The sequence below is a fragment of the Citrus sinensis genome, chromosome 3 (assembly GCF_022201045.2).
Source record: "Citrus sinensis cultivar Valencia sweet orange chromosome 3, DVS_A1.0, whole genome shotgun sequence".
NCBI classification, from domain to species: Eukaryota; Viridiplantae; Streptophyta; class Magnoliopsida; order Sapindales; family Rutaceae; genus Citrus; species Citrus sinensis.
This window is the reverse complement of record NC_068558.1, coordinates 42,017,399-42,084,672: the sequence shown is the minus strand read 5'-3', so window position 1 is coordinate 42,084,672 and position 67,274 is coordinate 42,017,399. Positions and strand designations below refer to the sequence as shown.

Below are 67,274 nucleotides of genomic sequence, written 5' to 3'. Positions count from 1 at the left end.
TGTTGTAGCATCAATTCAAGTTAATTAATTTGACTTTCTTGTTTGGGAAGTGAAATTAATTTGGCTTGCGACCCACTTAATGGCCACAAACAATCACATGGCTTTTACAGGTTTAATTCAATTATAAGCAACAATTAAATTAAATTACTCATTAATTTTAATTAAATTTGGAAGGCTAAGATCATTCTTATGCGACGATCATGCTTCATCTTCATTCTCCTCGATGCCGAGGCGCCCTTGGATAATGCCTCCCACATGCAACAAACACAACGTAATTAAACGCGTTGCACTACTTTAACCTATAAATTTAATATCAATTTTCATGGAAACTAATAAAATTTATTAATTTAATATGAGCCTCAAAAACATTTCTTCTATTTGTTTCCCAAGAAAAAATGAGTAGAGAGGAGGACGGGAAAAAAATTAAACACATTATTTGTTTATTCATCTATATATTATTCAATAGTTGGAGGCTTATTCATGGAGATCTCTTATATCAAAGTGGAGTATGCATGAATCTTCTTAATTTGAAGCCAAAACACACCCACGTAAGTCATGTTGAGTTTCGAAAATAAATTTTGCTGCCTCTTAAGTCTCAACAAGAACCTTGAGATTCTTCTAATTCAGAATTTAGAAATTGATCAAGCATCAAGCCTATTCTCTGTCATTGCCTCGTAAGAATTGATGCCCTAAATTTTACATTATTGTATAATAATTGTATTATTATAAATAACTTGAAGCGTGGCATGCATTGTGGTTGAGGTTAGTGACCTGGCTACTGTGTATGGTCTATGTGGTTCTGATATATACATGCACATGATAGCATATGACATGATGAAGACTACAATTGACCTAAGTTTGTATATATATAGAGAATAAAATTTGAAGTTAGTTAATTTACAATGTATATTTGAATGAAGTCAAACAAACGATGTTCATGTAATTACATCAAGTACTAATTAATTAACATTAGTTGTGTATTAGTCAAATCATAAGTTAATTTATTTAAGATTAATATTAAGACTGACTGATTGACAACTTGCCATAATGTGGGAAGGTTACCTACTACGCTTGACCAAACTTTGCCATTATTATTTACTTTAAATAAAAATTTCATGTGACTTGTAATATAATAGATTATAAATAACTATCAAATTCTCAGCACCTCTCATTAAGAACCCACCACATGATGATGAGCTCCTAATTCTCTATTTTAATCAAAATCACAAACTTGGAAAGCTAAAATCTTCGTGTCGAAGTGTGAAGTTTTTCTAGCAAAACTATGCATAATGAGGGCGGCACCTAGAATAGAGAGAAACCCATATTTTTAAAATAATCAAAGTTCTTGGGGGTACTAATTAATAATAATAGTAAAATACTAAAATTGTTGCCGCATGCAGAGTTTTTGTTGCGCCAGGTGCAATGCCCCTAACATGGTATCTGGATAATTACTTCAAAACAATTAATTAAAAGATAACTTGAAGACTCATTTCCCATTAAATTCATATTCATAAAACTGTTTTACCGACCTTATCAACCGAATATAGCCGTTGGGAGTTGTTCTAAATTCCAACGAATTAATGAAGGAATGAAACTCATAAGGGGAATAAGGTCACCCACATTATAGCTTGCCTAAATGATTTAAATCAACTACACTCATTAATAATGGAAAAGGGTTCAATTATTAACATAATTTAATTAATATGTTTGTTTATAAACGGTTCCCATGTTCTCTACCATGTGATCAACAAATAAATATTATATGCGATTCTAATTATCCAAGTATTTCTAGAAATAATTAACTTACAGTCAAGAGAGTTTTCTAATGTGTTTATAGAATTTTTACATTTCATTTTGGAGTCTTATTTAGAATTTTGCATCAAGTAAAAGCTCACTTAATCTCTATATTATGAGGTTAGTGTTTGTTTAGTCCATGTATTTTCAAAAATACATTTGTTAAACTATTGACACCCTCTCTTATTTTCTGTTTCTTTTGGCTTGCTTTTATAATATTACGCTCCTATAATAATGTTTCCTTTCTTTTTAGATATTAATAAAAAGAAACAAAATTAAATTATCAATTAACCCCAAAAAATAAAATAAAAATAACATATATTAATTTTTATGGAAGCTCATGCACGTCTAAAAAATTAATATTGTAAACAAATTAAATTTCTAATTTTTTGGATATTAATAAAAAATTAATGTATTAACTCCTCAGCAGAGTGTTCAATACACACACACACACACACACACACACACACACACATACATATATTTGTTTTTTTATTTAATTTTTGGGGTTAAATTGGTAATTTATTTTTATTAATGTAAAAAAAATTATCGTAAGAAGGTAATATTATAAAAACAAGCAAAATAATAATAATAATAATAATGGCAGAGATGTCAATAATTTAACGACAGGAATGTTTGAGGTATTTTAAAAAATATAAGAACTAAGTGGGCATTAACCTTAAAATATAAGGAATAAATGGGATTTTACCCCTCTGCACCATACATTAACGTGTGTTATGATGTTTTGGATGTATTTTAGCATATACATTTAGATGAGTAATTTTATTTGGACAACAATATATAAGATAGCAACAAGACAAAAATATGGGTACTGTTCATATTATACTGTAATACTATAGCATACAAATTAAACGGCAACACTATTCATACTATAGTGCTATTGTTTTTGCCTTTTTACTGTTCAAATAACATTTTTCTGTTTAGATAATTTATCAGTAATGACATCCTCACACATAATATATTATTATTATTATTATTATTATTATTATTAAGTTTCGGATTCACATAGTTTTAAATTTTGGATCCAGACAGAAGTCTTATATCATTTGAGCATTATATTCACATAAATTATGTGTGCTACGTACTCATACCCTAAGATAAGTTTAGTTCCCATACTCTTTGTAAAAGATTACTCTTACACAATATACTATTGTTCATTAAAGGACTAACCTCGAGAGATTGTGCCTTCTAATTCCACCAAAAAAGTGCCTCTTAATATTTAGGTGTCACAGACTCAAACTTATTTTTTATTTTATAATGTTCATTATTTGAATTTTGATAACAATGTTTTTAAGTCAAAAAAAAGTTTAAAAGAGAATGAGACAAAAAATACTTAAAATGCACTCTCAAATACATCCTTGCAATGCATTGTTTTTACCAAACACCCTCACATACTCTTTATGGTTTTCAATTGATTGCTCAGCTATCAGCCTATCACAAATTTTATTAGAGCTTTCTTTCAAGTTTTTAATTCTTCACTAACCTATTCTTCTATTATTGATAGTTGATCATGAAATTTCAAGGCAAATGAGTTATTTAAAAACTATAAAAAAAATGCATATAGATTGTCAAAATTAGATAGCGATAAAGTCAAATAAACGAAAATCTCAAATTTAAATCATATTTTTTAAAAAATAATCTAAAATTAATTATGTCAAGGGAGTAACAAACACCTCTAGAAATTTAGTTATGGACTCAGAATTAATACATTGAATTGAATTGAAAAATAATTTATGAGAAGGTTTACTTCTTTAGATAGCTAGCGATTCTTTCCATGCATTTACTTCTTTAGATAGCTAGCGATTCTTTCCATGCAACTTTGGAATTTATGTATTGTCTAAACTGTAATTTTAATTATTGGACAACCATCTAAATGATAGCTAGCATGTATTTTATAATATTAAAATTCACCAGTCATATTATTCTTAGAATAAGTTGGATCTAATTTTTATTAATGGTGTGATTCGAATGATATGATGCATTCATTGTACAATTTGAAATTTGAAATTTCATTATAAATTATTTACCTCTAATGGCATGCCGGTTTTATGTATATGCATGCCAGCCTGCTTTCCTCTAAAAAGATAAACTAAAACCAATTTTGATTGTATTCTAGTCTTTTCTTATAGATATGTCCTTTTAATTAGTATCCCAAAACCACACATAAAACAAAACTCTTTTTTGTCAATTGTTTTCTTAATTTTCCAAGCTATGGAATCTAAAGAAGAGCAGCAAACGAAAAAGTTTCTAGCAAACCAACAGCTCAAAAGTTCCTCAAATCTCCTTCCTAAAATCACAACAACTAATAAAAATAAACCCACCAGTTCATTGTTCGTAGCAAATACATTCAGCTTTATGTTGGACGGCTTCTAAATGCCCTCCATCTTATTTACACAATCTTACAAAAATCAAATAAATAAGATAATATGCTTCAAATAGATCATGTAAATACAAGCTGCCATCTCAGAATGAGTAACAAATGTTCCCTTAAAGTTGTGAAGCCAAAGACAAAGAATCAGCTTGTGACGGTTTTAGGTAAGTGACAAAGCTAGGTAGCTACTAAAATATATGGAATCAAAATTTAATTAGCAATTAATGCAAAAACATGATTTATATTGACCATATGTTTTTGTGGTTACCATAATAATATTCTCAGATTGACCAAAAATAACAAACAAGAAATAATGATATAGATTTTGGTGCCAATCATTTTAACTAAGATTTTATGTTTTCAGAATGATGTCAACAAAATCCAACCACATGGAAGGAAATATTCCTACTAAATTAACTAGAATTGCTGTTTTGTTGCTTATTATATATGTTAGTGAATAGTGAGAGAGTAAGCGAGTCACATGAGATAAAACAAGATGATGGTTTTTGAATTTTGAACATCTTCTATATCTTTCTAAGGTTCTTTTGCTGACCCTAAAATAAAATAAAAATAAATTAAATTTTTAGTGTATATACCCATATATAGATTTGTTAAGATTTTCTTCGTTCTTTTCTAGCTTTGTCTTTTATTCCTCTAGAGTTCTCATCGTGCCATGTGACCGTCTTTGTTCTTTAGGCCTTTGTAATTTATATGTTTCTATATGAGGGGACTAATAAATCTCATATTTATAGTTAAAAAAAAGCAATGGATTCATAGTTATCACTTAGCATTTGCTTATGAATATATTATTAATTAATCATATTCTACGGGCCGATCAAATTGTGAGATGGAGAAATCCTACTATTGGGTGCTTTGGAGCCGTTGATTTAAGAGAGATGAGAAACGGTTTACTTTTCTGTTGTTTTAATGATCGAGTGTGGCTGCTGAGTGGACTTTTTTAAAGCTAACCAAAAGTGAGGGTAGCAAGGGTGCACTGAGAGTAATCAGTAATGCCATATAATTCAATTAAATAAGTATAAGAAAATTGAGAGAGAGAAAGAGGTAAAAAGGTTTAATGAAGACTATAGTTGTTGAAATCTTTTGGGGCCCTTTTTCATTTAACACTATAGTAATTGAATTCAGACCAAACCCCCAAATATCTATTGCAACTAGTAAAGGATTTATATTCCTTTTTCTCTCGCTGACCAAAAACATATAAGGAGACTCTACCAAACTCTGCAGTTGAATTTTTCTTTTTTTTTAATCAAATTTCTTGTGATACTAACTTGGATTAACTGTCCCACTATGTCATACTTACCTCCAATAACATTCAAGAGAATGTATTTATTCAGCCTACATTATATGATGGAAATGTCTATCTATATCCAATCACAGTAGAAGATAATAAAGCCCGATCACCAACTATGTTGATGTTGAAATTCAAACATGCGCCCTTGTTGAAGGCACAGGTGGTGCAATCTGGTCTACATTCTCAGTAGCAACTCTATAGTAAAAACTAATAACGATAGGAAAGAAAAGGGGATATAATAATAAGAGATAGAAGATGCATCCTAAATAAACTAGGTGAAGAGTAAGCATGTACTTGGGGTGGGGGGAAAAAAATTAAGTGCTAGCTATTGGTGTATTTATCTTTATTTATTAGGTTCTTGTCAAGCATATATTTATTTACATAATTGGTTGAACTATATATATGGTAACAAATCAATAAATGAAAATTTGTAAATTTAGAGTGTTAAGCCCAACTGATTATCTTTTACACATATAAGAAACTATATTGTAAACTAAATGAAAATATTATCATACAAATTAAACATGTGCGTGTGTGTGTGTAGGTTTTAGGTTATTTCATTAACAAAATCTTCAATATTTTATGTATGTGGAACTCAATGAATCCTCAAAAAATTCAAAAATAAATGACAAGAATCTAGTAGAAATAGTGCAATACAACGACTATGTCATGGTTAACATTTAGTTTATTACACATCAATGTTGAGTATCATGCATTAATGAAACTTATGGAAAAAATTGAAAAAAAAATTGCTACCATATATATATATAAGGTAAATGCTAGTTTAGTCCATGTATTTTAATTTAAGTATTGTTTAATCTCTATATTTAAAAAAATATCTCAAGACACACCTACCATTAAATATGTTATCCTCCTGCTCTTACTTTCTTTTTTCTTTTATAATAATACCCTTACAATAATATTCTTGGGGATTTTAAGTAATGAAAAAGAAAAAAAATGATAACTTATTAAAATAGCCTTAAAAATAACATAAAATTTTACCCGAACTTTTATGTTATTATTTTATTTTTAGGATTAATTTAGTTAATTAATTTTTTTATAAAATAATAATTAGTAAGATTGTTGTAAGGACATTAAACATTGCTTTAATTTAACTAATATTAATTAATTTATAAATATTTTTTAGCAAGATTATTGAACGAGTATAAAAGATATTAGTTCTTCCACATTAACATTATTTGTTAATTTACTAAATTTAACCTTTTTAAAGATAAATTAGTTAATGTTAAGAATATTTTTGCAAGGATATTATTAGAAAAACTGAGAAAAAGTAAGGGTAAGAATGTAACATATTTAATTGTAAGGATGTTTTAAAGTATTTTTTAAAATATAAAGACTAAACATATACTTAAATCAAAATATAAGCATCAAACGAGTGTTTGTCATGTATGTGTGTGTATATACACTTTCTTATTTTCAAAACTCAAGATTAATGTTTTTTGCTCCACAAAATTTAAAGAAAAAACCATGATAACAGTAATACCCACAACTGAAGTCGGCAAAATAATGGATAATGTCAACATTGTTGTTAGAAGCTTTGACAAAATGACGAGAAATGTCTTCATTTAACTACTAAATTTTACGTAGACTAAAATGACTAATATCCAACTCATAATACAAGTTTGACAAATTGAGATATGGGTGTTAGTTGATGAAATAATTAAAAGTTCACGTGTATAACCATTGCCAAATAAATCATTTTCAACAAAGCTCTCTCGAAAATGATCGATTAATTGATAGAAGCTTTGACAAATTCAAGAAATGTATTCTTTTAACTACTAAATTTCACGTAAACTAAAATGACACATAACCAAACCACAATAGACAAACTTTGTACCATAAAAAAACTGGCTAGCCATTAAAGTCCACAAGCATCGACCTAGCTATGGCATTGATCATGCGTGCTCTCCACTTGATCCCTCTCGAAACCTAGCACATTTTTGTCACTAACAAGGTGATGAATTAGCAAGCACAAAGTAGAGCCCATATTATAAATAACATTCCTCTTTATATCTCTTATCTTGCAGCACCGCTAACGCTAGTTGCATATATATAAACTATAAAACCCTAAAATATATATACTCGTGAATACGCTAGTTGCAAGTATATGAACGATGAAAGAATTAATAAGCCAGTGATATCCTAATGATTTCGCCTTTCTCGAACTTTTCATTACGCGTGACCAGACTAATTATAGATTTTACAAGCTTTTGCATAGTTTAGTAATTAAGCTTATAATATTATATGCCAAAAACGCGCTAGCTTCTTAGCAAATACCGCCGACCGTGTAAAAAGCTTTAACGAAAGAGCAAGGATCTTGCTATAAATAAAAGAAGATTAAAATTAAAAAATATTAAAAATTAAAAAAAAAAAAAAACTCCAAAAGTAGAAAGCTTTCACAATAGCTAAATCTATCATAAGCTAGCTGGATGTGGAGCAATGCAAGGCTGGTGCATGGTAATGGTGGTGGCTAAGAATAACAAAATCACATATCCCTATCATATCGTATCATATCATGCATGGGATATGGGTATGACTAAGCGTCTCTTCTTTGTTATGTTGCATTTGGAAGCTTTTATTGTTTATTAAAATGGAGCTGGAGGAATGAGCATTTCAGCAGAGAGAGAGAGTAAGAGGTGAAGTTGGAATGATGATACTACTCATTCCAAAGCAGAATTTAAATTTAAAAAAAAAAAAAAAGAAAAGAAAACATATAACTAAGAAACCCCAAACGCATAACTCTCAAAATCTTTTCATGAAAAGGAGAGACGCTATGGAATTCAAGGTTTCATGCACATGCTGCGCTCTTCTTCCCATGAATTTTTACTCGAAAGCACCGAGTGGGTGGGTGGGACACGCCATATATATAACTTTTCCAACTCAAAAATCTTCATGGACAAAGTTTTGTACTTGATATGCTAGCTAGGTATATATATATAGTAGAGAGCAATGAAAGTACAAACCCAAACCCTAAATTTTAAATTAATTAATCACCACAATAATCAAATTAACTTAATAAAAAGCTGAAAACCCACTTTACATTCTTAATCATGAGGACACGTGTCACATTGTTGTCTATTTAATTGCATAACCGAAAGCAACACCACCACCTATATTAGCCTTCCACGTATTCTGAATAATCGAACTGCAAGGTTTTTGCATAATTACTTGATGAAGATTCAATGTAAAGAGCACCACAGTCACATGCACATCAGCACATCCCTTAGCCAACTCCCTCTATATAAGCATCCCACTCTCCCTCCAAACCAAACACAACAACGACAACCAAAGCAATTAACAAACTCAATTCTCTCATTAGCTCTCTATTCAACTTTATTTCATACTTTCTCCTGAACAATCCCAAAATAGAATCCTTTTTCAAAATGGAGAATTTGTTTCGTCTTGTTAATCATGAAGATTTCTTGTCTCGTAGATGCATTTGGGTAAACGGTCCAGTCATCGTCGGGGCCGGACCATCTGGTCTAGCCACAGCTGCTTGCCTGAGAGACCAAGGAGTGCCCTTTGTTATGCTCGAAAGAGCTGAATGCATAGCATCTTTATGGCAAAAACGCACCTACGACAGGCTTAACCTTCACCTACCTAAGCAATTCTGCCAACTGCCTAAACTACAATTCCCCGAAGACTTCCCCGAGTACCCAACAAAGAGACAATTCATTCAATATCTTGAATCATACGCTGAGAAATTCGAAATCAACCCACGATTCAACGAGTGCGTTCAGTCAGCTAGGTACGATGAGACCAGTGGCTTGTGGAGGGTCAAGACCGCTTCCTCAGCTGGCTCGACCAAGACCGAGTTCGAATACATTTGCCGGTGGCTCGTAGTAGCTACTGGCGAAAATGCTGAGCGTGTTATGCCAGACATTGAAGGATTGGCGGACTTTGGGGGTGAAGTTATTCACGCTTGTGATTACAAGTCCGGCGAAAAATACAAGGGAAAGAAAGTACTAGTTGTCGGCTGTGGCAATTCTGGCATGGAACTGTCTCTTGATCTTAGTAACCACAATGCCTCTCCATCAATGGTTGTTCGTAGCTCGGTAAGTATTGTTATCGATATAATACTTCTTCTTTTTTTTTTAAAAAAAAAAAAGTTATATTTTAAGAAATGTAGTAAAAAATTGGATTCTTCTAATCAAGCTCTGGTTTTGGTCTACAGGTTCATGTGTTGCCAAGAGAAATCCTTGGTAAATCGACATTCGAATTGGCGACATTGATGATGAAATGGCTACCACTATGGCTAGTTGACAAGATTTTGTTGATTTTAGCATGGTTCATACTCGGAAACACCGAAAGTTATGGGCTAAAGAGGCCATCGATGGGACCGTTGGCACTCAAAAACACTATGGGAAAGACCCCAGTACTGGATATCGGGGCTTTGAAGAAAATCAGATCCGGGCATATCAACGTGGTCCCTGGAATCAAGAGGATTTCATGTGGCCAAGCTGAACTTATTAACGGGGAGAAACTTGATATTGACGCAATTGTTCTCGCTACAGGGTACCGCAGCAATGTTCCTTCTTGGCTTCAGGTAAGAGAAAGTTCCAATTCTTTAGGAAGGTTCTGCTGTGATCAATTAGCCAAGTGTGGACAAATAAGCTGATCTTGTTTTGGTTTTATGATGCGCAGGAAAGTGAATTTTTCTCCGAGAACGGATTCCCAAAGGCACCATTTCCACATGGCTGGAAAGGAAACGCCGGACTCTATGCAGTTGGGTTCACAAGGAGAGGGCTCTCCGGTGCATCATCAGATGCCATGAGAATTGCACAAGATATTGGCAAGGTCTGGAAAGAAGAAACTAAGCAACAGAAAAAGAGAACCACTGCTTGCCATAGAAGATGCATTTCTCAGTTCTAAATCATCGATTCAGAAGCCTTTGTACTGAACAGCTAGGATCGATTTTTGTTATGTTAGTTGTAAAAAAATAAAAAAAAAATATATAGACTGTCATACACAGGAAAATAAAGAAACAGACAGCACACAGACGGAGCCCTCTCCAAAGGCCCAAGTTTTGAAATGTTTGGGCATTTTGTAAACTGAGGATGATGAGGCTTTTTCTTGTTCTTTCTTTTTGTTTGAATTTAATTCTTACCAAGTTTCATGTAGTCTTTGTATTTACAGCGTAGAATTGTAACTTATATGTGATATAAAGAAATTTAATCTTTTTTCAATCAAATACTCCCTCTCCCTCTCTCTCTAGTTTTTATGATGATTTCTACTGCATTAATTTAACCCAAATAAAATAAATAAATGAACTTGAAAAGAGCTCAAGTAATTAATCTTGTAATCTAAAGAAACTAGTTAGGATTCTCTTGTTTCTCCTATCACAAGAGTTTCATATATTAATTTGACAATTATTCAAAGAATCAAATCTCTTTCTAAGCTGTCAGCTTTGTGGCAACTATTGATCAATGGAGTTGTAGTTGAGGAAGAATGCTATATTCTTCTTTCTCATTTCAGAAAACTAGTACTTTGATTTTAAATATGATGATCATTATTCCCAGTTGACATATAAAAGATTGAAACTTCGCATACTCTTAATAACTCACGATTAGTCTCTCTAAATAATGCACCTCAGCTCCGCCACGCGCACTGCCTTTGGTTTGGTGTTTTTTAGAGGATAGCTGATTCCAAGAATGGGGCTGCACATCACAATATCCATTTAATATTATTGTCTTTTTGTTTGACCAAACTTACGTTTATAAATCTCTCTGTGATGCCTTGCACATGCCACAAACAAAGCCCTCATGCAAAATTACAGCTAAATCTTTACTGTAAGCATAATTGAATACTTGAATCCAGTTGAAATGAGCTTTAAAAACTAACAAACATTTGGCCAATGAGCTGAAGAATATGCTGTTGAGCTATTCTAAATGGTTTAATTAGTGCTGTGGAGGGAACTGGGAGCCAGAAGCCAAAGAGTCCAAAAAAATGATTTCACTGGCGTCGCCCGGACTCGAACCGGAGACCTTCAGTGTGTTAGACTGACGTGATAACCAACTACACCACGACACCTCCATGCTTCTTTTTGCCATCTCTGAATTTAACTTTAGTAAGCCCAAAATTGTTACCTGCAAGTGGATTTTTAACCAGCCAAATTTTCATAAAATAGTTCAACCCATAAGCCTTCGGAGGTTTTTCTGCCTAAATCTTTTAACAAATGGGCATGTGAGTAATCCAGACAGAGATAGCTACCTAAGTAATTAGGTATTTGTCGTTGCATGCCCTTTACTAAAGTTGCAAAGAGATAAGAGTGTGCAGATAAGTTAGTTCCTAATCAAAGCTTTAAGCTACCACTTTCAAACTCCGTAAGAGTCCTTTCATCCACAAATAAAATGTAAAAGCTAAAAAATAAACAAATCATTTAAAGAAGCCAAACATATATATATGTTCTTTTCAGTGAGACGAGAAGTTCAAATCCAACTTCACAATCTCATTCACTCTCACTGGGGTTAAACGTTGAGCAAGTCACAGCGGCAACGAAACACCGGATCAAAAATCAATACGTGGTAACATTTAATACTAAACTCGGTCATATTAGCTAGGTTAATTGAGAAACATGCAACAACAAAGTCGTATCCTTGACAGAAACAATAAGAAAAGACAAAGGAATACAGAAACTGGTAAAATGAAATTTCCAGATTAAGAACAACCCGTGGGTTCTATATATGTAGCATCGTTCAGCTCTGAAAATAGATAATCATAAGATATGTGGCAATTATAAGCTCCTGAGAATCGTTTTAAATTATTGTAGGATTAAGATTTAAGAATCAAGCCACGTTTCGGCCTTTGCTTTTCACAGTCCCAAACAGCCTAGAAAGTAGCTCACAATCACATTAGAACTAATTCCGATGTGCTATAAACTCAGGGACCTGTGTATCCTGTTGAGATATAATTAGTAATCTAGTAAATTAAGCAAGAAGTTTGAAGGGTTATTTGGTTTGTTTTTCAACGTGAAGTAAAGGGTAGAATTGATGTTTGCAATGTGGCTTTGGAAATGTAAAGCATGATTAATGTAATCTCTAGAGTTGTCTATAATGCATATAAATATAGAACTCTGGTTGTATGAAAAGCAAGAGAAAAACGAAAAAATGAATTAAACAATAAAGTTTCAGAAATTTCCAGCAAAATACTCTGTTCTTAAATAAAAATTTTTCTGCACTTCCGCTTGTACCCAACAAATTTGGTATCAGAGCTTTTCTAAAACACCCTCAAAATGACATCAAATACCCTACCCACATTATTTTCATATGCTCCCAGTCAAGTTCCAATATTTGAAGGGGTACATTATGAATATTGGAGTAATCAAATGGAAACCTTTTTCCTCTCTCAAAATTTATGGGATGTTGTTGAAGATGGATATGCTGAACCACCAGAATCTGCAAGTTCTTCAGATTGGACTCCAGCACATCAACAACAGTACAAAGAAAACATACAGAGAAATGCCACGGCATTTCGATATATCCAACAAGGTGTTAGTAAGTCAATTTTCCCCAGAATATTTGGTGTCAAAAAGGCCAAAAATGCTTGGGAAATCTTAAAACAAGAATTTCAAGGTTCCGAAAAGGCAGTCACCATCAAGTTACAGACTTTGTGGAAAGAGTTCGATAATTTATCAATGAAAGACAGTGATGGAGTTCAGGATTTTTGCAGTAGAGTTACTGAGATTGTGAACCAGATTAAAGGTTGCGGGGACTCCATTGAAGACAAGAAGGTGAATGAAAAGGTGCTGAGATGTCTTCCTCCAAAGTTTGATCATGTAGCAGCAGCCATTGAAGAATCAAGGGATTTGTCCAAGATGACTTTTTCAGATTTGTCAGGATCATTACGGTCTCATGAGCAAAGAATCAATCGACCTTCAAGTCAGCCTACAGAGCAAGCTTTTCAGTCAAAGATTAATAATTCAGATCAGAATAAAAGCAGCAAGAAAGACCAGAAGAATGGAGGCTCGTCTCAAAGAAACGGACAGCGTGGCAAAGGGAAAAGAGAACAGAACGACAACCGCAACAAGTGGAAAAATGACAGAGGGAATTCACAGCAAAATTCAGATTCTCAGTGCATCATTTGTAATCGGTCTAATCATGAATCAAAAGATTGTCGTTATAAATGCACAAGGTGTCGCATTCCTAACCATTCTGAAAGGGATTGCTGGTATCAAAATAAGAAAGGAAAAAATGAGGCAAATTTTACAAAAGAAGGTGATGGAGATTACTTGTTTTATTCAAGTAAAGGTGCTGAACGTGAATCATATAATTTGTGGTACTTGGATAGCGGCTGCAGCAACCACATGACTGGAGAACGTGACATTTTCATCAGCCTTGACCAAAGTTTTAATTCGCAAGTGAAGCTTGGAGATGGAAAGATGCAGAAAGCTGTGGGAAAAGGCACTATTGCTGTCCATACAAAGGGAGGTAATAAAAAGCTTATTTCTGACGTTCTTTATGTTCCAAATTTAACTCAAAACCTCTTGAGTGTGGGGCAGCTAATTCAAAAGGGTTTTTCAATTTATTTTGATGATGAGAAATGCAAAATTATTGATAAAACTAATAATCACACAGTGGCCGTTGTTGAAATGTCAAAGAACAAAGTTTTTCCTCTTGTTATGCCACTTGATGAGAATGTTGCTCTCAAAACTGAAAATTCAGATTTGTCAAATTTATGGCATCTCAGATATGGCCATTTAAACTATAAAGGGCTGAATTTGCTCAAGCAAAAGAACATGGTGATTGGCTTACCTGATGTTGGAAGATATGAAAAAGTTTGCGAGGGCTGTATATATGGAAAAATGCATAGACTTCCATTTCCTAAAAATTCATGGAGAGCCAAAGCTCCGTTGGAATTGGTGCATGCTGATATTTGTGGTCCTACAAGGACTCTCTCTCTCAATAACAGGAGATATTTCATTCTTTTTGTTGATGACTATACAAGGATGATGTGGATTTATTTTTTGAATGAAAAATCAGAAGCTTTCTCAACTTTTCTTCAGTTTAAAGCTCTTGCAGAAAGGCAAAGTGGATGCAAAATGAAGACCTTGAGAACTGATCATGGTGGTGAATTTATCTACACTCCATTCATGAATTATTGCAGGGATAATGGAATTCAAAGACAACTTACTGTCAGCCGAAGTCCACAACAAAACGGAGTCGCAGAACGGAAGAACCGTACCATTGTAGAGATGGCAAGAAGCATGTTAAAAGGCAAAGGCATTCCTAACAATTTATGGGCAGAAGCATGTCATACAGCTGTGTACATCCTCAACAGGTCTCCTACAAAAGCTGTTAGAGACAAAACTCCATTTAAAGCTTGGCACAACCGAAAGCCAACTGTTGATCACTTGAAGATTTTTGGGAGTATTGCTTATGCTCTTATTCCAGCTCAAAACAGGGAGAAGTTTGATGAAAAAGGTGAAAAATATTTGTTTATTGGCTATAGTGATGAGTCTAAAGGGTATCGGTTGTTGAATCCTACAACAAATAAGCTTGTTATCTCAAGAGATGTTGTATTTGATGAGGCATCAGCTTGGCAGTAGGAAAAAGATCAATCTCAAGCATCTAGCTTTTTTGAAGCTCCTGTATCTCCACTAAATTCTTCACAGCAAAATAATTTGGAACCAAATTCTCCAAATTCAGCAGCAGAAAGTTCTTCGGATGATGAAAGCCCTCCAAGGAAGATAAAGTCAATGAGAGAAATTTATGAGTCATGTGAACTTGCTTTATTTTCTTGTGAGCCTCAAGACTTTGAGGAGGCCTCAAGAAATGAAGATTGGATAAAAGCAATGAACGAGGAAATGGCCACCATTGTGAAAAATAAAACTTGGGAGATGGTTAATTTGCCAAATGGAAAAGAAACAATTGGGCTGAAATGGATCTTCAAAATCAAGTACAATGAAGATGGTTCAGTTCAAAAATATAAGGCGCGGCTCGTTGCCAAAGGATACTCTCAGCTGCCTGGAGTTGATTTTACATAAACGTTTGCTCTCGTAGCTCGAATGGAGACTATTCGAACTGTTCTTGCATTGGCAGCCCAAATGGAATTAAATGTGTTTCAGCTAGATGTAAAATCGGCATTTCTAAATGGTGAAATTGAAGAAGAGGTTTATGTTGAGCAGCCTAAAGGATATGAAGTGAAAGGTGAAGAAAACAAAGTTTATCGACTCCGAAAAGCCTTGTATGGCTTGAAGCAAGCCCCTCGAGCGTGGAATAGCAGAATTGATAGATATTTCGTTAAAAATGGATTTGACAGAAGCTCAAGTGAACCTTCTCTTTATGTCAAAAAGGAAGGTACTGATTTCGTTATTGTTTGCCTTTATGTTGATGATCTAATTTATTGTGGCACTAATCTGAAAATGGTGGAAGAGTTTAAAAAAAGCATGCTAAATGAATTTGAGATGACTGACTTGGGCTTAAAGAAGTATTTTCTTGGCATTCAAGTGAAGCAAGCCAGAGGAAAAATCTTCTTTTGTCAAGAAAAATACGTAGAAGATTTGTTGAAGAAATTCCACATGTTCAAATGCAAACCAGCACCTACTCCTATGGGTTTGAATGAAAAAATTGAAACATGATGAAAAAGAAGAAAAGGCTGACGCAAGAATCTATAGAAGCTTGGTTGGTTCGTTGATTTATCTAACCAACTCAAGACCTGACATTTTGCACTCAGTTAGTGTTCTTTCTAGATTTATGAATGATCCAAGGAAGTCCCATTATATTGCAGCAAAGAGAATCTTAAGGTATCTTCAAGGAACAAAAAAGAAGGGGATCATGTATGAAAAAGAAGACAATTGCAAGCTTGTTGGTTTTACTGACAGTGACTGGGCTGGTTCCTTTGATGACAGAAAAAGCACATCAGGTTATTTATTTTGTCTTGGTACAAATGTGATTTCATGGAGCTCAAGGAAGCAGAAGTCAGTAGCTTTATCCTCAGCCGAGGCAGAGTACATTGTAGCAACTGAATCAGCTTGTGAAGCCGTTTGGCTTAGAAGAATTCTCAAGGATTTGCAGTTCAATCAAGATGCTGCAACAACAATTTATTGTGACAACATGTCAGCCATTGCTCTAACAAAGAACCCTGTATTTCATGCTAAATCTAAGCACATTGAGCTGCGTTATCACTACATCCGTGACTTAGTAAGCAAAGGAGAAGTTAATATGGAGTTTATCAGCACTAATGAGCAGCCAGCAGATTTTCTGACCAAAGCAATCATCATTGAGAAGTTTGAAAAATTCAAGAAGCAATTGAAGATTACTAATTAAGAGGGGGTGTTGAGATATAATTAGTAATCTAGTAAATTGAGCAAGAAGTTTGAAGGGTTATTTGGTTTGTTTTTCAACGTGAAGTAAAGGGTAGAATTGATGTTTGCAATGTGACTTTGGAAATGTAAAGCATGATTAATGTAATCTCTAGAGTTGTCTATAATGCATATAAATATAGAACTCTGGTTGTATGAAAAGCAAGAGAAAAACGAAAAAATGAATTAAACAATAAAGTTTCAGAAATTTCCAGCAAAATACTCTGTTCTTAAATAAAAATTTTTCTGCACTTCCGCTTGCACCCAACATATCCTTCTTATCTATTCATTTATCTACTTTTGATAAGCCAATGACTCATTTTTTCCTGTCATCATCCAGCCTTCATATGAGCAACTTTAGTTTTCCAAAAAATCTGAATGCATCTAACCACTGCGGCATGTCGTGTTCTGCTTGTACTCATTTTCGTGTTTCTGTTATCTTCTCATCTGAACACCGCTGCTAACACTAGCAAAATAACACATGGAACAGTCATCACTTTTCCCTAGCCACTATCCCATGGGAAGGGCCCATTTTCTTCAGTATGCACAAATCAGGATACTCTGCAACTCAGAATTTAATATCCTTCACATGGCCACGTCATTTATGATTCTGGGGGTGGACCTGGATGAACTGATGAAGCACTCATTGAATATTTCCTTCATAATATTCGATTCCTTGATTAATTTATCGATCAACTTCCTGATAGAGTGATAGTTCAACATCGCAATGCTACAGACTCTAACAAACCGACTACAGTGAATGAAATGTTGGAATTTTAATCCAACGCTGGGTTTATATGTAAATAATCATTTGATGTAAATTATCATATAAGGTTAAACTTAATTAAAAGTAATCTATTAAAATTTTTAATAATTTAGACTTAATGTATCTGATAAGATGTAGGTTTTTAATATATAAATACTTAACAGTAATTCTTATTCTTATAATGAGCTGAAATAAAAATACTTAAAGATAATAGAAAAGTTATTTATAGTTATAGTCCGCAGATTACACAAAACATTTTATTCTTTTTGACATCTCATCATGAGAGAGAGTGTAGAGAAAAGTTTAAAGAATTTTTTAGAATAATATGTTGATTTATAAGACAAATCACACAATTTTAAAAAATAATTAAATATTATGAATTTAGATACATTTCTACATATTCGTTTATTGATTCTTCGTAACATAATATAAATATTCTTAGAATTTGAGTGATTATTTTGACAAAAAATTAATTATTTTTTAACATGGAAAACTAGTAAACTCATAGAACTCACCAAAAACAAGCGACCAGGTTGTTCCACTGATTTTCTAAGTCTAAAACCCTAGATTCTCCCCCAAATTATTGTTGATATTATTGTTCTCATCCTTCCAATAAACCTAAATTTTGACAATGTGATGCGATCCAGAGTCCTGACTCCTGACCAAACTCATTTGAAAGAGTCAGTATCCAATATTCTGAAGCATAAATAATATCATGGGCATGCAATAACACAACCAATGACAAACTTGAACCCTATCAATGCAAGCCATGATCTCCAACTGACAAAGCCAAGTTGTCAGAGCCCACTCGTTGTCTTTTCAAATCCAGTGGCAGGACTGACAGTTTCGGACATAATAGTATCACAAACTTTGAAGCTTTGACAGAGCAGGAACTGACTTTAAGCCTTATTGTGTAAGACGTTATCAGGAATATAATTATAGAAGAAGGGGAAAAAAATGCAGCTACAAATATAAAGTTCAGAGAAAAGATTAAGAAATTGATTGAATAGAAATAAGAACAATGTGAAGTTGGTTTACAAATGCCGATCTTGGAGTTCCAGGAAATGTCTTTGAATATTTTGCATTTCAGTAGATAAAAGAACTCTTGAAACAAAATTTCCTAAAATAAAATCACTGCACTGGACAGAAACGAGAAGAATCAGACATAGTAAATGTATCATTCATGATTCACGAGAGCCTCCTCAAGATATGAAGGAAGAATAATGCTCGGTCCCAAAGAAACCAGTCTCACTTCTACAGTATTCGAAATGGCTGTCGAAGTTAAAAATATTGCAATTGGGCTCCGATTAGCCCAAACCCGATTAAGAATTTGGGCCTAAGTACCGGAACGCTAGTTAGACTTTATAAATTATCCAAATTAAAATTTGTTTCATATTTTACAATTGAATTTCATGTGCACAAAAAATAGTGCCACAATCACCAAAAAAAAAAAAAAAACAGTAATTACCTTAATCTTTTATCCACCAATTCTTTTTTTGTTTTTGAGAAAACCAATTCAATTGCTATTATTCTTTTATATAGATTAAATTTATTTCAATTTTTAGTATTGAAACTATTACAGCACACTGGCAAATACTATTATGTTCATGATTTCGGGTACATATTCCGATAGTGGAATTTTATATGTAATCAATCTTTCAAATTATTTCTTAGTCTAATCTTATGCCTCCATTACAAAAGTATTAGTTAAAGTACCAAAAAAACCAAAACCCAAATTAGACCTATTTTTGATCCACCAATTCATTTTGTTTTGGTATTATACATAAGTTAAATTTATTTAAAAATTAAACATTGAATCCAATATAGAACACTGCAAATTCTATCTTGCAACTAATAATAAATTTTTTAAATCATTTTTGAATTCCAATGTTAGGCCATGATAAAAGGTAAATTAAATACCGAGGAGTTCCCGACAGCCACGACAGTCCCTCGCCGGTTAATTAAAAATAAATAAAATGAGCGTGTAAGTTAATAATAATAAATTAAATAATTTGTTTGCAATTAATGATTAATGAAAACAGAAGACACCACTGGGCTTTTAAGTTTTAACACCCATTCCATACATTTAATAAAATCCCTCTTACGTTGAAATTAAATTTAAGGACAAATAAAAATATAATGAACCCACACATATTTTCTCTCTCTTATCTTGTTTGCTACCACTGATATGCCTACAAAACTCTTCATGTATATCATCAATCTATTATCTTTATTTTTTTTTTAATTTTTTGGCTCTCCTCTATTCAATTGGTTTATAAATTTTAAAATAATTGATTTCTCTTTTTCTTTTTTTTTTTAATATTAATTATATTTATTCTTAGGATGCTAGTATTTTCGAGTTTGTAAAGAGAGAATTTGAAGAGAAAGGGAGATTAACAAAACTTCAAAAAACCTATCACTTGTAGGTTATTTATGTGGAGGGTGACTTAAGAAGGTTGCAAACGAATTTAGGCGAGAGAACTGTTAAAAATTGCAGACTCAAATAAATGAGTGCTAATTTATAAGGAAAAAAAAAATGAGTATTTTTAGCATTGATTGGAGTCTTATTTGAAAAGGGGGTTTTCAAAGAATAATGGGGGGTTGATAGAAGCCCAAGATTCCGATATGTAATGGGTAATGCTAAATACACCCCATGAGTTGGTCGATTACAATTCTATTCCGTGCGTTAGTAATTCAACCGGTACGTGGGTTCACTCTATCAATGACCAGCTAAATTACTCACCAACCAAAAAATTAACAAATGAAAAAGCTCCAAGAAAATTGCAGAGCGCAGGCGCAACAACACTGAGGAGAGAAAAAAGAGGAAAAGAAAAAGAGAAAAAAAAAAAAAAGTGAAAAAGGGACAATGGCAGTTCCATCAAATCTCACCCAATTCACTTCTCTTTCTCTGAATCCTTCTCGCTCTCTCTCTCACATCCCCACTAGCAACCCCGGTCTTGTAACCGCCAACAATTATTACACGTTCAGCTCAAGAACGAGCTTGAGCGTCAATGGCAGAAGAAGAAGGTACGGTGCCGTTTCCGTTCAAGCCATGGCTTCTTCGTACGGGTCTAGGCTTGAGGAGAGCGTTAAAAAGACTGTTTCCGAGAATCCAGTTGTCGTTTACTCCAAAACTTGGTGCTCGTAAGTTGAATTCCGTCACCACCCTTAATTTATATTGATTCTCTTTTAAAGGAAAATCAAGACATGTTATGTTTGCTGTGTGATTTTGGTGATTACAATTCCTTTTTTTTTTCTTTTGGGTTTTGCAGGTATTCATCTGAGGTGAAATTATTGTTCAAGAGGCTTGGTGTGGAGCCATTGGTTATTGAATTGGACGAAATGGGTATGCGACTCTCAGTACTGATTAGATAACTAATAATATTGTTCATATTCACTGGTTAATTGAGTTGGATTCCGAATTCGTGATCTTGGCATTAAAATTAAAGCATTGAACATTATTCTGTTCATAATATTCCGATGGCAACCTTGATTTGCACCCAATTTACATAATATGTCATAATACACTGATGTCTTGGCGAATCTTAGTAAAACGTAAAGTTACATTGCACTTTCGGACAATCATTCTTCCATGGAGGGAATGGTTTTCAAATTTGTTTTCACTAGATGGAAGATGAGCATTAGCTTATATGATCTATCACATGGCGTTCTTATTTAGATCAATTAAAATATCAAGACCTTTCGGTTTTTTAGGTCCCCAAGGTCCCCAACTGCAGAAGTTGCTAGAAAGGCTTACCGGACAGCACACCGTCCCAAATGTGTTCATTGGTAAGTAATGTTTCCTGGAATGCTTGTCATTAACCATGATCTATCTGGCATATACTTGGCCTGAAATAAAGGGTACGATGGTTATTAAACAACTTTTAACTCTATGGTACAAATGTTTATGTCACGTGCATCAACTGATTCAGATCCCACTTTATGATTAATTTTTCCGTAAGACTGCCTGTGAGGCGTGTAGGTGTCCAGACTTGTGTTTCACCCTCTTCTTTTTCCTTTTACTTGGTTTTATATAGCTTTGTACAACCAATGTACATTCTTTGTGTCTGGAATGTTGATTGAGATGGATGTGCTGGACGGAGAGATTTCAGCTATAAGGTTTATTTCTTGACTACAGTACAGCAAACAACGTGGATTTTGCTGGAAACTGAATAAGATAAGCTAACTCCGTCTGAGATTTAGCTTTGGGATTGAGTCAAACCAAGTAAAAACATGTTTATAGAATTAAGTTTACGGTTATTTGATCTTGCTGGAACCGTGTACCGGAATGACAATAGTTGACACACTATAGATATTGCTTAAAGTAATCAAATTGTGGGAGCAATGATTAAAACAGTCATACTTTCATGTTGTTTAAAAAGATTCTTTTTCAAACTGACAGTAAATCTCAACCCAACTGGAACAAGAAAATGATCAAATGCTTTTGGAAGTACACTTTTACATTATTCCACAGACTCTCGTCTTCATATTTGATTGCATGGTATGAATAAAATGCTCAAATTCTTTGTTCCTTTCCATGACCAGGGGGCAAACACATCGGCGGTTGTACAGGTACGCCATACATACGAGTTGTTGTTTTGACCTATTATTTATGGCAACAAAATTTCCTTCTTCTGAGGGTTTTTCTCCCCCTCTTTCAGTGGGCGACAATGTTTGACAGTTGTTATTTATAGAATAATTTTCTTTCCTTTTGAACTATCATTCCTGTAGTTTCTGATATGCTATACACTTTTACATTATGCAGATACAGTGAAGCTATATCGGAAAGGGGAGCTTGAACCGTTGCTGTCTGAAGCTAAAAGTGCCGAGAACTAGCTACGTTGGTTACCAAGCTAGAGATTCACCTCATTGATAGAAATACATGCCACGAGTTTCAGAAGTGACCTTTATTCTCTGTAGTTTTCCAATCAAATTGTATATTGAACTCATGACATTATCTTAGCATATCTTATTAATATGAACATAATTTATTTCTTATCAGAGCTAAAACACAAGAACTCTGGATGTAGATGAAGACTGTCCGGAGGTTTAAGAGATTCATCAGATGTACCGTTGAATGTAGTCAACTAGTCAATACTGTTGAAGTAGTGTGTATTTTCTCCAGCAACAATATGACGGATTTGGAGGGCCATTAATCTCTTCAGATAGCTAATGTATAATAAGCCTTGCTTTTCTTAGGCAGTACATTTTCTTTTCCTCGTTATGGTTATGGTTATGGTTATTCTGAACTTCAACCTTTCAAGTGATCTGGCGTGAATTTGGAAGCAACTTAGAGTTTGATCACCACAGAATCAAATTTAGAGCTGATGGGAAAAAGAAGGATACCTTTTGGTTCAAATGAAAATCAAAGAATAAAGTCTTGTAAGTCATTATATATCCAGGCATTGCAGTGGATGTACTTTTCCATATTAACTGCTTAATCTCCGACTAAACAGCCTCTCTTTATTTGTTATACATAGCAAAATGTAGAATCACAAATTTCAACAAGAGAAGAAGCAGATAGTAGATGCCTGTTAACTGAAGAAACACCGTTCAAAAGATAGTGTCTATGAAGTAGCTGATGCAATAAACATATCCCTCAGGCGTGTGAAGTAGACCAACAATTCATTATGATCAGGAAGGTTCTCTTTGATCACTGGAACTTCCTTAAAGTTCTCAACCCATGCCTGTAATCGAGGGAAGCTATCTGGGTCCAGTAGCTTAACTCCGACTGCTTCTTCCATAGCTCCAAGCCAGCCAGCTATCCATCCAAAAGCTATATCAGTCAAACCGATCTCGTCACCTCCGAAGAACTTCTTCTTCTCAAGTCCTTTCTCATCCAAGATCTTCAAAATTTCTTTCGCTTCTCTTATAGCCTTCTCTTGCTCTTCCCCAACAGCATGAAAGAATGCAAAAAACGTTGGAGTCTACAACATCGCGCAGAGAATTACATATGACTGAGAAACGTTTAAATTTCTTGTTAAAGGAAATAAACATAAAGATTATAAATAAGAATACCTTGTCTTCACCGAATTTTGTCCAGAACCGAGCCTCAGCTCTCCCAGAGGGATCATCTGGAAGCAGGCGATTGTGAGGCCAGACCTCTTCTATGTACTCAAGAATAACCATTGATTCTGCAACTGGCCTTCCACCATGAACAAGCACTGGAACTTGTTTGTGGACTGGGTTAAGCTGGAGAAGCAACTCACTCTTGTTGTGAATATTCACTTCCACATACTCGTATTCCACTCCTTTTAGTTTTAGAGCCCATATAACTCTGTAGCAAAATGAACTCGGCCAAGTTCCCAGTAGCTTCACTTCTTCCATGCCGAGAATATTATGATTTCTTTGTTCTTCTCCAGCCCAGTAACTTCAATTTGTCTATGATTGAACGCCTTCCTGTTTGCTCGAGCTCTCCGCTTTCTTGATTGAAGAAAGATGTTCCTTTTCCAGATCATTTGACTTGTATCGTATCCATCAATATAAAATGATCTTTAGTCTTCAAGAAATGTTTTGATTTTTGACTAGATAATTAGAAGATGGGCGGCTGGTTTAATGCTTTGTGAGGAAGAATAATGTTATTAGAAGTGAATAAGACTTTTTCAAACTAAACTGATTTTTGTGTAAATTATGTTCTTAAAACTCCATTTTTCAAATCACCCACAAGACAATCTTTGTTCTTTATTAGCAAAAAGTGACATACTGACTAATCTTTATTCTTTGTTAGCAAAAGTAACATACTGAGTATCTCCTTATAATACAAGCACAATAAACTATGAAATGCTCAAACAGCAACAGACTATCCAACACTCTAATTACAATTATAAATACAGATCAATGATGACAGCGTTTTTAAGCCATTTTTTGGGCAATAAACATGTCCCTTTTCTGCTTGTAGTAAGCAAACATCTCATCACAATCAGGAAGATGCTCTTTAATCACAGGGTGGCTCCTGAAACTCCCAATCCAAGCATGTAAACGAGGGAAGCTATCGGCGTCAAGAACTTTGACACCAACTACTTCTTCCACGACTCCAAAAGATTTAGCAATCCATCCAAAGACGAGATCTGCCATCCCAATTTCATTGCCCCCAAAAAATTTCTTGTCTCCAAGGCCTTGTTCTTCAATGATTTTCAATTTCTCCTTTGCTTCTTTTATCGCCTTCTCATGCTCCTCTCCAACACCAATATAGAATGCTACAAACGTAGGAGCCAGGTTTTCATCACTGAACTTAATCCAGAATCGCGCCGCGGCTCTGTCATAAGGGTCTTTGGGGAGCAAAGGATGCCGAGGCCATGCCTCCTCTATGTACTCAAGAATAACGGTGGACTCAACGATTGGTTTCTCATCATGAACAAGCACAGGGACTTTTTGATGAACTGGGTTGTACTTCAAAAGCATGTCACTCTTGTTCGACAAGTTTTCTTCTACATATTCGTACTTGATGCCTTTAAGTTGCAGAGCCCATATGACTCTGTAAACATAGGGACTTGGCCAAGCTCCTATTAGCTTAACTTGTTCCATTTGATGTTGTATTTCTCTCATGACTCTCAACTCTCAACCCTGCAATTCATTTATTTATATAATGATCGATCGAGAATCTTACGCGGTTTTTAGATAACAGGGGGAAAAGTACTACCAAGCATAGTTGACTTTTCTTACGTCCGTTTTGACTTGTCACGATTCACGAACGAAGCAAAAGTACATATCTATCAATATATATAGATAAAACTGAAACTTGAGGAGGTGATGTAGCATCATCATTTTTTATCTTTGTATATTTTCTATTATCTAATAAATAGAAAAATTTTCTTTTATAATTAGATTTTTATCTACTCACAATTAATTTGATTGTTATTACACAATAATAATTATGTAAAAGTTTTAATGATGCATATTCTTTATAATGAATATCTAAGAGGGAGTGTTATAAATTTATTAAAATAAATGTAAATGTTCATAACATATATCTCTTAGTCTCCTCATTATCTCTCATTAGAAACCTTTAGCTTCTTTATAACTCTCACTATCTCACAAGGAATTATGATCCATAATTTTTCATTAATTTCATGGAGTGATTATGTAATTATAAAAGGAGAGCTCATCTTTTTGTTTTATACACACACAATTGGAATGAATAAAATCACTCTATAATATACTATCTCATTTTATTCTTTATCTTGCATTGCTTCTTTATTTATATTGCTGGCTAATAGTTTTTTTTTGTTTTTTATAAGACTGTCTCATCTTAAAAAAAATACAATTAATATTTTTTATTAGTTTCATCAAGTGTAAAGTAAGAAAAAATGATAATACTAATTTTTTTTTAAAAACTGCGTGAAACGCGGTTCTATGACACACTTTATTCTTTAAAGTTACATTTTAATGTCTTTAAATTTTTATTTTCTTGGCAATGATCCCGTGGTAAGATTGGTCAATCACTCTTCTCCTTAATATTAAAGTGAAGAGTTTGAGTCTTCTCATGTAGTTGTGAGCGTACAATATGTTTGGACTTTTATTGTATTAAAAAAATTTCCTTCAATTAAAAAAAATTGTTTTCCTCAAAAATTGAAAGGGATGCATGCATTTTTCAACGAGATATTTTTTTTATAAAATCCCTTAACAAATACACAAACTTTGCAAATTAATTGCGTATAAGATCGAAGTTAAAAAATAAATAACTAAATAAAATTGTTTAATGTTACAAATGCAAATATACTTCTTGTCTTTGATCTTATTATGTTAATTTATATTTTAACACTTTATTATGCAGTAACGGCCGGACTATCTAATAAAAAGGGCAAATAACCTTATATTCATAGTATTTGTACTGAGCTATTCTGGATAGTTATGAGAAGCATCTACTGTTATTGAAGCAAGATTTCAAGATTGGCCATGTTTCTAAAGAGTATGCTTCTAATTGGAAAATGTATGTTTCTAAAGAGTGTAATACTGCGTTTAGACTTGATTTTTCTTTCCTTCAATTAAAAAAGAAAAAAAAAAGATTGTTTTCCTCAAAAAGTGAAAGGGAAACATACATTTTCCAATTAAATATTTTTATAAAATCCCTCAGGGTCTTAACAAGTACACTAACTTTAGCAAATAAAATTGTTTAATGGTACAAATGCATATGTAGTTCTTGTCTTTGATCTTATTATGTTAATTCATATTTTTTAACATTTTATTATGCATCAAAGGCTTCACTATCTAGTAACAAGGACAAATAACCTCGTATTCATTGTATTTGTATTAAGCTATTTTGGATAATTATAAGAAGTATCTATTATTAATTTAGTAAGATTTCAAGATTGACCATGTTTCTAAAATTTATAATAGAGCAGTTGATGCTTTGGTTAAAAATCACATTTAGGTATTATTATTATCTTATACAGGTGAAGATTTTCTACAACATTTAACTTGTTTATTTTGAAATTTTGTCTTGCAATAATGAGAATCTATTTGGAAAAAAAAAACACCTTGTATTTAACTTGTTTTTTTTTTCATTTTGAGCTCTTAGATTTGAAACAATCTAATTTAACCAGCATGGATGAAAATAGTAAATACATTATTGAAGTGGGTTACCGTCTTAGTTGGTCAAGCATATATCTTTATTATTATTATTATTATTATTATTATTATTATTATTATTATCATTTCACTACTTCAAAAATTATCAAATATCAAATGACTACAACAAGTATTGTCTCCAATCATTTTCCTATTATATCTTTATAAAAATATTATTTTACTACTTTTCTATTACAATCGTTAGTTGACCTGTTGCCATATAACCACTTCAAAAGAGTGAAATATATAAGTTAATTTTCATTAATCAATGCAAGTGAATCGTAAAGATTACATGACAAAAAGTACTTACTATGTTCCAACTACTCTGTTTGTGTTTCCTTCTGTCTCGTCTCCACCAAAAGCTCTTCCCAAACCAAAATCTGAAATTTTTGGGTTGATATCTTGATCGAGTAGCACATTACTTGCTTTGAGATCTCGATGTATAATCATCAATCTAGAAGCTTGATGAAGGTACATAACACCCCTAGAAGTCCCACAAATAATGTGGAAACGCTTGGACCAATCCAATATCTTACATCTTTCTTGATCTACAAATTACCGCATTAAGATTAGTACAAAATTTTCTGAAAATACATAAGAAACGTCTATAATCAAGGCACAAGCTAGCCGAATATTTTAAGGTTATAGGGACCCAGACCAAAAATGAAAGAGTTCAGGCTTTTGTTGGGCACGAATTCATAAATCAACAATTTCTCCTCTCCCTGAATGCAGCAGCCAAGATGCTTTACGAGATTTCTGTGCTGTAAGTTGGAAAACAGTACAACTTCATTCTTTAACTCCTTTAATCCTTGCTCAGAAATCTTCGAAAGTCTATTCACAGCAATTTCTTGTCCATCCACTAGCGTGCCTTGCCAAGCCATATATGTGAATTTAGTTACCAAGTAAAATAAGTATTTTTGACTAGCAAGTTTCAAGTTTACCTTGTAAACGGGTCCAAAGCCACCTTGTCCAAGCTTTTTGTTGATTGAAAAGTTATTGGTGGCACTAACAATTGTAGCTAACTCAAACAATGGTAGCTCCAGGTCTATGTTTTGAATCTGATCGTTTTCTGTTTTCTCTAAAATATTGGACAATATTAGCTGAAAGCGCATATGCAGTACGTATACTGGACAAACTACTAACTAGTAACTACAATTTTCATCTTCTTGATGAGAAGGTTCTTTATCTGTAAATTTGTATTAAAGCTATTTTCCAGTCAATATGAAAGTGCAAGTAAATAGAGAACCATAGGTGAAAAAGAGGCGTGTATTGATATAACACTAAATGCAAGTAAGTAAACTTGCTATTCCAACAAAAAATTTACAAGTTTAATTACATTGCCCCTTATCTAAATTATATGCACTGTTAACTCTTCATCTTGAAACAAACGTACAGTTATTGCTGCATATAAAAACTTATTCTACTTGGTGAAAGATTTTATTGAAGATTTGATACAGAAAAATTGAACTCATATAAATATTGATTGAAAGGAAACGGCTACCATAAAAATGCAAGCAAATGGCTATAAATTTTTGAAGGAAACTGGAGTGCTATTATACTTGCTATATTTCTCCTGCGTTTGCGAATCAAGTAGCCAGCTATTAGCACCACAGCTAGCAGAGCAGCACTAGAAATGACTGTCACCACTATCTTTGTCGTAGGCTCACCTTTCGCTCCTTGATGAGCGTATTCAGATATAACAAAGCAAGTCAATAATCATATAGTTAAGAAAAAAGGATTCAAATAGCAGCAAAATTCCATGCATAGAAGGTATACCCAGAAATTGCTTTATGCGAAAGGAGCTTCTCAATCAGAACTCAATACTAAATTGCACAATAAAATTGTGGAACTAGTCTAACTGGAGTGGTACTCCTAAGTTCTCATAATGGAATGACATAAAGAAGTATACGGATACCAAGCTCTGAAGCACACATTCGAATATACAAGTCCTGCCCACCATCTTGGAAGTATCTGATGTCAATCAGATCACCAAACCACATGGCACAGCCACTGCCTTCTCCTCTGATATATGAATTTGTGTATGCCATACAAAAAGAGTTGTCTGAGCATTTCTCTCGGCATTCATTGAGATTCATACTTTTGCTAACCCAAGAGGAAGTAGAATCTGGTAATTTCAGATCATTAAATTTGACAAAACCATCACGTCGAGAGTAGTTTAACGGCTTAGTACGTACACACCCTTGAGACAGTTCCACATAACCTTATGATTTAGGTTTAAAACCTTTTAAACATTGGCAAATAGGCGATTTGCTAATGCTGCAAATGCCATAGGCACCTCAGAGATTGTAAGTGTCACACTGATCTCTTAGAAAATTTGAATACAGCTCCCAACTTTGAGTTGCTTTACTCCACACGAATTGTTGACGTAAAGAGAGTGTTTGGTTCACAACAGTCCTTGAGAAAACAGCTTTATCTATAAGGTTGAATGTGTAGTAGAGCTCATCCTCATTAAAGACAAAGCTGACGTTAAAGATTAAGTTAGGCTTTAGTGATGAAGCACTGAATGTAACGTCATTCCATGGGCCGGTCCTATAGAACTTTGTTGATCCCTTCCACATGACTAGATCGGGATATCCTTGTCATTCAATTTTCAAAATAAGGTCTCCAGGAGACGGGTCATTTGAGCTCTTCCATGATGTTAAGCGCCGCTCAAGACCTGTCTTTAAATCCCATCCGACCTTCATTCCTGGTAGCAATGTATCAGAAGGATAATCAAAGCTTTGCCAAAAATAATTTTCAGAATCACCATCTTGTTCACCTCTGAGGATAAGATTTCTTGAATCCAGTAGCTGTAATACCAGAGGAGAACTCACCTTTTTGCTCAAGCTCGCTGACCAAACTATGCCCATGCTCGGGCTTGTTAAAATAGGATTGCCTGTCCTGTTTATCATTAACAAGCCAGAAGAGTCCTTGATGGGTTTGAGGTGGTTTGCAACCCAAACAACTGTTTTAATTGGTATATTTTTGTACCAAATTCCTACATAACGATTATGGGAACTATCAGGACTGAAGAAACCAAGCTCAAAGCTTCCATCTTTTGATATTATGGTGCTTCCATCAGTAAGAGACTGAGACGAAGTAAGGATATCCGATGCAAATGAGAATTCAGAAAAGATAAGCAATAACTTGCAACAGATTAACAAGAGCAAAAGTGCATCCATTGGTTTCTACTATTTAGATTTAGATCTCTCTCACAGGTTAAATACAAATAAACACCCTTTCAAAAAAAAAAAAAATACAAATAAACACCCTAACTAATGATCTATCTTGGCTTATTTAAATTAGTTTATGTCGACCTTCAGGCCAATGCCTTTAATGCTTTCAATTTGAATGTAAAACCGTGCTCTTGATTGAGATGATTTTTTCGGTAACGATGTGGCTGCTTAAATGAAGAATTTGCCCTTTTTTTTCCGCCTCTTTTAAACATCCATGGTTCTGGGCTTGTTGAGGTGCAAAAGTTTTAGGTCTGTATCACATCACAAATGACGTACTGATTGAAGTAGGGCTACTTGACGTTGGTGGAAGTAACTGGTGGTACATTGTTTAGAAAGCTAGTTTATATAACGCATGGCATAGCTTTAATTGCTCTTCAAATCATTATGCCATTAAGTTCTCGCCTTCAAAACCACCAATCAGAAAATCACATGCAGGAAATACACTGAATTTGTGGAATGGGTAACGTTATTTTTACATTTCTTGCCCTTTCATTGTGTATTTCAAATTTTGCTCGATATTTAACCTAGTATTATGTAGTTAATTTTTTTAGTAAGACAAGAAATACAACCCAAAATTAGAAAAATTTGACATGAAATTTGAAAATTGTAACCAGAAATTACTTTACAACTATAAGGAAGGTCGAATTAAGTTGAAGCAACTCCGACATAAAAAAAAGCACTATAATGATTGGATTCAATTAATGGTGATTTCAACGTCAATGGTTGTAACTAATTAGCATATGTGTATTCGAAACATCAAATTGGTAGAGAAATAGTATCATTTTTGTTTGTTTTAAATGTTGTAAAGTGATGGGACCTTGAAAAACGATGACTTGTACCTGAAACTTCTATGAACATATGAACAAGATTATTATAATAAAATCTTGGAGGCAAAGCAATATTACACGATCTTTCATTTGACCACGACAACAACCTATATATATATAAAGAAAAAGGAAATCGTCGGTTCATAAAGTAACCAAATCAATGGTTATAAAATAAGTTTTTGAGAAAGAAAAGAGAAAATGGTAACCTAAACACCTGGTAAATGAGACATAGAACAAAATCTTCGATTACGAGTGGAGTCCCGCCGAAGATAATGTAAATGTAAGAAAAATAATTTGTCCTCCATTAAAATCGTTCTTGTAACAACACAGACTTTGTGCACATCGTAGTTATGTTTTGGACAAGAATCAAATTTTTTATTGGAATCTTTCTGTCTTACATTGCAGACGAAAGTACGTTAAATGGGGTGTGGTTAGGTTACATACATCACAACTAACAAGTGGTTTCCTAGTGATTCGTTGAATGATATATTTTATGTAATTTAGGAAGGTGCATCAAAATGATACTCCTAAAGGATTGTTAATGTCAGAGCTTAAGGCATTGAATTATATTAAGAGTGATGATACAGCCACAAACTCTTGTACAAATTTATTTTGTACAAACTGATGTGGCATCAATTCATTGGTTGAATGAAAATATAAAATAATGAAAATAAATCATGTGGGCCAAGAGATATTTAATTTAACCAATTTTATCATGCCACATCAATTTATATAAGATAAGTTTGTACAAGAATTTGTGACTATATCATTACTCTTATATTAATAAATGAGTAATGATACAGCCACAAACTCTTGTACAAACTTATTTTGTACAAACTGACGTGGCATTAATTCATTGGTTGAATGAAAATATAAAATAATAAAAACAAATCATGTAGGCCAAGTGATATTTAATTCAACCAATCTTATCATGCCACATCAATTTATACAAAATAAATTTGTACAAGAGTTTGTAACTATATTATTATTCTTAATAAATAAGTATCACGGGAAAATGATTTGAAGTTTACTTGTGTATGTATATTTATTTTGGTTACCATGAAAAAGGGTAATTTTCAGTTTCCTCCCTTAAGGTTTAGCGTATTTCCACTTTGATAGAAATTATCAATGTATCTCCACTTTCTTCCCCTACAGTTAGGGATGGCAATGGGGAGGGGAGGGGAGGGGACCAATCTCCCCATACTCATCCCCGATGTTTTGCATATGTCCCCGTCCCCTCCCCGTCCCCGTCAAAATTGCTTGAGAGAATCCCCATCCCCTCCCCGAATAATAACAGGGGATCCCCGAGGGTCCCCGGTCCCCGAATAATTAATAGTCTAATACATTTTTTATTTTCGATTTTAAATTAATCATATTAAAATAAACTCATACCGCTATTGTAAGCTCGTAACCAACTTTGACAGCACATTAAGGCCTCCAATGTGCTTGGATGAAGTTTGTTATGGTATGAGCTCACAACTCTACCACTAGTGTTAAAAGCTGATTCAGAAGCAACTGTTGTAATTGGAATTGCCAAAATATCTCTAGCAATTCGAGCTAATGTAGGATACCTATTAGCATTTGTCTTCCACCAACTCAAAATATTAAAATCTTCCATCCGAGATATAACTTTCTCATCCAAATATGAATCTAATTCATCTGCAACAACTGCACAATCTCCATTGTTTACATAATCATTAAAACCTGTCATCCATTTGGTTGCTTTCTTATAAGAATCCCCTGTAGATCTAGTAGAAGAACTACTACCAGTATAATCAAAGCAATAAACAGTTGGTGAAAACTTCAATTAATACTCTTCAACTAATTCCCGGCAAAGGGTGACCACTTTCCCAACATACAACTATTTTGATATTTATTATTTTTAACAATATTTATAATTTTGTTATTTATTTATTAGTAATTTTAAAAATAAAAATAAAATTAAAAATTAAAATGGGGAAATGGGTAGGGGATGGGGATTCCACCTCATCCCCGTCCCCTCCCCGAATAAAAAGTTGGGTAAAAAATTTTCCCCGTCCCCTCCCCGAAAAAAAAATTGGGTATAAAATTATCCCCGTACCCTCCCCGAATGGGGAAAATCCCCGAGGGTACCCATCCCCGTGGGGATTTTTGCCATCCCTACCTACAGTCTGTATACCGTTTCATTAATCGTTAATGGATGAGCGTAAATTCGTAGTACACATTTATATTCCAAAAATTAAATTTAAAAAAATAAAATGCTGAGGCTACAAGTTATTATCCAATGCATCTATCGCTACATAATATATCCAACAGATTTGAGTGTGTTTCTTCTCTTTCATCAAATCTATTCATCACAAAAACAATTCTCCTTTATCTAACCGAAACACACACATATCCACCTCTAAATGCTTTGAAGATAAAGAAATCAACCGTAAGGTGATAATCAAGGGTGACGGCGTCGACTGAGTGCCTCCTGCGGTCGGGGCTAGAGGCGACCGTCGCTCAATAGCGTAGAAGGTTAGTCTTTGAAAAAAAAAAAAAAACTCTTTGCATGTTGGAAATCAGTGATTGGGCATTATTTTGTTTTGTTATTTAAAAATGAAAATGGGTTTGTTAATGTGTCGAAGAAGATGTTCTGTTGCTGGTGTTGTTTGTGGATTAAAATGAAAATGGGTTTGTTGATGTTTTGATGAAGTTGCTCTGCTGCTGGCGTTGTTTTATCAATTAAAATGAAAATGGGTTTGTTGATGTGTTGAAAATGCTGTCGGGGATTTTTGTTGATTAAATGAAAATGGGTTTGTTGATGATGTGTTGAAGCAGCTGCTGGCATTGTTATTGTGACTTTATTTATCCTATTGATGAAGTTATGAGCTAATAGTTCTGTTTGATCAAGTTTGGGCTCTTAATAGTGGAGTTGATATTCCTAAAAGTGAATTTATGATTATGAGAATATGAAAATTGAATGGCATGGTAGAGGTCAGGATTAATCACCGTCAAATATGTTTCTAGATAAAGGAGCAAGCAGCAATCAATTTGAAAGTTAAAACTTTAGGCATATGTAAGTGCAACTGAATCAATCATCAGTCGTTATCTCGTAAGTTAATTCTAGCATATTGCTTAATGGTAAGTGACGCTATTTTATGTGTATCGCTGCCTATCAAAATGTTTATCTTGTAAGTTATCTCCTTTTAGGAAATTGGATGCTTCTGCTAGTTCTCTGGTAAGGGCTATTTAACTAGTTCTAACAGATGCCGTTGTATGCATTAATTAGCTTAATAGTTTATTGACCCATATCCATGCCTATTCTCCATTTCTCTAATACTTTAGCTTTATGAATGTGTGAAGTGAACTTTTGTTTTATGTTTCAGGACTTGGGATTAGAAGTGTATAACATTCAATATCTTTATATCAAAGAACTGATATATGTTAATGTTGTGCGACCTGGTCTTTATTAGCTTCTTGATTTGCGAGGACGTTTGACAACCATCTTCTTTGACTATGATTGCCAGCATATAAGCTGCTACATATTGTATCTTAGGAATCACAACAATTTATTATTGCAATATGGTGATTTTGAAACCAAAACTTGGCAGTGTCAAGAAAATAGACCTATGTTTATTTATCTTCCTGTTTTGTATGTCTTTAATAGACTATTATAAGTTATTTTTAGTTTTATGAACTTTTTTCAATTTAGTTATTTCAGCTGATCTTTATTCAGTTGTGGTTTCCTTTAACTGAGCTAATAGTGTTGTTTGGTCAAAGTAAGTTCGGCTTCATAGTAGAGTGTAGAAATGGGTACAGTTTTGGGTTAGACAAGTCAAAAGTCTTATCAAGTAATTGTGCTGCTTACTGATTTGGTAATTGTTAATATTTCTTGGTATGCTTTGAAACATTAGAAAGCAGAAACCAATTGTCTTAATAATGGAAAATCATAAGAACTTAGTTTATTAAACATGATTAAAAAGTTAGGTTCTTTGTTAATGAGTTTTCTTTCCTTGAATTCTTGGGCTTTTTTCTTTTTTTTTTTCATATGATATTTTTGGCATCTTTAGATGTTACTCTACAGAAATTTCAAAAATCGTGCTACTACTACTATTATTATTATTATTCTGACTATTAGTGCTAGACTGCTAGTATTATGGTGATGATGTCTGCAATGAAAGTGATAAGCATGGCAATAAATATAATTGCGACATTACTAAATAAGTTTATTTGTCCTTTTATTTTGTTGACTTTATTGTATGTCATTATTTCATTTAACTATTTTCTCAGTTCTAGGTGAAAATTTCAGCTTCAAGACCAAGCTAATCAGTCAGCAATTCAGTGAAACCAAGACACAGTGGCTCATAAATTGTTGTTGATGATCCAGCCATTCTGGAGCTTGCCAGTCCTAGATGAGAAAACTTTCAACATGGCGCATAAAATTGTTGTTGATCTGCCTGATATAGGGTGCGTTTGGGATTGAGGTTGGACAGCTGCAGCTCTAAAGTGTTTCATCCTAATACCAATGAGAAAAGAACTACTAATCAATCTAATATTAGTGAATGATACACATATGTCATAGTAGTTGAGATGCAAATTATGTATTCCAATTTTACAAGGTTTGCATGTGTTTCTTCTGAATCTTAATAAAACTATGTATGTGCAGATTCAACTGGGGTTTAGCTGTTAGGAAGAAATCCGATAGAATTTTGAAGTTGCTTGAAAAGGGATCTCTTCTGAAGGAAGAAAGAGACCGAGCTCGAAAGCTGACAAGAGGGATTCAAGGGTTTGGTAGCCTTTGCCAGAGATCTTCAGCAAAAGGAATTCTTCGGGAATCGTCCCGGGGAACATTTGATAGATGTAACTCTCAGTTCACTAACTTTGAAAATGAAGAAAATCAGCTACCATTTGAGAACGAAGGAGGATTGATTCAGAAAGTTGAGAAAGTACAGTACAGAAGTGAGGAGTCAAGTTTTGAACCCGTCAAGAGAGCTGGGAATTCAAGCTCCTGGGGTAGTTGCATTGATGAAGAGGTCCTTCAGAATCCCAAAACTCAAACAAGTTTCAAAGAAAATATGGTTCCTAGCAAGGAAGAGTCACATGGATGGCATATCACAGGAGAATCTATTCCACTTATAGAAAGCAAGAATGATGAAAATCAGATTGGTAATTTAATAGAGGATGATCATCCCTTCAGTGAAACTGAGAATCAAACTAATGCATCTTTGCTTTCTGCAAGAGATGGAATCTTGCAAGGCTGTTGATGAATTCAACTGATCTGAATGAAGCACTGATGATGCCTGCAGATTTACAAAAACAATGAAGCTTTTCTTGTTAGGTTTTTCTGCTGTCATGTGTTATGTAGTTCAACAGCCAGTTGTGCTTGCTTAGTATTTACATACAAAGTATGTTGGTTAAGCACTTCTAGAGGTCTTTCTATTGATAAGAGTGTAACTTCGTATTCAGATCACCATAGAATATCAACAAACTATTACAAGTTACACTTCAGATATTCTGATTTTCTTTCGTATAGAATGAGGCTATTCCTGAATAAGCACACTAGTTGCATGATATACAAGGGACACACATGAATGTCTTGTAATGCAACTCTATACACACTAATAACATGTAAACTACATACATATATGAATTCATGGGTACTCAAGATTTGCACAGCCAGTCTTGAATCACATGCCGCAAAGCATGATTGGGAGTTAGATGCAAGTGACTGAGTCTCAAATTGGTCATAGGAGAAGTTTCACGGCCATTTTCCAACCAGTCACGAATGGCTTTCCCTTCATATGTGAATCCATCTGCTGCCACCTGAGGGTCATGCATTATTTCCTGAAAGCAAACCAGCCCATACATAAACTGCATTGGTATAGTAAGTTATAGTTGCACACAGGAAGCAAACAAGCTGAACATTCATCACAGCTCTCCATGATCATGACATGGCATCTTCATACTCATCAAAGAACAAAATGAGAATAGTATAGCATAATTCAGAGTTTTAACTATTAGCAGCACAGACGCTAACCCAGCTTCAACAGTCTGTTTAGATCGCGCCTAAAGTATCTCTCATTACATATTAATTCTCAGAAAGCACAAGTAGGGACTAATAAATATCTGCCCAGAAGCCCAAAATCCTACTTTGAAAAAAAGTGCTATATAATGGAGTTTTCTGGGTAACAAGTGTTCCTTATATGCATAACAAAAAATTTTACCTGATCATAATTCAGAACCTCCTCAGAGGCATGATCGTAAGCAGCAATGGTACCGACTGGCTGGCCCCTGAAATACACCAATGACCTTCTCAGAGCCTCCCACGCTTCTGCCACCATGGGGTGGGGCTCAAACGAGTTCCTAGTTGAAGATACCGGCGCATCAAACCCAGACCTTCCGCCAGGTGAATAAGTGCTCTCATAGTTTTCAACACCTCCACGTGTCAAACCAATCGAGAGCTCACTAAGCGACCTCTCATCAAATGATCTCTGCCTCTCGATATTAAGCCTAGGCTTATCAAGAAGCTTAGAGAGATCATAGTCATCCATTTCTGAGATTGAGCAATGTGAGCTTACATTTCTCAAACCCAACACCTCTTTTGTCCCATCCATTTCCCTTTTCCCTTCAAATTCGATTTACTTGGCAAATAATCAGTCTTTCTGTATCAAAATCAAAGATCTACAGAGCAAACAATTCAAGAACAAAACATAAGCATACACCCCAGAAGTGAAAAATGAACCAACTTAATCTAAAACAAGACTTATAAGCACAGAACACTATTACAGATTTTTTTTTCTTTGTCCATTCAACCAATATTACTGTTTTAGTAAAATACATAAAAGATAATAAATCATTTATTGAGCAAGGCTTCGAGCCAATTTGAACACAAAATGACAATTATAGATTTACAGGCTGATGTGACTATTTCATTTGTCCTGTTTGTAATTAATTAAAATTAAAAATTAAGGGGAAAAAAAGAAGAAAAGAAACAGTCAGCACCAAAATAGAAACTTTTTAACCAACCAACAAATAAGACTTACATTAACAATTTAAAAAAATAAACAACCACAGCTTTTTGTTAATTTTTCAGCAAATGCAAATACTGTGTACATTATAGTCTAAAAGAAAAAAAACAATAAAAAAATTACGAACATGGATCAGGATCTATAATTTCAAAGGTCAAATTATTTAGCTTGATGAAAACTATTGCTGTGTGGTTCAGATCTGAAAGCTCAAAAGAAAAATAAATATAAAAAACTAAGGAAGCGAACCTTAGATAGCGAAAAACGAAGGAGAAAGAGAGTAAAATTTCCCCGGCGGTTGAAGTTATCGCCGGCGATTTTTCCGGTGAACGGTCGGCGAAAGCGAAGAGGAGAAAATGAAATTAATAGAGAGAAAGAAGAAGAAAGGAAGAAAAAAAGAGCGTGATTTTGAGAGCCCATATTTATTGTTAGAGAGCGAGACCAAAAACGAAGCAACGTTATAATTCCCCCAAATCTAAAACGTTGTAAGGCAGTTACCGGTAATAGCCGGTGACACTTTGAGAGCGAGCACGAGGGAAATTTGAGTACTGTCCATGTGGACAAGATGACAGCGTTTCCGGGAAAAGTTTGATTAAATTTGCCTTTGGGTTTGACTGTCCGAACGGGGAACAGGCAACTTGTTTTATCCGTTTATAAAGAAAAAATGAAAATTGAAAGGGGAAGAAGCGTGGAAAGAGAGGAAAAAATATAAAGAAAAAGACAGTAGGTCGGCGGCTGTTAGGTTGACCATTTCTTTCATCTCAGTTTCGGGTTTCATCTCTGCAACTCCAAGTTTCACTTGTCAAACTCTAAACTTCATTCTTTATTCTGCAACATGGCCAAGAAGCTCGTACAATACTCTGTGGTAACTAATAGTAATCTCCTCTTTTGTATATAGATTGTTATTCCGTTGTGGTTGAATGGGACTGGGTTCTTTTTGTTGCTTTGACAGGTGGATGCTTTTACTGACTCAGCTTTCAAGGGGAACCCGGCAGCGGTTTGTTTGTTAGAGGAAGATAGAGATGAAGAATGGCTACAAGCTGTGGCTTCTGAGTTCAATATCTCCCAGACCTGTTACTTGACTCGCCTTACTGCTGCTGACTCTCCTAATCCGAGGTTCCGTCTTAGATGGTTCACTCCTGTTGCTGAGGTCAGTTTCAGTTTTTATAATTATAAGTTGTGGATGAAGCTATTTGGCTCAGTTCTGGAGCTTGATGATTTATCTTTTTTCATGGGGTTTTAGTTTTGTCATCATTCTATCATTGTGGAATGTTTACTCTTATTTATGTGCTATGCTTCTTTTAGTTCTGAAGGAAGATTATAGCTAAATTTTTTATCTTGAGTGATATTATTTCTGATCATTAGGCTTCATAGATTTTCATGTGTTCATGTTATAGTTTTATATATATATGACACTGACTCCAACGCAAAGGAGAGTGTATTTTAATTTCAGGATAAGTTTTTTGCAGGTTGAACTTTGTGGTCATGCAACATTAGCAGCTGCACACACTCTCTTTTCGAGAGGTTTGGTAAACTCCAACATAATTGAATTTGCCACACTGTCTGGAATTCTAACAGCCAAAAAAGATCCAGATGTTAAGGCGATGAATGACTCTAATTCACAGAATGGAGAAGCACAAGAGTGCTATTTTATTGAATTGGATTTTCCTACAGTTCCAACTACTGATTTCAATTTTTCTGAGGTTTCATTAATTCATAAGGCTTTGAGTGTTTCTTCAGTCATGGATATGAAGATAACAACTACCTCAGAAGACATCTTTGTAATTTCTTTTAACCCTTTACTCATTTGGATATAGTGTTAGTAGTTGTTCTGAATGAAGTTGGCTACAATATGCAGGTGGTGCTCCCATCGGCGAAATCTGTTACAGACGTGGAGCCACAGCTTGATGAAATACGAAAATGTCCTGGAAGAGGCATAATTGTTTCAGGGCTTGCTCCTCCAGAGTCTGGATTTGATTTTTATAGCCGATTCTTCTGCCCTAAATTTGGCATCAATGAGGTAATAACTCGTTGGTTTTAATGAATGAGTTTATATACTACTGTATTATGAGCATGTACATTTGTCATCAGTCATGCTACATGGAGATGTGCATTGAATATCATTTCTGTTTTGGAAAATCTGATGAGTAATAAGGCCTGCAAATTGAGTGAAATGTTACAGCTGAAACTGAGCAAAATTATTGCTCATTTCCTACTAGCTTTTCACCCATTTGCTAACTTCGAAACATATAGTGCCTCCAAAGTCTAGTGTAGATTGCTCTGTTTTGATTTCAAGAAGGATTTTTGGCATTTGAAGTAAAATGTCTATGTAAGAGAACAAAGAACTTTCTTTTATGTGTGGTGCTGTAGTTTAGGATCCAATAAGTAAGATGGAAGTAATTTTCAAAAACTCTGTCAATATTGAAACAGTTCTAATAACAGTCTTATATGTACATGATTTGTTTATATCAGGATCCCGTTTGTGGGAGTGCACATTGTGCTTTGGCCACTTATTGGAGTCAAAAGCTTGGAAAGTGTGATTTTGTGGCTTATGCGGTACTCTCTTTGCATCGATTTCTCTCTAATTTATGTCTATTCATATTCCTTCTAATTGTTATATGTTGATTACATTTTACCTGACTCAGGCATCACCAAGAAGTGGGATCTTGAACATTCATGTAGACAAGCAGAATCAGAGAGTGCAGCTGCGAGGAAAAGCTATTACTGTGATGGAAGGCTCTTTGTTAGTTTAGATTTCAAGTGATTTCCATTATACGTGTGTGATCAACTCCAATAAATGTCAATCATTACATGCAAATAATGATTCCCTAGAGTGTTTCTTGATCACGTTTCGATACCTTGTACAAGACGTCTTTAAGATAAAATTTACATTTGTACCATCCAATTTGGTGGTATCCGATATCCAATGTTATAAGATAAAATCACTTTATTGTAATGCAATAAACAGTAAGCCAATTTCATTGGAGTGTATTTTGTTGATCACTACTTGTTCTGCTGAAGATATTTGAGGTGTTTTTGTTCGTGTATTTTCGCTACGGTTCCTTTTGATCTGATGTTTTTCAGAACAAAGACATTTTTCAGAGAAAAGAATCAATATAATTTGTGCAAGTTCATTAATCATATTGGGGCTCATTTTATTTTGTTGCAGGTTAGCAATCAGCAGTCTCGAGTGTGGTTAAATGATCATTGTTGATGGAACTTGTTCCACGGTTAGATGCCGATGAAATTAGAGGCTTGTTTGCTCCACCACCTTGGGGTAGTATTCTGCCTTGATTTTAGGGATGGCAATGGGGAGGGGAGGGGAGAGGACCAATCTCCCCGTACCCATCCCCGATATTTTGCGTATGTCCTTGTCCCCTCCTCATCCCCGTCAAAATTATTTAAGAGAATCTTTATCCCCTCCTCAAATAATAACAGGGGATCCCCGAGGGTCCTCAATCCCCAAATAACTAATACATTTTTTTTTTGATTTTGAGTTAATCATATTAAAATAAAAAATTTAAATAAAAGTAAAGTTCGAAATATATCTTACATTAATATCCATTACAAAAGTCACATACATTAAATTAGTAAGTAACGCAGCATGCAATGGATACAAACTATCATGAATAAATTAATAGTCTAATACAAAATTGTTACAAATAAAATCAAATTTAGATTCAAAATTAACTTTTCAATGGTGGCGTGGGCACTTTATAAATGTGGACAATTCCCTTTACAACATAATAGTTAAGTCGAAGCAAATAAAGAGCAAATATTAGATTAGATTAGATATTAAAATTGTGATTTGCTGTGGGCAATTATAACATCTAAAAATAAATAAAAAATAGATTTGAGTTTAAAATATTTAATAAATATTAAAATTAAAACAAAAGTTTTGGGCTAATAGAATTTGTCCGGTCTTTTTAATGTCCTAAATAAAAATTTAGAACTTTAATTAGTTAATTAGGCCTAAAAGTTTAATAATATAAATATTTTGATATTTTTATTTTTACCAGTACTTAAAATTTTATAATTCAAATTTTATTATTTATTTACTAGTAATTTAAAAAAATAAAAATTAAATTAAAAATTAAAATGGGGAAATGGGTAGGGGATGAGGATTCCACCTCATCCCCGTCCCCTCCCCGAATAAGAAATTTGGTAAAAAAATTTTCCGTCCCTTTCCCGAATAAGAAATTGGGTATGAAATTATCCTCATACCCTCCCTAAATGGGGAAAATTCCCGAAGATACCCGTCCCTGTGGGAATTTTTGCCATCCCTACTTCATTTTCCTATTTATAATTCTCAAATAACTGCTATCTTTATCAGTATGTGTCTGTGTGTGCTTTTGGTTCATTCAAGCACACTACCTTCTTAAGTTGCCAAAGGACAAGCATTTACTAAGCATACTAGTTTGATTTAAAATGACATATAGTAGATAGATATAGATTTTTAATATTCTTTCCCCTTAGTCTTCATCTCAACCAAAAAGGAGTTCAACTGACTTGGAATGCTAACCTAACCGGATTGGAATACTGGACAGCTTTTTCGAAAGCTAAGGAACAACTAAGGTGCGGGCTTGGAATGATAACAAAGATAAAAAGAATTCGACTTTACATCGTCCTGACACACCCATGGCAGTCATTGAATTACCTAGAAAAAAAAAAGCCTGGAGGAGTAAGAAAGCAAAAAGCATTCAACTTCACTATATAAAGCTGTAACTACAAGAGGTGGTGTGGCATCACCATTTCTCACCTTTGTATATTCTCTATTATCTAATAAATAGAGAAATTTTCTTTTAGATTTGACTTTTCATCTTCTCATAATTAATTTGATTGTTATTACACAATAATAATTATGTAAAGATTTTAATGAGACATATTCTTTGTAATGAACATCCAAAGGGGAGTGTTATGAATTTATTAAAATAAATATAGATGTTCATAATATATATCTCTTAGCCTCCCCACTATATCCCATTATCAACCTTTAGCTTTCCTATAACTCCCACTATCTCACAAGGAATTATGATCAATAATTTTTCATTAATTTCATGGAGTGATTATGTAACTATAAGAGGAGAACTTATCTTTTTGTTTTATACACACACAATTGGAATGAATAAAATCACTCTATAATATATTATCTCATTTTATTCTTTATCTTGCGTTGATTCTTTATTTATATTGTTGGTTAATAGTTTTTTTTTTGTTTTTTTATAAGGTTGCCTCATCTTTAAAAAAAATTAATTCATATTTTTTATCAGTTTCATCAAGTATAAAGTAAAAAAAAAAAAGAATAATACTAAATTTTTTTTAAAGCCGCGTGAAACGCGGTTCTATTTTCTAGTGTATATATATTTTATGTTTTTTTCTTTTTTTCCATTTAATACAAACTGGCCATTCAAATTTCAAGCCATTGCTAGAGTACAGCCGACAAGCACCTACCTGTAAATCAAACGATTAGCAAATCACTCATCGGTTTGAGTCATAATTGATAAGCATCTACTCGCTCTATTTTTTAGGATTGTTTTAGCAATTTAACTTCACCTTTGACAAAATCATTTTTCTTCTTTTTACATATTCATCTTTATTTTATTTAAGGAAATTATCATTTGTATATCCTATAGATGCTCTATTATCAAAAATACTACAACACTTTGAGGGTGTATCAATCGTCCACATTAAGTTGACAAAATGTATCTGCCGTCCACCAAACTGTTACTTGCCGTTTAAATAGGATAACACCAGAGGCGTAATTTGGTCTTTTCATATGATACAAGTGATAATTTAAGGGTATACAAGTGATAGTAAAAAAAATTTAAGGGTATACAAGTGATACTTTTCAAGGGTAAAATCGTCTATTTACTATAATTCCGTTAATTTTCAAACGGCAACTAACGGTTTGGTGGTCAGCATATAGCTTTTATCAATTTAGGGTGGACGATTGATACACCCTCAAAGTGTTGTAATATTTTTTATAACAAAGCATTTATAGGGTATACGAATGATAATATCCCTTATATTTATTGGGTAGCAACATTTTTACTTTTATGTCAAAGCTATTTAAAAGAAATCAATTTCTTTTAGAAATAAAACATTTATAGGATAAGAAAATAATGCGAGCAAAGTTATAAGAAATAAGATTAATTTTAAAAATTTTGACAAAAATAAGATGAATGATAAAGGTGGAAGAACAAGAAAAACTCTTTTACATTTATTTTATATATATATATATATATATATATATATATATATATATATATATATATATATATATATAATCATTCTCAGGTACAGATATTTATATTTTTTAATACAAACGCACTTTTAAATTTTGTGGTTTAAAAAAATTAGTTATTCAATAAATTATAAAAATCATGTCCCGCAATTTTAAAGATGTATCCGCATAAAAAAAATTAAGGGTATGCGCACTACATAATGACTACTGTATATTCTTCTATTGTCGTACAAGAAATTTCCAAAAAATTTCCAACGCGCGTTTATGGATTAAGCAATGAGCCAGATCCGGCCCAGGATTATAAAACCTCTCCGGGCCTGATAAATTCGCGATAAGAGTTGGGTTTGCAAGTGACAGGCAAGAAGCAGCCAACCAGCGTGGCAATATAACGATCACAACCGTCACAGGGGAAGAACACCATGCGACTGTAAATTTCAAACCCACAAATTTCTTCCAAATTTTCCTTCAGAAGCATGGCTTCTGTTTTACATTTTTCTTACATCCTCGGACCTGTTGGCTCTGGTCGCGGCTACTGTAACTGCCAATACCACGCTTCCAGATTTTGCCGCCAAATTTTGAACAAGTATAGAAGTAGAACAACTCCCGGTCTCTCCATCAGTTTACCGTTACATTCTACTTGGACGGCAAAGCGATCGCCATTGTGTTCTAATATCACCTGTTCAGCTACCGATAGGTCTGATCCTGAAATTAGGTACTATCTCCTCCTTTTGACTTGACTTTTACTCTCTTCATATTGTAAATAATGTAGATTTTGCGAACGAATGAATTTATTAAGAGCTATAATTTTGTTAGTTTATTTTTTGATGCTTCGAATTGAAAACTTAATTCTCTGTTGTTAAATCGTGGCCTTGGGTTTGTGATCTTAGGCAAACCATTTAAGGAAAAATGACATTTTTTTGGGGAAGGTCAAGAACTCATTTTTGTGAAGCCCTGCATAAACTGCTGGTGTGGGGCCTGTATGCCATACCCAATGTGGATGGAAGTTTGTTGATATGAATTGAGAAACCCATGGCTACATCTTGTTTTCTAAGGAGTTGAAATGAGACTCCGCTGATTTGAGTTGTAAGGAATTGGTATAGCTAGATGCATCTGGGTGGGTTTAGTGAGGTACTGTCTTAAACTGATCGTTCTTAACTTGGTTTCTGCCAGTGTGATAGAGAGCTGCACCTGTGATCCCATGATTCTACTTGTCTGCTTTTACAAATTAGTTTTTGAGAATGAGTTCAATAGTGATTAAAATAGCGACATTGTTTGCTATCAAAAGCTTGTCATCTGACCATGAATATACCCAAACAAATTGAAGATGGCTTCACCTTCACAAACTTTGTGTTTGCTTAACTGTAACATGCTAGGTCATTAAGGACAGAATTAGCGTCCTCTTTAACTCAATCATTCATTCCAACAGTCGAGCACTGGTTTTATTTACTGAGTCTATGCTTGATTATTTGTTGCTATGATAAGGTCTTTGAGAACTCTGGCATTATATGATCCCGACACAAACCAAATTCTACATCCATGGAAGGATTATGCCACTAAGATGAGCTTTGCTGGATGTTTAATCTTCAATCTGCTTCTAACTGACTTATCAATTTCATGTATTAACAAGTTCAAATGATGTATTTAGACCGCAAGAATAATTGTTAAGGTGATATATATTGTGGAAATCTGGTGTTAACAGCAATAGCAAGTACAACAGCTTGGATGTGACAATGTTCAATTGATATTTATTTCTTATTTGTGGCAAACTCTATCTCATTGACTTATAATCCATGTTCATGTATATGAAATGATAGGGTCATATATTCACTGGCAATTAGTAATACAATTTTACTTGCAAACTTTAGTTGCAATTCATGCACTTTCTTTTTCATAAAAATGCATCTAAAACATAAAATATAGTTGATTTCATATTTACTTGCTTCTCTGACATGGTTTCTTTTTATCCAGCTCTTGTGCTATCAGGGTCTGTTTAACAAGTGAGGATTCCTTGTAACCATAACTTTATTTGTTCTTCAGTTCTGCAGCCAGGATAAGGAATGAAGTTCTGTCTCCCTTTCGGTCTGTTCGGATGTTTTTTTATCTTGCTTTCGTTGCTAGTGGTTCTTTGGGAGGATTAATAGCCATCACACAGTTAATTGGCGCATTAGCAAATCCTGCAAGAGCAGCTGATGTCCCTGAAATTTTGAAGGGTCTCAGCATAGATGTTTCAGCAGTTTCCCTTTTTGCATTTCTTTATTCCAGGGAGAACAAAGCTAAGAATGCACAGCTGGCTAGGCTCTCAAGAGAGGAAAGTCTTTCAAATCTCAAGCTTCGTGTGGATGAAAAGAAAATTATCTCTGTCAACAATTTAAGAGGGATTGCCCGTTTGGTAATCTGCTCTGGCCCTGCATCCTATATAATGGAGTCTTTCAAACGCAGTGAGCCCTTCACTGAGAGCCTTTTGGAGCGAGGAGTGCTTGTTGTTTCTTTCACTACAGATGGAAACATTCCTAGTTTTGAGTTTGAAGAAAGTGAGGAGATGAAAGAGTTTACCAGAAAAAGGAAGAGACTCTGGCAGTTGACTCCTGTTTATGTTTCTGAGTGGTCAAAGTAAGAGGCTATGTCAGAAAAACAACTTACTCTCTCTGTTACTCTGTCTCTCTCTTTCTCTCTTTAATCTTCTATTTGTTTAAGCAGGTGGTTAGATGAACAAAAGAGAACAGCCGGTATCTCCCCTGAGTCTCCTGTGTAAGTGTTCTTCGATATCAAACATCATCTCTTGAACTGAGGATCCTTTTTTAACTAAGCATATACACCCACCTTTTATTATCCCGGCCCATGCATATAAAAATTTGGCATTCAAAAATGTTAAATCTTTGTAGTTCTCTGAACAGGCAATCACATTAAGTTTCTTTATATATCTGGTAGAATTGCTGTGAATCTTATATTTGTTAATTCCGCAGGTATTTATCGCTACGACTGGATGGTCGTGTCCGTGGTAGTGGAGTTGGCTACCCTCCTTGGAATGCTTTTGTTGCACAATTACCACCAGTAAAAGGAATATGGTCAGGTCTTCTTGATGGCATGGACGGAAGAGTTCTCTAAAGAAATATTTTAATTTTCTTATTTTTTGTTGAAGGTTAGTTTTGCCTCGCTTATTCTGTTCTCATATCTCTCCCCCGTTGTTCCTTTTCTAACTTAATTCCCTGTAAAATTCAGATCCTGTTGGCAATTTTAGTATATTAAACCTCTCCCCCGTTGTTCCTTTTCTAACTTAATTCCTTGTAAAATTCAGATCCTGTTGGCAATTTTAGTATATTACCATCTACTTCTTCGTTTACCATGCTGCTAATGATTCTTTAGATCAACCTTCAGGTCCCATGTGCTAAGACTTGCATCATTCAGTTGCTAATGGTAAAGTTAGTATGACATTCATTCTCTTCATGACACATACCATTGTGCTAGAAAAGATATAAACATGACTTAGGCATGGAGAAATGAATTATTAGGGCATTATTACCATTGTGCTAGAAAAGATATAAACGTGATTTAGGCATGGAGAAACGAATTATTAGGGCATTATTATCTATTGTGGAGATTGAGAAAAAACACGATTACAGGCTCATCTAGGTTGATTCGTTTGATTCTAGGATTCATTGGCTTGAGAATATTTAAGAAAATATCTATAGTTAAAATCAAAGTTGGTGTTTTGAATCATTTTTAATGTTGCTGAATCTCATTATGATAAAGTATTTCTTAAAATGATTGAGGACTTTTACCTGTTGTAAAAACTCTGATTGGTTCCTCAAATTCACCTTAGCTAACAAATTTCGAAAATAAAGAGGTAGCCTCAATGTTTTGAATAACCAGTTCCTAATCGTAGCCCGTACGGTATAAGTTGTGAACATCTTTTCGTTGGATAAGCATAAACATGATGGCGAAGTAGACAGAAGAAGAATTCACTTGGAGAATAGAATACACATTCCTGGCACACAAAGGCTTAATCTAGAGCGGGGAATAATATGCAAATCAAAATTACATAACTCATTTAACTTCTTCGATCTCATCCAATGCATAGTTGTTCGTTGATACATTTGCATAGTTAACCTTGTTGAATCGAACCACAACTGGGTACCGACTCTTGGGATCCTACAAGATTTTAAACAGAATGTTTTAGAAACTCATTTAAAATGATTGAATGTTACATAAACGAGAAAAATAGAGAACAATCTGACCTGGTCAACAGCAACCACAGACCCAATGCCATTGTACCAGTAGGACTCCCTCCTGAGAATCTTAACCTGATGAGTCAAAAGCAGAAAATCTTGATTAGAATGGTGGATCAAGAAACACTTCTGTCTATGTCCAAATATTAACTCAAATTGCAACCTTTCAAACCTTTTTTTAAGAAAAGGAGCAACCTTTCACACCTTATTTTACCTTGGATCAAGTTAAAATTCAAACAAATCATGTTGCATCCTGAGGTTTAAGAGTTTTAACGTGCCTTGTGTTTGTCTATTTCTACTAGATGATCACTACTATATGATTGTAGCTTTCTGGTGGACTATATCTGATTCTCAGATTCTTTACACTGTAAAAAGTAAATTCCCAGTGCTAAAGACAATTAATCCTCGGTTTTACAGTATTTGATGGAAGTAAATAAAAGAACTAAGCAAGAACCGCAGATGCTTCTATTTCAACGTGTTTCTACAAAATCTCTTTCAAATTAACTCTATATAAACGAACCTCTCAAGGTGATCACATGTCATCTCTATTAAGTAAGTTTCTATTAAGTAAGTTTTAGTATCATGACATATAAGCTATTATTATCACATAGCTATATTTACTAATCAATTATCTATCTGAAGCCAAAGCAACACATATGGAATTTCCAGCAGATTAAGTTTGCAGAGGTGATAACTTACCTTGGCGCCTCTCTTGGGTCCAATCGGAGGTGGCTTGGGCTTGGGAGCTGCTTCACCTTCAGCTGGGGCAGCGGTGGTGGCAGCAGCCGGCGGGGCAGCAGCCTCCTCAGAAGCCCGTACAACAAGCCTGAAACTGTTGGAGCTGTTGTTCTTTGGAGGGAAAAACAGCATGTTGCTCTTGGAACCTGAGTTTACATTGGTCGCAACATTGGGTGTCAGCGAAAACCCAGAAGCAGCTGATGCCATGTTGCAGCTAGCCATCACTTTTTCTTTCTTTCTTTCGCTGTTTCTGTTTAACTGGGGAGAGAGTTGCAGAAAATAAAATGTGCAAAAGGACAGTGCCTAAGATTGAGAGGCTTGGAATTAACTAAAAGTTTTTTGTGTTTTGGGACTTGGGAGGGAGAATTATCTCATCTTTGAAAGTGGTATCAATCTTTTCCTCCATTAAGGTGCTGCCACCTATGCCCCATATCTCTTTGTTTGGATAATGTGATTACAAGTCATCATTTTATAGCTAAGAAAATAGAAACTCCGGAAAGTGCCAAAGTGGGCTCAATCAGCAGCTGATCTTCTAGAGATATTTTGGCGAGTGGAGCTATTGGCACCCTTACATTATTCTTACAAAATCTTACTTTAAATAAAATTATAATTAAAGACAATTAAAAATTAAACATAAATAGATTTTTTTTAACAAATTACTTAATTCATAATAATCATTTTTCAAAAAAAAAATCTATATTTTACTTCCTATTTAACTAAATAAATTATACAAATTTAGAATAATTTATTGTTATCTTTTAATTTCTTATTGATTAAATATTTTTATACTTAAAATTACTTTGAAATTATAATTTGAAATATGTGTTATTTCAGCCAACGATTAACATTCAAAAACTTACCACCTATATAACTTTTTCATTTGGGTGTAGATTAATAATAAAATTAAAAATAATTAAAAAATAGTATAATAATATTTTGAGTTTTAACAATAAAACAAATCAAATGAAAATTGAGAATTTAGAAAAATATATTTAAAAAAAAGGGCATTTTCAGAAATAAAATAAATATGACTAAAAAGAGAGATTTATGAGGAGATAAGAGGGGTGCCGATAGTCCAACTCTATTTTGGCAGTTACATATTTGTGGTTAAAATTGGGAGGGGGGGGGGGGGAAGAGCTTAAGAATAAAATAGATTAAAAATAAGTGATTTTCTTTTTGTTTTATTTTGGGAAAAAAGAAAGTGATAATTGTCAAAGTTGTTTAAACGCGAAAATTGAAAAGTTCAGGAGTGCCCCGAAGTCCCGAACCTTGAACCCATTACAAAATGGGCTAGAAAAAAGCCCTATTTCAGTATTGGGCTTGTATGTTTGGGTCCAGTCCCTTAATATTATCACCCTCCATTTCGCGCCTAAGCATCTTCATTCTCGTTCGTTCCTCTCAATCTCATTCGAAGGAAGGGGAGAGGAAAAAAAAAAAAAAAACACGAAGTTCAAGTGAAATCGAGTAACAAACCGAGCAGTGAAGCAATGAATAAGAAAAGAAGAATTTTCCAAGCTAATCCTAAATATCCATCACCGATTCGAACCACATTTCCTACTGAATTTCGGAGCTCCGAGAGCGAATCCAACGCTGCAAAAGGTCTATCCTCTAATTTCTCACACTTGGAATTCGTATTTTCGAATCTTATTAGCCTCTAATTTCGCAGATACTTCCATAAATTATTTCGCGTAATTTTAAATTGTTAATAGAAGATCGTCTTTGTTTGATTCATGCAGTTGATGAACCTAAAACTTCTGAGTATGCATTTTTTAAGAAATTGAAGACAAACGCAGGCCGCAGATTCAATTCTCATCCTCTGCAGAAGGAGGAAATTCAACCAAATAAGTTCAAATCAAGTGAATTTCTTAGAGGTAGGTTGTTCATTTTACGACTTTGGCTGCTTCATCATTTTCAAATTTACCTTTCTGGAAATTATATTTATGTAGGGCGGAGTAGCCCTATTAGGAATAGCTCCAAGGACTTCAGATTGCCTATTGAAGATGGCGCACGTGTTAACTGCGGCTTACTCCACACGCCAAGTGGTAGCGCATTAACAACCTTAAATTGACTTGTTGAGTTTGTTTGTACTGCAGTTCTGCTCCTTTGTTTACTTGACGTTTTCCTTAAAAAATGCGTTATTGTATTTATTTCATAATAACGTGCCAAATTTACCAGGCATTATATTGCATGTATCTTCCTAAAGGAAAAATGAAAATGTGACCTCGCTTAGTACCTTTTGCTTTTCATATTTCAGTCATAATTTTCTATCGGCAAGTGATTGTGTCAAACATACATTTCTTAGATACTGTGTAATGCAATGTCTCCTTACGGTGTGATTGTTTGCCCCCTGATTTTTTATCGTTGGACATGTGTATATGTTGTGTCATACACAATTTGCATTCTCACTCACTAAAACATTTCAATCATCTGTGTACTTTTCCCCATCAAATGCAGCATGTTGTGCTACTTTTCCCCATCTGAAAGTGCAGAAAAAGAAGTCTAATATTTTACTGCTAGTAACTGTGAGTTGTCTTTTCTGTTAGTAGGTGTAGATTTGAAGAGAGCTTCAACCTCCTTTCAGGATATGTCCAACTTGGGGAAAGGCATGGAGGCTCTGAGACCTGGAGGTATGTTTTTGTTACAGAACCCTGGCTATTCTCTATTTTGCCAATATTGGAAGCCAGGTAGATGGAAGAAAAAGTATAGAAACAGAAACAGATTATTACTGTTATTTGTTATTTTTGTTGTAGCTTTCTGAATTTTTGTTAGATCTTTCCATTATATCTGGTCAACCAAGTTGCTTCATCTGATCTGATTTAGTTTATTGGATTTATGTTTTAATTCCATAAAAATACTGTTATAGCAGTAAAACTCAAGTCCAACTTGATTGAATGTTAACTCTCCTATTAGGTCAAAATGAGAATGTTGAACCATTGTATAGTGAAACGTGGTTGAATGATGACAACTGTCCACCAAATCAGAATAAACATGATGATCTCTTTTCCAGAAAGAGACAGAAACTACATCAGTGGGTTGCAGATATCTCATATCCTGAAATTGAAGAACTCTGTTCAAAGGGGTAGAATACATCATAATAGATAAGTTGTTTCTTCTACTTTGTGCATCATGTCATGGAGTTGATGGAAATTTCTCAGGTACGATTTTGTTTCTGTGCTCCTTAGTCGGCTGTTTGCTGTGAGCAATGAAGAAAATGTAGGCTCTTTTTCCCTTATTTTTTCTCTTTTGTTTTCTTGAAAAGACTAAGAGTTCTTTCTTTAACTTCGATAACTAAGCAGAGGTAATTACTCTGGCAGAGGTTCCAGATCTCAAAGTCAGAGCGAGTTGAGGGCATTAACAAATCCAATTTACTTTCTTTACCTAAGTCAAATAATCAATTAAAGGAACTTCATCGCACATCCACAAAAAACTTTCTGGAGGCTGAATGCGTCCCATACCTGGAAAATGGTTCTTCAGCTTGTTGGTTAGACAGCTTAAGAAAGGGAAATTCATCAAATTCTGGCTCCTTGACCTATCATGCTGACAACGTCTTTCTTGATTGCGATCTAAGGGAACCTTGCTGGGAATTAAGAGGGAAGAATAAAATCTCTTGGATTGACAGTGATTCTGCTTTTAGTTTTCCTTTAAAAAATTATGGTCATTTCCGTTCAGTTCATATCAGAGAGTTGGATGATTTCCAGGACCCAGGTAGTTCTTTGCTTAGAACGGAGCAGCATCCCCTGCTGCTAGAGTTGGATTCTGAGAATTTGACAAATGAGAGAACTTCTCTCGTTTCTAAAACAGAGTTGATCATGTATCCCTCAACTTTAACTTCTTTTGCCGATGATCATGGTCAGAGTCTGCGTGAGTTTGGACAACTTGGTGACAGTGAGTTGTGTGTGCCGTCTTTCATTTGCGAGCACTCTCCAAACTTTCATTCCTTACCACCCTCACACTCAACCGTCTATTGCAAAGATGATGGTATTGTGGACAATGAAGATATAGCAGCAGATTTGAACAACCATCCTTTAACATTATCTTCATTCTCCCATATGCCAAGATATGCGGGTCTGACTGAAGGTTGCCATAACCTTACTGCAAGTGGGGGTAGCAGGACCTTCCTTTCTCCTGGAAATGACCGTTGGTTTATGAGGGAAGTTTCCTGCAAGCAGCATTATGATCCAGGCACAGAAGATAGCCTTTCATCTGAACTTAGTCTTGATTTTAGGAAAAAATGCTTAGCGATAGGCAATTCCTCAAATAAGCATTATTCATTCACTCATCCTGCTCCTCAATTTCCTCAAAACGAAGGCATATTTTCATATTTTCATGCTGAAAATGAGGATGAATATCGCATAGATTGGTTGAGCTGTGGAGGAATCCTCAATCATCATGGCCAAGATATGGTTAACATTGATGACTGGTCATCATTTTACTTCCAGATATCTCCGGACAAGGAAAAGTCGTGCCCTCTGCTGCCTTATAAAATGAGCTGGGATGCATCTGAAGGAGAATTGTCATGAAGATAGCGACGTTGAATACCTTTGACGCTCCCTTGCCTTTCCTCTTCTTGTAATTTTGGTAGTTCTCAGGTTAATGATGATAAATTTGGAATTATTGTGGTCATTGTTACGGCCTCTGATATGATGCCTTTAATGACACCATTGTGATTGTTTCATAATATTTAGATACCAATAGAGATCACACTGATTCTTTTCTTCTGTAATGAAAGAACAATTAATACACAACAAAGCAGTTTGAAGATTGTGAATCTACCGTTTTTTTTTTTTTTGATTCACTGCGTCTTGGCCATTATGCCATTATGATCAATCATGGCTACAAATCTTCAAACATATTTTATAATTGGGCAGTCACAGTGTTTACACCTTCATCCGTTGATTTTTTTTCCTTTATTTATTATTATTATTATTTGGGGGGGAGGGGGGGGGGGGGGGGCACATGTAGCTCTCAATCAATCATGTAAATGTAAAATATGCGTGAGAAGATTCTATAACTGAATCCAAACGAATGAAGGGATATGGTGTGCATAGCAGGACTACAAAATTTTTCTTTCTAGAAGATCTCTGAGATAGTAGTAGATTTTCTTTAAAAGGCTGTGATTAACTTCTCGGGCTATTTGATTGAAGGCCAACCGACTAGCAACGGGCTTTAAAAGTTTTGTTCGAATAGCTATGTTTTAATCAATTCTCCTTCAGATGCTTTTTATATGTATGCACCATTAGGTCCATTGAAAATTGGGCATGGTATAACTTAGTTTTAATAATTATCTTCTTAGCATTTTAACTTTTAAGCAACTAAATTATGACTTTTTCTTTCTTTTTTTGAAGCGAAAGTAAAACTTTCTATTAATGGGATCTTTTATTGAAGTTATTTTATAATAAGGGATCTCTTATTTTTATTAAAATAAGAGATCAAATTAAAAGATAAAAAAAATACATTCACTATTATAATGCGTTTTGTTTCTTAGTTTATTTAGAATTCGTATTTTCTATCTTTTAATTTAATTTTCATTCTATTGAAAAATGAGTGATCCGTTATAGAAGACATCAACGATATTCGTCCCCAATTGAATTGCATTACGCATTATCCAAGTTACTAAAAAACACAATTTTTTTTTTTTGAAATTATGAATGGCACTCGCAACAGAAATTCCTTAACAGATCTTGTTAATTTCAAAACAAAATTAACGACCCAAACTGGAATAGAAAATTAAATGAAGGGGACACGTGCTCAAGCTCCACTCGCGAGCTTAAAAGTTAACCCGACCCACTATCGCTGCCACTACTACATGCAAAAAACGGTGGTCCTCGCCGCGTCTCTGTCGTACACTAAAGCCTCCATTCACTTTTTCACATTTCCTAACGAATCTTTTTTTTTCACGGCCACCAATCCGTCGGCGCTTTTACAATTTTACCCTTGAATTCGTTAATGATGTGACCGTTGGTTTATTTCACGTGCATGTGATCTGCTCGCCGGCTCCTGTAAAACGCATTTACGCTTTATCAGGATTGTTACGTTCCTCAAATTACGACGACGTACCTTTTTGACTTTCGTTACTCATTGACTGATGATGATGGTGGTGGTCCGCGAGAACGTGCTCTGTTACGTGTTATTTGAGGCATTAAAAATAAAGTCTAATAATACGTTGTTATCAATTTAATATTTTAAGTATCATTAAATAAATAATAAAATAAGGTATTAAAATCCCTAAATCCTATTGCTTTACCCGACTCTGCTGCAGCCAAGTGGAGAACTAAAAATATTTAACGGCAAATAGGACTCGTAAGCTCTTTTTGGTTTGTGATTTGATACCGATTTGACTCCACTGGCCTTTTTCGCAACTTTTGATCATTCTCCGTTGTGTCTCTTTCTAATGATTAAAATTTTTGCCTTTAAAATAAACAAATTTTGTTGCTACTTTCTTCCTAATATCGCTCAAGTGCTTAACGAACAAACAAAACAAAAAATCATTATTCAACAAAAATTACGTCATCCGATTCACCTCCACCTTCGACATTGCGAATTTAATTAATTAAGAAGCAACGGTGCGGCAAAAGGAAACGCGAGGCACAAGTCGACGTCGTTTTCAACGGCATGTGCTCTCTTAATGGCCGCTTTTCAGGGATATAAGATTTGCTCTCGGCTTAATTGCGTGGCCCATCGAGATTTTTTAGCTGGATTAAGCGAAGTGACAAAAGTTTACAGCCTATCAACTATTCAACTCTCCAAAAAAAGTAAAAAAAAAAAAGTTTTTAAAAAATTAAAAAGTTCACAGACTATGATCGATCACCCTAGGCTCTAGCCCCTAGCTCAAACGTTTATTTCGCTAAGGCCTGAGGACTCCTTAAAAGTCAAAATAAGCATAAATAATTGCACAAATAAAGTTGTAGACCATTTCGCCATGCCCTGGGGTTTCTGTCCGTATAATCTTCTTTTCGAGAGTATATATATATATATATATATATATATTATTTAAATTTAGTGTAAATATAGTCCAAAATAAAGTTTGTACAGCAAATGCGATAAATTGATTATTTAAAAAAAAAAAAAAAAAGCTCTTATAAAGGAAGCTTAGTGATGGTTGTCATTGCTGATATTTTTGTGGTTGCGAATAAACTGAATCCAGATAAATGGAGTCTGGTCTGGGCACGGCCTGCTATAAATATGGGTAACAACATTTTGTTTTCTAAGGTCACGGGTGGTTGGCAGTAGGCCCTGTCTGTGTGTATCCTCATTTGTGCCAAAAATATCCTGGCTAAAGCTATATTGTCATTCTCAAATAAATATTTGAAAATCAGAGTCTCATTTTCCAACGAACAATTCCTTGATAATTAATAAATTTAGTTGTCACGGCATGTAATATTATAGTTGTTGTTGATCGCGTCAATTTATTGAAGGCGCGACAATTCCATTATCGTCACATTTTTATTATAGTTGTAGATGGTATGTAGAGGAGTCAGATACTCTGATCTGCCTTTTTTCTTTTTTGTTTTTCCTCTTCGAAACGCTAATCAAATTCTAGTTAAGATCGCAGATCTCAGTCCTAAAAGTAGTAGTATCAAAGTAAGGTTTTATTTAGGATTATTGAGGTGTTGTAGTTGTGAAAAAAAATTATAACTGTAAAATAAAAATTAATGTTGTAAGGATTATTGAGGTGTTGTAGTATTAAAGTAAGGTTTTATTTAGGATTGAAATGATGTAAGTCTGTAACTGTAAAATAAAAGTTAATAAATATGTAGTAAATATAAAATTTTAATAATAATTTTAGTAAAATTATTAAAAATATAATAAAAATTTTATTGTATAAGTGAAAAATTATATCAACATAACTTTTAAACTAAAGTAGTTATCGTTTACCAAATATTTTAATATTATAACTTTTAAATTACAGTTGTTCAATCTCAAGCGCACCGTAAGCAGAGGCGGATGTAGTGTAGGACTAGTGGGGGCTCAAGCCCCCACTGAAAAAAAAAACTCATTTTTGTTTAAAAGAAAAATTAATAATTTTTTAAATAATCTCTATCATATTATTAAATAGTCTAAGTTTTTTCAGTTTCTACAACTACAGTAGAGAGAACATTTTCAGCAATGAAATTTGTGAATAGTGAACTTCGGAATCGGATGAGAGATAAATGGATAAATAATAATTTGATTGTTTATGTAGAAAAGATGTATTTAGTAGTATTGATAATGATTCTATTGCACAACGTTTTCAGAATATGAAATTGCGTAAAGAACAATTGTAATTGTGTTATCAAAAAATTTATATATTCAAGTTTTAATTTTTATATTTTATTATCATTTAATTTAGCACCTGATAAATTATTTTTCTAAATACGCTGCTGACAGTAAGTGTGATCACCTCACAAAGTAAGTATAAGCAAAACAAGGCAGGATGGAATTGCAGGATGGGGTTGTTTTGATTCATACTGACAACAACATTTCACCGTAAAACCCGCGTTAGTTGAGTGTCCACACCCTGCGGACAATGGCGAAACTTTGGGTCCTTTCATTTGGTGCAACCAAAACCAAAAACGTACCCCCCATTCCTAATTACCGAATCAATCATATATAGACAAACCCAAACTTAAAAAAATGTTCCCTCATTTCCGTAAATTATGTTACTAGTCAATTTGGACCATTGCTCTTTGTCGTTTCATTAAACATCCCTTTTACTTTATTTGTGACTTTCTATTATAATTCTCATTTAGAGAAGCGAACCCTTTCTGTCTTTACCCTCACTCAACAAATCCACGGAGATGAAAGAATCCAACTCAATTTGCTTTTTAAATAAATGCGCCAGGTGCAAAGGGGTTGTATCTCTGTGTATAAATAATGGAATCGAGTAGTCTATCTTAATTATGGGGTATGGTGTACTTGTTGATTTAAAATATTATTGCATGACGGGGTTGCTGTTGGTGTTTGATAGTAGACCTTAGTTAGAATAAGTATATGGTTACATTTTCTAATTAGGGTTGGTGGTATCAGGTGGAAAGATTTATAAATATAAAGCCTCGAGAAGTTTTCATTTCGTGCATAAATGTGATATTATTTTTTATTTATAAAAAAAAAAAGAGAGAAAAGAATGAAGGAATGATAATTCTCAGTCAAATTTTAATAATGGAACTAAAATAGTGATGATAAGCCTTCGGTCATAATGTTGGTTAATAGAATATATAGCACGCAATTAATAGCATATTAAACTTCATCCAATTCAAACCGTTGCATGTTATATGATGGTCTCGTGATATTTGGGCGATTTTATTTGAATTCAAAAGTAGGGAATGCAAAATCATTTATGTTTTCGAAATGCAAAACAAATTTTGGCTGTCGGGAGTAGGAACCTGACAATAATGATTAAGTTTTTTTTTTTTAATTATACGAGTTTATTATTTATACTATAACTTAAATTATGTGAGATTATATCCGATATTTATAAATTAGATTATTATTTAGATTAATTTATATTAATTTTTATAAATTATTGTTTATATTTTTAACTTTCACTAATATTCGAAGAATGTCTACTTATTTAAATTTGGTTAAAAAAAATTACCTCTATTTAATTATATATTATAATTTAAAAAAAATCATGCTCATGATACATTTGTGAGGGTTAGAAAAGCTTACCATTCGGCCAAAGGCCGAGTAATGATTAAGATCTTAAAAATCATGAATAACGAACCCATATTTGGATTAACTGAGTGAATCATTACATATTCAAAAACTCATCAAGTTCTTGGTGTCTTTTCCTTTAAATGCCCACATTTAATCCGAGTCCAAATCATTGCACGACTGTTGAGGTGACTTAACATGTGACCCACCAAATGAGAGACGGGCGGAGGCTGGAATTGCCTTTGGAGCTCTTCAATACCTTTTGAAATGTACATTCTTGAAGAAAAGAAATTAGCACCTCTTATTTATGATATAAATTTATTGCATGTCTAAATTGATCATGTTTTTTTTTTCCCCCCAAATCTCAAGAGCATTAATTTGGCACTAGTTTAATTTTTTCAATAATTTGAAAAGATTGAATCTCTTTCTTTAATGGAGACATGACATGAATAAATTTAGATAATTTTTTGTTTACTTTTTATATAGAATTTTTTTGGGTTATAAATTAGCAATTTGACAAAAATGAATTAAATCCTCCCATGATATCAACTCACCAAAACTTTCAAAGGTCATTGATCATAGATTATGGATAAACAAAAATCTTAACCACCCCATTTTTGGAACATAAAATCTTTTTGGAGATATATCATAGTTTCTTTAAAAGAGGTACAAAATTTTGGCTCTTGCAAATTACAATCATATGGTATTATATTTTTGCAATATAATATTAAATTATAATATATTATAATATGATTATACTATAGTTTAATCATTAATAAATACAAATAAATTATTTTTAAATTTTTATTATTTAATAATAGTATATTATTAAATTATTTATATATTATAAAAATAAATATATAAAATATTTATGTACTACTTAACTTAAGAGATTAATAATAAAATCATAAAATATTAGTAAACTTAATTAATATTTATTTAACTTTTCAAAAAAGTAATATTAAGTTAAAAAATATTAACGGCTTAATAAAAACCTCATTATTTTACATTAATAGGCATTAATTATTTTGTCTTACTCCACGCCATTTGTCTCAAATATCCAAACCAAATTCACGAAAAGTTTATTCAGTTTTATGATCCTAAAAAATAAATAATAATACAGAGTAAAGGGGCACCAAATGATAATCTTGTAAATAATCAATATCACTCCTCGAAATATTTTTTTGCGCTGGTTAAATAAAAAAAAATTAATATCCGAATTTCTTTCTGTCTCAATTATTATTAATTGATTTATCTGATCCTCTCCCCACTCCCTTCGTAATCCAAACACAGGAATGAATAACAATTAATCAAACTCATTCAAGTCCGACACAATTTAGTCGGTGGAAAGTGGACAGCGGAAAGCAAGCTCCTCTAACTCTCTCTAACTCTAAGCAAACAAAACTCAACTCTCTCTCTTCTTTTTTACGCGCACACGCACACTTCAAAGGACAGCCACGGATCTTCCCGCCGACGTCATATTCCGGCGAATCTCCGATCACATTCCACGCGTAATGACAGTTCGCGACTCTACTCTCTCTAGTTCTGCATCATCCTAAAGGTACCGTTTTTTTGCAGTGTTTCAGTTTTAAACTGCAAATCGAATCTTGAAGATTTGTTTTTTTTCTGCTGTATTTGCAGGTTTTTTTTTAAATACAGAGTTCCACTTTTCGCTTCGGTGCACTCTATTTTTTAAAAAAAGAAACTTTTAATTTGCATTTTTGCAATAACTTCGAACTTTTTGTTGAAATTATAACTTTTTTATCAGCTTTTTGATAGTGATTTTACAGTTTTTTTTTTTATTTGAATAGAAAAATGCAGGTGCCGGTTTTATTTCGATCAGTGCAATTTCAATAAACGAAGTAATTTTGGTGTAATTGAGAGAGCTACTAGAATATATATATATATTTTTGATGTGATACATCATCTGAGAATGTCTCTTGAATTTTCACCCTCACTGATTCAGCTATTCGTCTCTCTTTAAAATATTCCTCTTTTCTTGTTTTCCTTTTCACTCAAATCAAGGCCTTTTTTTTTTGTTTTGAGTTGATTGTCTTATTATTTGCACTGAACTTACAGCTTATGTTTGAAGTGCTATATTAGTTGTTCGCTTGGCATCTGTGTGTCTTACGGTTCTGAAAGTTTTGGCGTTTTACTCAGTTTTGGTTAGCTTCAAGCCGAGAGTTTTGGTTAATTTTAAGTAAATTTTAGTACTTCTAACTGAACTTCCTTGTTTTGATTTTCTCTTTGTTAAGTACGTATGACTGTCAATGTAGGTGTCGAAATGAATGGGATTCAGAGTACAAAGGCTCAGAATATAAATGTAGATAAACATGTTGTTGGATGTCTGGGAAGAATGGTTAACCTTTTTGATTTGAGCACCGGCATACCTGGCAACAGGCTGCTTACCGATAAGCCCCATCGTGATGGTGACTTCCTTTTCCATTAATATATATTTTTTCTGTAATTTTTTTATTAAAATTTTAATTACCATGAGCAATGCTTTCCTAGCTCTCGATATAAACATTTGCTTCTTGATCCTTCGTAACTTCTCTGGTTTTATGTGAGAGAGTTCAATTTATTGGTGGCATATTTTGGAGAGTCATTTTGTTCAACCCATTAAGTTTCTATTTTAAAATTAAAATTGTAACAGTTTATTTCTGATTATTTGTCACTAAAATTTTGTATGGGTTTGATGTTGACTGCTCTGTACAGTTATTACCCTGCTTTCTCTCTCTCTCTATCACACACACACTCTACCCTCGTCTTTACAGCTCCACAAGTGAGAGATGGAGATTTAAAAATAGTGTCTTCTGACATTAAACCTTTTCTTCCAACTCTTCTTATCCTGTTTTCAGAAATTGTGCTGGTTACTTATCTCATGTATCTTCTGCTGTGTATTCTTAAATTATTATTTTGATCTAGACTTATTTGACATGGAGTTAGTTGATTGGCAGGTGCTATGCTATCAAGAAGTCAATCAGATGTGGCTAGAATAGTGACTTCACCCCATGCAGATCAGATAGAGGATAAACCGGTAATTTGCATTTTACTTCTTGGTGACTATAATTATATGCCTGTGAGAAATCAGATTCCGAGCATACTTGTCTGCATTGCTCACATTTGCATTATAATATTATATTCTCATCTTTCCTGATCTGTGTTGCATATATATATTTTTTTTTTGGTTGGGGGTGTATGCAGGTTGTGTCTGAGTTGAGGAGAACTTCATCAAACAAGAATGCAAATGGTACACCCATGAAGACACTCATAGCACAAGAAATGTCAAAAGAAGTAGAGTCTAAACATAACAGACCTAATGTGGTTGCCAAGTTGATGGGGCTTGATACTCTCCCGCCGCTGCAGTCTAGATCAGCTGCTCAAAGAAGCCATTCAAAAGGTTATTCTCGGCATTCATTAAGTCATTCGTCGATACCAGTGGACTGTTGGGAGCAAGATCGTGTCTTTTTAGACAACCGAACTCAAAGTGAAGTTAATAAGTGCCAGGAACAGAATGAATGCAAGGATGTGTATGAAATCTGGCAACAGTCTCAAAGAACAAGTTACTCAAGAGATAGTTCAATGCAGAAGGGAAGGTGCAATGAAAATATAAGTGAGGCAAAGATGGCTCTTGTTCGTCAGAAGTTCATGGAAGCAAAACGTCTGGCCACTGATGAAAAACTTCGTCAGTCCAAGGAATTCCAGGATGCGTTGGAAGTTTTGAGTACCAATAGAGATTTATTCCTTAGATTTCTGCAAGAACCGAATTCATTATTCTCTCAGCAACTGTATGATTTGCAGACTACTCCTCCACCTCCTGAGACAAAACGGATTACTGTTCTAAGACCTTCAAAAGTAGTTGATGACAAATACGAAGGATCAGGAGAGAAGAGTGATAAACAGGCAAAGAATCCAACCCAGATGGTTCATGAGACTGGGTGGGAAAGGAATAGCCCGGTGTATTCTCCTGTATGTTCCAATCAGAAAGTCAATGAAAATCCTGCTCAATCCACACGGATAGTAGAAAATCCTGCTCAATCCACACGGATAGTAGTTCTGAAGCCTAGCTCCGGGAAGACTCACAACATCAAGGCTGTAGTTTCTCCGCCTTCCTCACCCTCAAGAATATCACATGGTGAAGGCTTTTTTGAGGAACCTGAAGAAGATGAGGTGCAAGAATCAAGAGAAGTGGCAAAGGAGATCACAAGGCAGATGCATGAAAATCTAATGGGTCACAGAAGGGACGAGACTTTACTTTCTTCTGTGTTCTCCAACGGCTATGTTGGTGATGAGAGTTCATTTAACAAGTCAGAAATTGAGTATGCAGTAGAAAATCTAAGTGATTCAGAAGCCATGTCACCGACTTCTAGGCATTCATGGGACTACATCAATAGGTTTGGTAGCCCTTATTCCTCTTCCTCCTTCAGCCGTGCTTCATGTTCTCCAGAGTCATCAGTTTGTAGAGAAGCAAAGAAGAGACTTTCTGAAAGATGGGCAATGATGGCATTGAATGGGAATTCTCAGGAACAAAGGCACGTCCGCAGAAGCTCCAGTACATTGGGTGAAATGCTTGCTCTTTCTGATACAAGGAAACTAATGAAATCTGAAGATGAGGGTATCAATATGGAACAAGAACCAAGGGGATCAACTTCATGCTTCACTAGCAATTTGAATAAAGAAGAAGGCTTGGGTGATTCTCCTAAAAGTCTTGTGAGGTCAAAGTCTGTTCCTGCATCGTCTACAGCTTCTGGTGCCAGGCTCAATGTTGATGTTTCAGAACCTGAGTTTGGGAAAGCACAAGTGCCGAAGGAGTTGACTAGTACAAAGAGTTCAAAATCATCTTTAAAAGGGAAAGTTTCAAGCTTATTTTTCTCAAGGACTAAGAAATCAAGTAAAGAAAAATGTACAGCATCACAATCCGTGGATGGATGTCAGCCTGTGACTGCCGATACACCTGGGTCTGTGGGGTATCTTCATGGAATGGTTAGTGCCAACGCATCTCAATCCGTTAACAGTGGTGGCCGTGGAGAGTGTTTGTCCCCTGGTCTCCGCAGACCAGCAAGCTTAACTTCATCTCCTGATTTAACTGGCAGGAGTCAAAAACAAGGCACGATTTCTCGGGAGGTATGCTAATATTCTTTTATTCATTTTCCATGATCATTTTGTTTTCTTTCCTCATATCTGGTATTAACTTGTGCTGCTATTGTTTTCATTAGGCATAATGAGCCGATGTGGGTCTTGTAGTTTTCTTTTTCCTGTTTGTTCATATACTTTGACTCCTGTCCTTCTCCAACAACTTTTAAGTTGACAATTGCAACATTTAAGAGAAATAATGACTGTTTATGCTTCCACCTGTTTGCCTCCTACAATATTCTTATTGATTTTATTCAAATTAGATGCTGATACATACACCATGCTCATATTTCTTTCTCTTTCTTTAGCCAAAGGTTTTGTTTTTCATAGAAAAATGTAGAATGTGTAACCATTATTTATTCATGTGCAACTATTTCCAAGCTTTTAATATATTGTGACAATTTTGTCCTATATGATATGCTCTCTCAAAACTATATTTGCTTTAGTCTGGTGAATGGAACATCCTAAGAACTAATTAGGATATGTCAGTGTCATATATGGAGTAAGTTTCGGAATTTTGTTTTATCTGTGGTTGTGGGCATGACAAAGATTTGCCATACTCTCAGTCAATTGATGGTCGTGCCACTTTGTGTTTAGCAGTAAGTTATTTAATATGCTGTCAAAACTTTTAAAAACAAAATGTAAAAAAGTAAGTTCTTTAATGTCCTGTTGCATCAGCTGATGATAACAGTGCAATGAATGTTGTCATTGTGGCAATAAACTAAACTGAGATTTTGCATTGGTTGTTCTTTGAACCTTTAGTTTCCAATGATTTGTTTATTTATCAAGAGTTGTCCTGACAATTTGCAGGTGGACTTGTCTGTGGCAAAACCTGTGAATGTAAGTGAAAATCAGGACCAGCCAAGTCCAATTTCAGTTTTGGAACCACCATTTGAAGAGGATGACAATACATTTCCAGAGTCTTCTGGCAATTTCAAGCTAGAGCGTCCTGGTATATTCTCAAGCAATTCAATCTGAATGGTTACAGTATTCACTTTTTTCTTATAAATCGTATCTGTTCTAACTTTCCTATTTGTTTATACCTTTATAGGAGCAGAGGTGAACTTTAAGTCTAACTTGATTGACAAATCACCACCAATAGGATCAATTGCCAGGACCTTGTCATGGGATGATTCTTGTGCAGAGACAGTTAGTCCGTATCCATTGAAGTCCTCATCAGTCTCCCCGGGAGCTGAGGAAGAACAAGATTGGCTGTTGCTTGTCCAAACACTAATACAATCAGCAGGCCTTGATGGCAGGGTGCAATCTGACATATTTTTCACCAGATGGCATTCACCTGAAAGCCCTTTGGACCCATCACTGAGAGATAAATATACTGGCAATGAGAAGGAGCCTCTGCACGAGGCTAAGCGAAGACAAAGAAGATCAAACAGGAAGCTCGTATTTGATTGCGTCAATGCAGCATTGGTGGAAATTACAGGTTATGGGTCAGAGTCAGACAGGAGCATGAGGGCCATGTCATGTAGTGGAGTGCAGGACATGCACCTAGAGGGTGAATTACCCATGCTGGTGGACCACGTGTGGGCCCGAATGAAAGAGTGGTTTTCAGGTGAGGCGGGATGGTTTTGGGTCGATGGTGGGGACAGCAACAGCCTGGTAGTGGAGAGGGTTGTGAGGAATGAGGTAGTAGGGAAAGGGTGGTCTCATCAAATGAGAATGGAGTTAGATAGCTTGGGCAAAGAAATTGAGGTGAACTTGCTGGAAGAGCTTGTGGATGAGGCTGTGGTTGATTTGACAGGTAGGGCATTATGACACCCTTCTAGCTGCTGTGTATTTTTTTGTAACTCAATAATAGAGTGCATCCATGTAATTTTTTATTTTCGACAATGATGGTCCCACCCATATTTGTTTAATCATGCCAATGTGTCTTATATCAGTATTTATTTAACAGTATATCTTCAGTTTTCATGCCGCATATAAATATTTCTGCCAGCTAACATTGTCTTTTACTGTCGGATGATCCTTAGTGCGGAGCGGCTCTTTCGGTTTTATTTTTAACCTTGCAGTAATTCTGTAGTGATCAAAGATCTTGAGAAACAGCCGAAAACTAGGTGCTTGTTTTCCGAGTAGTTTAACTGGAAATGTCAGTTGATTTTTCACACGTAAAAGTCATCTTCGACTCCGAAACAGAGTGAACCCAAATCGAATCTACTCGTACTAGCGGATAATCAAGAGCCGCCACATTGCCTGGTCCAAACTCGATAAAATTTGCTGCGATGTCCATGACATCTAGCGGCCACTGTTCGTGATATTAATGTTTTGATTGAAGTTTGTATTTATCAATATCGGGTCTCTGTTTGAATTAATGAAAGAAGCATTATTTGAGTGGCTCAAAACATTGTGCCAATTTATTCCCACTTACAATTTCTCAGGGTGATAGATTGTTTACCCCACAGTACTTATTCGCCCCATGGACCAAAGGCATTACTGTCTTGCATGTAGTGCCAGTACCAGTTTTAATGCCTTCTGCAGCCATGCGTGAACTAAAGGATTACAGGGAGAGAACATGAGAATGAGGAGCCAGTGGAGAAGTAGTTCTCTTATCATACGATTCACAGCTTAACATATTGATTCTCGAGTTTAAGCTCAACACACCGTACCAAGCTCGGTACTATTTATGCTGTTTAGTTATAATTATATTTTAGAAATGTAGTATGACGGTGCACTTCACTTACTAGCCACCAAATAGATCAAGTGTGGTCGTGAGTTTTGGAACTTGGAATCACATGGGTGTGTTCATTTAATATGATCAAAGGTTGGATTTTTTCTCTTTAGATAGTGTAAGGAAAAAAGTCTTTTGGAGTTTCAATGATATATACACATTGAACTAATGGAATATCTCATAAAAATAGGCGATTTTTTATTTTTTATTTATTTTATTTAAGAGATATGGGGTGGATAAAATTCTTATATTTTTTAGTTTCTTTTTTTTTCAAAAATTAAATTTAAGTAACCGATTCAATAAAACTCTTATAAGTTATTTTTAAATTAAATTTTTATTTTATTTAAAAGATATGGAATGGATAAAACTCTTATACTTTTTAGTTTCTTTCTTTTTTTCAAAAATTAAATTTATCGA

The 67,274-nt window shown here is 34.3% G+C and overlaps 12 protein-coding genes and 1 non-coding gene across 37 annotated transcripts; 7 read left to right on the top strand and 6 right to left on the bottom strand.

Moving 5' to 3' along the window:
• Positions 1-8,775: 8,775 nt before the first annotated feature.
• On the top strand, positions 8,776-10,707 carry LOC102616113 (probable indole-3-pyruvate monooxygenase YUCCA5). Its single transcript, XM_006480095.4, has 3 exons — positions 8,776-9,571; positions 9,691-10,062; positions 10,161-10,707. The coding sequence occupies exons 1-3, from the start codon at positions 8,900-8,902 to the stop codon at positions 10,386-10,388; spliced, it is 1,272 nt and encodes a 423-aa protein (XP_006480158.2). The 5' UTR covers positions 8,776-8,899; the 3' UTR covers positions 10,389-10,707.
• A 765-nt stretch (positions 10,708-11,472) lies between these two features.
• TRNAV-AAC (transfer RNA valine (anticodon AAC)) lies at positions 11,473-11,546 on the bottom strand. Its single transcript has one exon. It is a non-coding gene; the product is annotated as a tRNA-Val (tRNA).
• An 8,781-nt stretch (positions 11,547-20,327) lies between these two features.
• Positions 20,328-22,797, top strand: LOC102616400 (glutaredoxin-C5, chloroplastic). 3 transcript variants are annotated; one of them, XR_370876.4, is made up of 6 exons: positions 20,328-20,725; positions 20,854-20,927; positions 21,296-21,370; positions 22,127-22,153; positions 22,347-22,481; positions 22,584-22,797. XR_370876.4 is itself a non-coding variant. In XM_006480096.4 (5 exons), exons 1-5 carry the CDS (start codon positions 20,448-20,450, stop codon positions 22,415-22,417), a joined length of 525 nt encoding a protein of 174 aa, XP_006480159.2. In that variant the 5' UTR covers positions 20,328-20,447; the 3' UTR covers positions 22,418-22,797. The 3 variants fall into 3 exon arrangements, 1 of the variants encoding a protein (XP_006480159.2); XR_370875.4 differs by having other exon boundaries at positions 22,347-22,497; XM_006480096.4 differs by having other exon boundaries at positions 22,347-22,797.
• Positions 22,798-23,103: 306 nt separating this feature from the next.
• LOC102617095 (probable glutathione S-transferase) lies at positions 23,104-24,175 on the bottom strand. The gene is made up of 2 exons (XM_025099119.2): positions 23,600-24,175; positions 23,104-23,508 (listed from the first exon to the last, which is right to left on the bottom strand). Exons 1-2 carry the CDS (start codon positions 23,906-23,908, stop codon positions 23,149-23,151), a joined length of 669 nt encoding a protein of 222 aa, XP_024954887.2. The 5' UTR covers positions 23,909-24,175; the 3' UTR covers positions 23,104-23,148.
• Positions 24,176-24,378: 203 nt separating this feature from the next.
• Positions 24,379-25,162, bottom strand: LOC102616984 (glutathione transferase GST 23-like). Its single transcript, XM_052438486.1, has one exon. It carries the CDS (start codon positions 25,124-25,126, stop codon positions 24,434-24,436), a length of 693 nt encoding a protein of 230 aa, XP_052294446.1. The 5' UTR covers positions 25,127-25,162; the 3' UTR covers positions 24,379-24,433.
• Positions 25,163-29,748: 4,586 nt separating this feature from the next.
• LOC127900837 (G-type lectin S-receptor-like serine/threonine-protein kinase At4g27290) lies at positions 29,749-30,330 on the bottom strand. The gene has a single exon (XM_052436091.1). It carries the CDS (start codon positions 30,328-30,330, stop codon positions 29,749-29,751), a length of 582 nt encoding a protein of 193 aa, XP_052292051.1.
• Positions 30,331-33,414: 3,084 nt separating this feature from the next.
• LOC102617378 (uncharacterized) lies at positions 33,415-36,683 on the top strand. 3 transcript variants are annotated; one of them, XR_008053247.1, is made up of 3 exons: positions 33,415-33,710; positions 35,466-35,659; positions 35,842-36,683. XR_008053247.1 is itself a non-coding variant. In XM_052437561.1 (3 exons), the coding sequence occupies exons 2-3, from the start codon at positions 35,554-35,556 to the stop codon at positions 36,437-36,439; spliced, it is 687 nt and encodes a 228-aa protein (XP_052293521.1). In that variant the 5' UTR covers positions 33,423-33,710; positions 35,472-35,553; the 3' UTR covers positions 36,440-36,683. The 3 variants fall into 3 exon arrangements, 2 of the variants coding, with proteins under 2 accessions (XP_052293521.1, XP_052293520.1); XM_052437561.1 differs by having other exon boundaries at positions 33,423-33,710; positions 35,472-35,642; XM_052437560.1 differs by having other exon boundaries at positions 33,423-33,710; positions 35,466-35,642.
• Positions 36,621-38,622, bottom strand: LOC127901138 (alkaline/neutral invertase CINV2-like). The gene is made up of 3 exons (XM_052437563.1): positions 38,450-38,622; positions 37,400-37,856; positions 36,621-37,019 (listed from the first exon to the last, which is right to left on the bottom strand). The coding sequence occupies exons 2-3, from the start codon at positions 37,787-37,789 to the stop codon at positions 36,837-36,839; spliced, it is 573 nt and encodes a 190-aa protein (XP_052293523.1). The 5' UTR covers positions 37,790-37,856; positions 38,450-38,622; the 3' UTR covers positions 36,621-36,836.
• A 171-nt stretch (positions 38,623-38,793) lies between these two features.
• Positions 38,794-41,247, top strand: LOC127901137 (uncharacterized). The gene is made up of 6 exons (XM_052437559.1): positions 38,794-39,065; positions 39,153-39,350; positions 39,670-39,981; positions 40,059-40,220; positions 40,673-40,756; positions 40,846-41,247. The coding sequence occupies exons 1-6, from the start codon at positions 39,036-39,038 to the stop codon at positions 40,951-40,953; spliced, it is 894 nt and encodes a 297-aa protein (XP_052293519.1). The 5' UTR covers positions 38,794-39,035; the 3' UTR covers positions 40,954-41,247.
• A 3,542-nt stretch (positions 41,248-44,789) lies between these two features.
• Positions 44,790-49,464, top strand: LOC102617291 (protein LOW PSII ACCUMULATION 1, chloroplastic). Of its 5 annotated transcripts, XR_008053519.1 has the most exons (6): positions 44,790-45,156; positions 46,482-47,054; positions 47,142-47,192; positions 47,408-47,583; positions 49,088-49,222; positions 49,313-49,464. XR_008053519.1 is itself a non-coding variant. In XM_052438498.1 (5 exons), exons 1-4 carry the CDS (start codon positions 44,918-44,920, stop codon positions 47,547-47,549), a joined length of 1,005 nt encoding a protein of 334 aa, XP_052294458.1. In that variant the 5' UTR covers positions 44,790-44,917; the 3' UTR covers positions 47,550-47,583; positions 49,340-49,464. The 5 variants fall into 5 exon arrangements, 4 of the variants coding, with proteins under 4 accessions (XP_052294458.1, XP_052294456.1, XP_052294457.1 ...); XM_052438498.1 differs by lacking the exon at positions 49,088-49,222 and having other exon boundaries at positions 49,340-49,464; XM_052438496.1 differs by lacking the exon at positions 49,088-49,222.
• On the bottom strand, positions 48,339-49,697 carry PSAE (PSI reaction center subunit III). Its single transcript, NM_001288849.1, has 3 exons — positions 49,370-49,697; positions 48,680-48,745; positions 48,339-48,593 (listed from the first exon to the last, which is right to left on the bottom strand). Exons 1-3 carry the CDS (start codon positions 49,628-49,630, stop codon positions 48,489-48,491), a joined length of 432 nt encoding a protein of 143 aa, NP_001275778.1. The 5' UTR covers positions 49,631-49,697; the 3' UTR covers positions 48,339-48,488.
• A 1,078-nt stretch (positions 49,698-50,775) lies between these two features.
• Positions 50,776-54,176, top strand: LOC102617869 (uncharacterized). 13 transcript variants are annotated; one of them, XM_025098599.2, is made up of 7 exons: positions 50,776-51,007; positions 51,145-51,279; positions 51,355-51,450; positions 51,955-52,011; positions 52,319-52,487; positions 52,564-52,621; positions 52,723-54,176. In XM_025098599.2, the coding sequence occupies exons 1-7, from the start codon at positions 50,896-50,898 to the stop codon at positions 53,926-53,928; spliced, it is 1,833 nt and encodes a 610-aa protein (XP_024954367.2). In that variant the 5' UTR covers positions 50,776-50,895; the 3' UTR covers positions 53,929-54,176. The 13 variants fall into 13 exon arrangements, with proteins under 13 accessions (XP_024954367.2, XP_006480164.2, XP_024954366.2 ...); XM_006480101.4 differs by having other exon boundaries at positions 51,955-52,092; XM_025098598.2 differs by having other exon boundaries at positions 51,952-52,011.
• Positions 54,177-60,339: 6,163 nt separating this feature from the next.
• Positions 60,340-66,088, top strand: LOC102618918 (uncharacterized). 5 transcript variants are annotated; one of them, XM_052437456.1, is made up of 6 exons: positions 60,340-60,602; positions 61,297-61,470; positions 61,999-62,078; positions 62,246-64,165; positions 64,985-65,126; positions 65,232-66,088. In XM_052437456.1, exons 2-6 carry the CDS (start codon positions 61,302-61,304, stop codon positions 65,945-65,947), a joined length of 3,027 nt encoding a protein of 1,008 aa, XP_052293416.1. In that variant the 5' UTR covers positions 60,340-60,602; positions 61,297-61,301; the 3' UTR covers positions 65,948-66,088. The 5 variants fall into 5 exon arrangements, with proteins under 5 accessions (XP_052293416.1, XP_052293414.1, XP_024954480.2 ...); XM_052437454.1 differs by having other exon boundaries at positions 60,342-60,602; positions 65,226-66,088; XM_006480105.4 differs by having other exon boundaries at positions 60,343-60,602; positions 61,318-61,470; positions 65,226-66,088.
• The last annotated feature ends 1,186 nt before the right edge of the window (positions 66,089-67,274 follow it).

What these genes read in the sequence shown, in the direction of transcription:
- PSAE (NM_001288849.1), bottom strand. Translation starts at nt 49,630, where the DNA reads ATGGCTAGCTGCAACATGGCATCAGCTGCTTCTGGGTTTTCGCTGACA. An exon ending in GACCCAAGAGAGGCGCCAAG is followed by an intron (nt 48,746 to 49,369) that starts GTAAGTTATCAC and finishes TTGACTCATCAG; the next exon opens with GTTAAGATTCTCAGGAGGGA. An exon ending in CTGTGGTTGCTGTTGACCAG is followed by an intron (nt 48,594 to 48,679) that starts GTCAGATTGTTC and finishes AAAATCTTGTAG; the next exon opens with GATCCCAAGAGTCGGTACCC.
- LOC102618918 (XM_052437454.1), top strand. Translation starts at nt 61,302, where the DNA reads ATGACTGTCAATGTAGGTGTCGAAATGAATGGGATTCAGAGTACAAAG. An exon ending in ATCAGATAGAGGATAAACCG is followed by an intron (nt 62,079 to 62,245) that starts GTAATTTGCATT and finishes GGGTGTATGCAG; the next exon opens with GTTGTGTCTGAGTTGAGGAG. An exon ending in AAGGCACGATTTCTCGGGAG is followed by an intron (nt 64,166 to 64,984) that starts GTATGCTAATAT and finishes GACAATTTGCAG; the next exon opens with GTGGACTTGTCTGTGGCAAA.
- LOC127901138 (XM_052437563.1), bottom strand. Translation starts at nt 37,789, where the DNA reads ATGGATGGGACAAAAGAGGTGTTGGGTTTGAGAAATGTAAGCTCACAT. An exon ending in AGGTTCTGAATTATGATCAG is followed by an intron (nt 37,020 to 37,399) that starts GTAAAATTTTTT and finishes GTTTGCTTTCAG; the next exon opens with GAAATAATGCATGACCCTCA.
- LOC102617869 (XM_006480100.4), top strand. Translation starts at nt 50,896, where the DNA reads ATGAATAAGAAAAGAAGAATTTTCCAAGCTAATCCTAAATATCCATCA. An exon ending in ATCAAGTGAATTTCTTAGAG is followed by an intron (nt 51,280 to 51,354) that starts GTAGGTTGTTCA and finishes ATATTTATGTAG; the next exon opens with GGCGGAGTAGCCCTATTAGG. An exon ending in CTGTGAGCAATGAAGAAAAT is followed by an intron (nt 52,622 to 52,722) that starts GTAGGCTCTTTT and finishes TTACTCTGGCAG; the next exon opens with AGGTTCCAGATCTCAAAGTC.
- LOC102616400 (XM_006480096.4), top strand. Translation starts at nt 20,448, where the DNA reads ATGGCAGTTCCATCAAATCTCACCCAATTCACTTCTCTTTCTCTGAAT. An exon ending in TACTCCAAAACTTGGTGCTC is followed by an intron (nt 20,726 to 20,853) that starts GTAAGTTGAATT and finishes TGGGTTTTGCAG; the next exon opens with GTATTCATCTGAGGTGAAAT. An exon ending in CGTCCCAAATGTGTTCATTG is followed by an intron (nt 21,371 to 22,126) that starts GTAAGTAATGTT and finishes TTCCATGACCAG; the next exon opens with GGGGCAAACACATCGGCGGT.
- LOC102617291 (XM_052438498.1), top strand. Translation starts at nt 44,918, where the DNA reads ATGGCTTCTGTTTTACATTTTTCTTACATCCTCGGACCTGTTGGCTCT. An exon ending in AGGTCTGATCCTGAAATTAG is followed by an intron (nt 45,157 to 46,481) that starts GTACTATCTCCT and finishes TTTGTTCTTCAG; the next exon opens with TTCTGCAGCCAGGATAAGGA. An exon ending in TATGTTTCTGAGTGGTCAAA is followed by an intron (nt 47,055 to 47,141) that starts GTAAGAGGCTAT and finishes TTGTTTAAGCAG; the next exon opens with GTGGTTAGATGAACAAAAGA.
- LOC102617378 (XM_052437561.1), top strand. Translation starts at nt 35,554, where the DNA reads ATGATCCAGCCATTCTGGAGCTTGCCAGTCCTAGATGAGAAAACTTTC. An exon ending in GTTGATCTGCCTGATATAGG is followed by an intron (nt 35,643 to 35,841) that starts GTGCGTTTGGGA and finishes ATGTATGTGCAG; the next exon opens with ATTCAACTGGGGTTTAGCTG.
- LOC102616984 (XM_052438486.1), bottom strand. Translation starts at nt 25,126, where the DNA reads ATGAGAGAAATACAACATCAAATGGAACAAGTTAAGCTAATAGGAGCT.
- LOC102617095 (XM_025099119.2), bottom strand. Translation starts at nt 23,908, where the DNA reads ATGGAAGAAGTGAAGCTACTGGGAACTTGGCCGAGTTCATTTTGCTAC. An exon ending in CAAAATTCGGTGAAGACAAG is followed by an intron (nt 23,509 to 23,599) that starts GTATTCTTATTT and finishes GCGATGTTGTAG; the next exon opens with ACTCCAACGTTTTTTGCATT.
- LOC127900837 (XM_052436091.1), bottom strand. Translation starts at nt 30,330, where the DNA reads ATGGATGCACTTTTGCTCTTGTTAATCTGTTGCAAGTTATTGCTTATC.
- LOC127901137 (XM_052437559.1), top strand. Translation starts at nt 39,036, where the DNA reads ATGGCCAAGAAGCTCGTACAATACTCTGTG. An exon ending in AGCTCGTACAATACTCTGTG is followed by an intron (nt 39,066 to 39,152) that starts GTAACTAATAGT and finishes TTGCTTTGACAG; the next exon opens with GTGGATGCTTTTACTGACTC. An exon ending in CTAAATTTGGCATCAATGAG is followed by an intron (nt 40,221 to 40,672) that starts GTAATAACTCGT and finishes TGTTTATATCAG; the next exon opens with GATCCCGTTTGTGGGAGTGC.
- LOC102616113 (XM_006480095.4), top strand. Translation starts at nt 8,900, where the DNA reads ATGGAGAATTTGTTTCGTCTTGTTAATCATGAAGATTTCTTGTCTCGT. An exon ending in CAATGGTTGTTCGTAGCTCG is followed by an intron (nt 9,572 to 9,690) that starts GTAAGTATTGTT and finishes TTTGGTCTACAG; the next exon opens with GTTCATGTGTTGCCAAGAGA. An exon ending in ATGTTCCTTCTTGGCTTCAG is followed by an intron (nt 10,063 to 10,160) that starts GTAAGAGAAAGT and finishes TATGATGCGCAG; the next exon opens with GAAAGTGAATTTTTCTCCGA.